The sequence below is a fragment of the Magnolia sinica genome, chromosome 1 (assembly GCF_029962835.1).
Source record: "Magnolia sinica isolate HGM2019 chromosome 1, MsV1, whole genome shotgun sequence".
NCBI classification, from domain to species: domain Eukaryota; kingdom Viridiplantae; phylum Streptophyta; class Magnoliopsida; order Magnoliales; family Magnoliaceae; genus Magnolia; species Magnolia sinica.
The window spans coordinates 118,564,606-118,636,694 of record NC_080573.1 but is presented as its reverse complement, the minus strand read 5'-3'; the positions used below and the strand labels follow the sequence as shown (position 1 = coordinate 118,636,694).

Sequence of the window (72,089 nt, the reverse complement as noted above, 5' to 3'; positions counted from 1 at the left end):
ATCATGGTGGGCTATCGGTCACACCTAGGGTCCAAAGTGAGATCTATACCATCGATCGATAGGCCCCACTTGGCCCATCATCAAAGTATAAATCTAGGCTTATAAAAACACCTACCATTCAACTTTCTTAGTCCGATGGAATGCCAAACTCCTTGGCTCTCTCTTTGATGGAAGTTGATAAAGATTGAAAGGCTAGGATGGAAGATCTTGGGATAAGAAGTGGGCCACACACTAAGCTTTCTTTGCTTAAGATTTTCTCTCCTTAGTTGCTTAGAAATGGTGGAGAATGAGTGAAAGATGAGAGATGTAAGGAGAGAGGAATGGGTGTGTAAGAGGGATGGGATGAGAGGTATGATGGTGTAAGGAGAGATGACATAAGGGATGACTTATGGGGGGTGAGGTGGCATGTGGTAAGGGTTGCTTGTCTTTGTTGGTAAGAAAAGGATGGGAGAGGCATGAGTTGTGTACTTGACTTTTGATTGATTAATTGATGTGATGGGTTGTAGAGATTCTCCTAGAATTCGCAACGCCCGGCGTTTCTTCGAAATATTCACGGGCCCACATTTCCTGGCCTGGGTATCGCATTGGTGCGTAAGATGCGGCATTGGAATCACGGCGACAGAGCGATCACGATGGTACAAGTTTTGAGTCGAGCCAACTCAGAATCACAGGATGCGACTTAGGGTCGTACGCAAACGCCGATCACAGGTCGAGGGTTGCCGAAATTCGACAGGGAGGACCGCGGGAGTCTACGGAACGGTACGGACTAAGATACGAGCCTTACATTGTGAGTCTCACACACTCACTCACATTAAAAGAAGCCTCTCTTGTGTAATTTTAATTTGACTCTCATAGAGAATATTTATATCCTATACTAATTAGTAGATTTCAGTGGACATGTTTCCCTAATACCTATTAGGGCTTTATATATAACTTTTTTGACACTGTTTAGAATATGAGACATCTATTATAGAGACTTGTTAAAATCAAGTTGGGTGAGTTCATCCCATGTTAGGAATGGATCCAGTTAATTTAATAGTAGCATTTACAATATTAACCATATATTAATCATTCTAGCAATGAAGTGAGATTTCTTAAGCCACATAAACCATGCATATGTCTAAGTGATATATGGGTGTGCTATATAATCCACTTATGAAGTGAGCCCAACTATGCAAATGCTCTTATTTTTCTACTTCTACATTGAAACCTAGACCCGAAGATTCAATGGGTAATTGAATCAAATCGAATTTAAGTTCAGGTCTTCAGTGACAGACTTGGACAAGACTAATAACCTAACTAGCCCAAGTAAAGATACTATCAGGCCTAACCTAAACTTGACCGATTAACACTCCTCTCTAAAAGAACATCACAACAAAGTGAATTCAGAAAACAAAACTAGCCACAAACTAGGCTAGTGCAATGGAATCTTATTTTTAGTAGAAACAACGAATTAATCTGGACCCATTTGAGTTTGTGCAACAAATGGAACCCCAACTACTTCTCATTCCATTGATAGCTAATTAAAGGTTCAAATGTAGGGTGAGGATATAAACATAGCAAGTGCCAAAGTGGGCCAAGCAATTATGCTACAAAACATGTCAGTATAAAACTTCTGTCACACAAGTTTGTGTGACCCCTCTTCGACTCATGCAGGCATCAATATCATAAAAGAATTTAGATCCTTTGCTTGCTAAAAATACAGGAAAACCTTCTTGTATTGGTCCACATCATCACTCACGATGTCAGCATTACTGCATTAAATGTAGTCTGTGATGATGTGGCCAATCACATTGCAACAAAATAGGTTTTTCCTGTTTGTGTCAAACAGAGGATTTGGATTCCATAAAAAACGATGGACGTAGATTGTGTCCCACCCCGGACTCTCTTTAGCCCCGAACGGGCAGTTCTATGGGCAAGCCCACTGTGATGTATTTGTTTATCCACGCCGTCCATCCCTTCTCCCAGGTCATTTAAAGGTATGTGCACAAAAATAAGTAGATCCAACGTTCAAGTAGACCACACTAAATAATAAACTTGGGTTGCATTAAATGCACAAAAGTAGTAAATGCCAATTGCATTAAATGCAAGAGTCATCCATGGTGTGCTCCATTTAAGCGTTAGATATACCTTATTTTTGTGCCCATACCTTAAAATGATCTAACGTGAGAAAAGGAATGGATGGCATGGATAAATAGATACAACATGGTGGGCCTACCAACGGAACTACCCGCTCATGGCTAAAGGATGGCGAGGTAGGATGCAATCTGCGTCTCCATGAAATTCAAATTCATGTGCCCATCACATTAGCTACACAACGGGAATCAATGGCCAAACAAAGGTCTCACCCAGCATACACGTGTGGCCTATTTGTGATTTTTGAGGAGGCGTTTTGGCTGGTGACCCCACCAGCTAGCTAGCTAATGTCAAAGCTCTATTGGAGAACTTAACAAAAAAAAAAAAAAAGAAAAAAAAAAGAAAAAAAAAGAGAGAGGCAGATTCAAGGCTCAAGTAACTGCACCAAAGGAAACAGTGAGAATTCAACACTTATTGTTGAATACTTCTTGGGAGCCACTGTAATCTTTATTTGCCATCCAACCGGTTCATAAAGTCACATAACCTTAGATGGAGGGAAAACAAATATCAGCTTGATCTAAAACTTATGTGGCCTCAAGAAGTTTTTAGTGGTAACCGTTTAATCCCCACTATTTCATCCACTTGAGCTTTGGATCTTCCTATTTTTGGACTTGTGTCTTATAATGAGCTGGAAAAAATGGATGGACGATGTGGATAAAACATATATATCATGGTGGCACTCATAGAGTGTTGGGGTCACTAGCCAAACGATGACTATTTTTTATAACAATTCGACAGTGGCATGGGAAGCCGATTGGTATTAACCAACCTGTCCATAGCTAGGAACCAACAGGAGCTCTGAAGGGCCACCATGATGTATGGAATTTATCCACACCGGCCATCCATTTTGCCATAGCCAAAAATGAGACAATTCCAATGCTCAAGTAAACCACACTTCGGAATAAACATCCGAGGTGGTAGTTTTGAATCATGGTTATATCGGCGTTTTCCCATCATATGTGACATTGTTATGAACAGGTTAGGTGGTAATTAACCATCATGCTGTGCCCTAGAAAGTGTTGGCACTTCGGTTTGTTTTCTGTCACGTATAATGTGTGCAGGCGTTCTAGAATCAATAAAGCGGCTCGATCCAAACTGATCAACTTTAACCGAAGCACTAAAATAAGTAAATATATCCAATATGAATGTATATGACCAAATTCTGAGAAGGTCGGTCACTTACTCAGCCAATTACATAATTTTATAACGATCAAGCGATGATTAGAGGGTGGGGTTCTTCCTCCAAAATAGGTTGTTTTATACATTCCACAAGAAAGAAGTTTTAGAATTCCAATGCAATTAAAAAAATAAAATAAATAAATTCATAATTGGTTAATAGAAGCAACCACAATAATGCATTTCTTAAAAGAATGACGTAATATTGGATAGAGAATAAATCTAGCGTATGAGAGTAGATTTGAATTATAACTAAAGATTATAACTAAGAATTATATCGCCACTTTTAGGATGAGCTGAGATAAAAGTAAATTGATAGACTTGATTGGTTGTTTTTTATTGTTGGGATTGTGTTGTGATTTTTTTGCTATGTTGAATTCCTTTGCAATTTATAAAGTTTTGCTGCAGCTTATTCTTTCAGACCATTTTTTCATTATTGCAACGGTTATAACAATCAAAAAGGTCTTTCTTTATATTATTTTTTGTTACATTTATATTTGTGACTATTCCTCTTCTGTTACCCAAGTTTTTCTTCTCTCGGTCGCCTTTTATACATCGAACGTTTGATCGTGTTTCTCTCTTCGCTTGTTAAACTTTTGAGTAACTCGACCAAATCACTCCATCGACCATCCACTAACGTGTAAAATTGAACTCACGCTAGGTATAATTCTGTAAAAGCGCTCCAAGTATCTTGAAGATTTTTTCATCAATCTCATATTTCTCATACAATGCCACATTTTACTTTTCTATTGACTTTTCTTAGAATGGCCAGAAATAAGGTATAACATTACCCCCCACATCGATTCACCTTTAGGAAAATGGTGAAAGCGACGTTATTCTTTTGCTTAATGCAATAAATGCAATCGAGTCGTTGTTCCACATGTTGTCTCCCCATTGATTCTATTCGATCAAGGTCGTACTAAAAGATATCATTTGTTTCACCCTTTTAAGCTGTCTATATGATACATCGCAAAGAATCATATCATATGGAGAGTCATGATTATCATTTCATTAATTCATATATATCTCACAATTTTCTTTGGCTGTTATAAAATGAGTTTGATGCACAAATTTCTTTGTGCCTATCCCACAATATGATTAAGTAAAAGATGTTAGACATAAACTCAAGGGGCCCACTTGTGGGCAATCACTAGTGGGTGAGTCCCACAAAGTTTAGCCTTTTTATTTTTATTTTTTTTAGAAAAATCTGTTTTTCCCTCTATAATTTCGTTTGGAGTTGAATTATAAATTCAACTTTAAACGAAGATTTAGATAATGAGATAAGGATCAGATCAGATAATCCGTGGTCTCATATAAACTTTCCGTCCCTTTTTAATAAGAGTTCCTCTCATGAAAATCATATCAAGAAACAACGAGAGTACATAAAGAAAAATGAGAGATTAATATTGTCCATCTAATTTGTCCTTTAAATGATTTAAGCGTAGATCGTACTCTGAGGCCATCTATACCATAGAATCAGATGGGTGATTAGACCCACATACTCCAATAGTAGTTAGGTGAATAGATATATAGACTTGAACTGTTCATCCTCGGCTTTGTGGAGGTCCCATATCATGTTGACCATCAGATCCTGAGGGCCTAATCTTCTACACAGATTTTCATATTACTCATGAATAAGTGTAATTTTTATATGCAATGAAGTTGTAAAATGTTATTAACAAGCAATCGTGTATCTTTATTTAAAATACTTAATTCATAATCTAATCTAAAGGTCATATAATTGGAGGGTGAGGTTCTTCCTCCGAAGATGGGTTTTATCCCTTTCATAAGGACTTTCAAAATATCAGTGTAATTAAATAAAAGGAAAAACTCACAATCAGTCATTAGGAGCAATTGCAAGAATGCGTCTCTTAAAAGAATTATGTGATATTGGCTAGAGAATAAATCCAATGTATGAGCGTAGATTTGAATTACAACTAAAGATTATAATTAAGAACTATATCGTTATTCTTAGAATAAGCTGAGCTAAAAATAAATTGATAGACATGATTAGTCGTTTTTATTGTTAGAGTTGTGTTGTGATCTATTTGCTCTAATGAATTTCTTTACTGTTTATAGAGTTATGTTGCAGATTATTCTTCAAGATCCTTCTTACATTACTGCAATAATTACAACAGTTAAAAAAGCCTTTCTTTAAATTCCTTTTTTGTTATGTTTCTCTTTTGTTGTAGTTCCTCTTCCATCACCTAAGTTTTATTCATCTTAGTTGCCTTTTGTACCTTTAATTGTTCAACCGTGTTTCTCTCTTCCTTTGTTAAACTTTTGAGTAACTCAACTAAATCACTCTGTCAATCAATTACCAATGTGTAAAATTAAATTTATGCCAATTATGATTCCGCAAAGGCACTTCAAATATCTTTAAAATATTTTCCTCCCTTGTACAATGTCATATGTCACTCTCACATCGACTTTTCCCATGGTGGCAAAAAATAGGATGCAACAGGAAGGTTTAACGTTGGGTGTCAATATCACTAGGGGTGTACACGAATTAAGCCAGCTCGGTCAACTCGCTCGACTCGGCTCAAAAAAGCTCGACTCGACTCGGTTTGAAGCCGAGTCGAGCTGGTTTTTAGAGCTCGACTCGACTCGGATCGATATATGGCTCGAACTCGGCTCGACTCGAATTGACTCGGTCAAATGGTATATAAAGAAAAAAAAACCATAAATCTATCCCCTTTCCCTTTAGTTTTAAAAAAAACACCCGACACCCCTAACTCTCTACCTCCCTCTCTCTCTCTACTCATCTCGGATTCCCGCCCGAGTCTCGACCCTATTCCCGCCTGAGATGCATGATTACCAACACCAGTCACATAGTTATTTCAGTTACGCGATTGGATTCCCTTGTTAGCATAGATATTGAGTACTGTTCAAGACCCAGGTAAGGTAAAAAATGGTGGTAAGTTCACAGCATAGTTTTATCACTCTAATAAATACCGAAGGTGAATAAAGTAGTTCCCTGTTCTAAGGATAGATTATAATCACACCAGTATCCTGAGTAGATACAATATAACAACACATTTAATTACCTATTTCCACAAGGAAATCCATCCAGAAGTACTCTATACCATGTCCTTCACACACACAAAAAGAAAATAAATAAAAAACCCCTTTATTTTTGCATTGAGACTATTTCGCAACTAATTTCCACTTGTTTGTGTTGATTGTTTTCCCTGCAGTTGGCTTGGCGAAAATTTTGTTCCCCACAGAAGCAAAAGTTGCCATGAAGCTAGCACAAGTAGATGCCACTTTGCCGTTAACATTAGCTCCTAATTCCAATCTTATGCCAGGAAACCAGAATATGACAATGGACTTAAATGACGTGCCTTTTAAGATCAAGGAGGAGCATCTGGATAGGCCGAGGGCACTCTCCCAGACCGGTACTTATTGCATTGCTTTTACCTGTGTTTTCTTTGCAGTTTTCAAAAATTGGGGCTCGAACTCGGCTTAAAAAATCAAACTCGAACTCAGCTCGAACTGGTTTGATCTGCTGACTGAGCCGAGTCGAGCTGGAGATGCTGGCTCAATCACTGAGCCGAGCCGAGTTCGAGCTGGGTTTGCCTGGTGACTGAGCCGAGTCGAGTTGAGGCCAGCTCGACTCGGTTCGGCTCGATGTACAGCCGCAGCTCGACTCGGTTTCGCTCGATGTACACCCCTAACTATCACCATTACTTCTTGCCTTGTGATCCACTTGAGCTTTGGAAGTAACTATATTTTAGGCTTGTACCCTAAAATGCTATGGAAAAATGGACGGACGGTGTGGATAAAACCCATACATCATGGTGGCCCCTCCGAGTCCGGTTCGTTCCTAGTCAGCCATGTGTCAAGTAGTATCTAATTGTGTTCAACATAAAAGATGTCACAACACCAGGTTGGGTATGTAGAAATTTAAGATTCGAAAGCATTACTAAACAATCTGTGTTGATCACCCATCGAACGGATGAGATTGTCTCATCATCTCCATCCAAAATGGTGTCTGTTGTTTAGATGATATGATCCACATGTACATGTCACATGCACTGTATATATATCATCATCATCATTTCGGAAAATGTACCAAATGCATGAGAACGGATTGACTACTTCCCCTGCCACCAACCAGGTGGCTGGTGGTCATTGCCTTGTGGGCCAACCATGATGTATGTGTTTCATCCATTCCGTTCATCCAATTTTAAAGATCATTTTAGGGCTTGATACCAAAAATGAGAGGGATATAAATCTCATTGGACCACACCACAGGAAAACAATAGTGATTGGATATCGACCATTAAAATCCTCCTAAGGCCCACTATACTGTTTATTTGACATCCAATCTGTTGATTAGGTCGTACAGACCTAGATGAAGGGAAAAATAACAAACATTAGCTTGATCCAAAACTTTTATGATTCCCAAAAAGTTTTTAATGGTCTACGTTCATTCAACATTGTTTCATGTAATGTGGTCCACTTGAGATAGGTATATACCTCATTTTTGGTCTCATATCATAAAATGATCTAGAAAAATAGGTGAACGGCTTGGATAAAACACATGCATCATGGGGAGCCCACAGAGCACCGAACATCACCCATTGGCCGGTGGCAGGGGAGTAGCCAATCCGTTTCCAAATGCATGAAATTGCCCGACACCTAGAGATCTTGGACACAGATCAGGTGGTGTTGCCTAAACCACTCCCACCTATGGTGTGGTGATGTGTTAGGTGTTGTGGGGCCATTTTCATATATGTGTTTCATATCCATGCTGTACATCCATATTTCCTACTCAGTTTAGAGCACGAACAAAAAGCTGAAGTAAATCCAAAGCTCAAGTGGACCACACCACATGAAACGGCGGTGATCGAATACTCACCATTAAAAACTTGCTGGGAGCCACAAAGTTTTGGATTGAGCGGGTATTTGTGTTTTTCCTTCACTCAATTTAAGTCTATGTGATCCTATATAGGAAGGTTTCAATGGTAGTTGTCATTATCATAAGTTTCTGATGGTGTGGTCCACTTGAGCTTCGGATATGCTTTATTTATGAATTCATGCCTTAAAAAATGAGCCCAATAAAATGGATGGACAGCATAGATATAAAACACGTATATCAAGGTAGCCTATAGTGCCCAAAACATCGCCACACCACCTAATCCAGTCCCAAGATCTTTATATATATATTACACATGCATATACACCACCACACACTCACGCCATGGTGGGATTTCACCACCTACGGGTACTCGAACCCTCAACCACATGTTAAAACTCATGAGGGGGTTATCTGGTGCATGGTATTGGGAAATATTAGGTGGGATGAGATTCAAAAATGTAATTATTACATATGATAAGGATTGTCAGGATAAGCTTAATTCTATGCTATATTTGTAATATGGTACGAATTCCATACTATATATGTAATATGGTGGGATTCACTTCTTGATTTGTTGTATATTGAATAAACATACCTATCATCATTTGTAACTATTAAGAATAACAAGTGTTATATCCAAATCATTTATTTGTTTTGTAACTTCATTTTATGGCATGAACTTAAAAATGAGGTAGATCCAAAACTTATGTGGGCCCAAAGAAGTTTTCAACTGTATGTGTTCAATCCCCACTGCTTTCTGTGATAGGTCCACTGGAGCTTTAGATCTGCCTGATTTTTTTTGGGTCATGCTCTAAAATGATCTCGAAAAATGGATGGACGGCGTGGATATAACCCACCCATCTTGGTAGAACCCACACAACTCGCTAACATTGAGTGGAATTAGCACGGACCAAATGCAATTCAATCTAATTTAATTCCAAGCTTTTCCATTCTCCCCGAACGAGTGAAATTGGCAGGACCAAATGCAATTCCATCCAACGTAATCCCGCCTACCACCGGAGTAAGAGAAAGAGCCGGGGTCCCAACATCTTTATATACGCTTTCCCGTCTATCTTCCCAAAATAGGCCTCTCATCACAGACACGTGTTGGCACACCACGCGTGCGCGCACAGATTTAGATCAAACGGCTGTACGAGGGTCAAAGGGAAAAGGATGGTCGACTTGTTTCTCATCCACGTCGCAAGTTCCAAACCTACCGTCATGTAGGCCTTAATTGACTGGGCCGTAACCCAAGAGTAAATCTGATCTGGCAATGAAAATGAAATGAGTGGGAAAAAGAAGTCAATCTCAGCTCCTTTGAACAGCCATTCTTTTCCAAATAATGTCTAATCGAACGGTTGGAATCACCCGATCAGTGCAATTTCCATCCAAGTTAGGGCCAACCCGATGATTGGTTTGGATCCTGTTTTCTTTCCCACGTGTAGAAAAGCAGTCTCTTTATTTTGCAACTAAGGTTTGAATTTTCTAACTGTTTATCTTCTTAAGGCGCAATTACAGGTTTGTGGTCAGACCATTGACCGTATCACAGGGGATTTATTACATCAGTTTGAAAAACTTTGATACTCGGATAGAGTCTGGTGGTTGATACACATGCATTGAAAATTGTAATATTATTAATTCAAAATAAACAGTTGAAATTGTGCGGGCAAATTTAGATAGATCGGAAACCAAAAATTACACTTAGATTCTCTAAATGGCCGATTTCTTGACATTAATGGATGGTGAAAATGAAAAATCTAATGGTCCTAAATCATCCAACAAATGTCCACATATAAATGGACAGGATTATTCAACAAAGCTGATTTCGGAAGAATTACTTATCTCCAGTGGAACCCAGAATTTATACGGTTTGGATTGAGTAATTGTATACTACGTGTATAGTTTTTAAATACCAACGTACCATGTGTCGCACTCTGCCGGAGTATCAAATAACTAGTCTTTCAGTTTTGAGTTCCTCCTCTCTAGGGACTCAGATTTCGCAGAGTAGCACTTAGCCCCGACGCCGGTACTGTGTGGTGCTAGAAAGACTTGTGGGCTCCTCCATGATGTGTGTGGTTTATCCAAACTGTTGATTTATTTTTCCAGTACATTTTAAGCCTTATAGAAAAAATTGAAGCATATTAAATGCTTAGGTGGATCACACCGTAGGAAATAGTGTTAATTGAATGCCCACCGTTAAAAACTTCTAACGGTAACAAAAGTTTTGTATAAGCCGATATTTGTATTTTTCCCATCAACGGGTTGGATGGAAAATAAATATTAAAGTTTTTAACGGTGGGCGTTCAATCAACCTTGCTTCCTGTGGTGTGATCCAGCTGAGATGTGAACGTGGTTTGCCTGGTGTTTAGGATGTGGGATCTACCTCATGGTGGGGCCTACAAAGCTTTTCCAGAACTACGCGGTCCGAGTCCCTTGGTTAGTTGCCACCACCGTTTAACTGGTCAGCTCTGCCATGGATGTCTCAGCATAGAAAAGGTACACCAGACATGCGATCCTAGCCATCCAAGTTACGGCCTTGGAAATGGATGCTACCTTGATCAATTTGCGTTTAGGCCCACCTGATGGACGGCTTAAATTTGAGGGCACAATCATATCTAAGCTGCAGTGGCAGCAAACCATGACAATGCACCTTCTCAAAGCACACCTTTACACACAACACGTGTGCCACCTAGTAATCTGTGGGAGGTAACGCATAAGGTGGGCCCCAGCGTTAAGATAACCATATTAGAATGGGAGCGGATTAGGAGAGACCCCGGATCTACCCAGGTGGGTGGGACCCTGACTGTGGGGCCACTGTAAATGTATGTGCCTTAAACCACCCTATCCAACCGTTTCCAAAGCTCATTTTAAGATATAATTGGAAAATTCCCTTTGTAAAATTCTTTTTTCCTTTCTGCTGGACCAGGAGATTGGATGGGATGGTTTAAATCGATCCTAACCGTCTCTTAATTCTTTTTCAAAAACAAAAGGGAGAAAAACAATAAAACAAATCCAAATCTCAGGTGGCCCAGGTTATAGGAAATAATTTACATTCTGGTAGTCGGCTCCTTAATCTTGCTGAGTTGGTAGACTCTCAGGAGTTTCAACACCTGGTCATCCTAATTGGTGAAATTCCACAAGGGTGAGTGTGTGGGGTTGTGTGTGTCTGTGTAAAGAAAAAAAAACATTCTGCTGGTCCTCATGAAGTTTTTAACGGTGAGATTCAATTACAACTGTTTCATGTGGTAGTCCACATAAGATTGGGATCCGTTTTATTTTTTATATCATGTCTTAAGACGAGGTGTCAAAATGGATGGATGGTATGAATTTAAGGCACATACATCACAGTCAGGGTCCCAGCCGTCGATGGATCCGGGGTCTCACCTAATCCGCTCCAATTCAGAATTCAGGCTGGTCCACTCATCATGTGGGCCACCCCATATAAAAGGAAATGTACGGTTCAAATGTCCACATTCCACAAAAGCAAAAGTGTCTGCGCTGGAGTAGACATGTCCTGAGAGCCCCGGAAGCTGATTAGGTGCAGCCCCGGCCTTACCTGAGACGGTGCCGCTCGTACTGTGGGTCCCACCTTGATGCATGTATTCTATATCCAAGCTGTTCGTACGTTTTTCCAGATCATTTGAGGGCACGAGCACAAAAAAGAAGAAAATCAAGTCTACGTGAAGCATATTATAGAAAACAGTGGTGATTGAATGCCCTACTGTTGAAAGTTTCTTAAGGTCCACGGTAATGATTTTTTTACATCCAAACTGTTAATAAGGTCACATAAACTTAGATAAAGGGAAAAAAAACAAATATCAGCTGAAAAAAAATCCATTCATGGCCCATTAATGGCCAATCACCACTGTTTCCTGTTATATGGTCCAAATTAGAATCGAGTATGATTTTTTTTTTATATTAATGCCATAAAATAATCTTTAAAATCAGATGAACGGAGTGGATATAGGATAAATACATCAAGGTAGGCCCCACGGTACGTGCCGCAACGTCTTGGGTGGGCCTCGGACCGCATCGAATCGGCTCCCGAGAGCCTCACGCGCGTGTAGAGCCCTGCCCATCCGCACTCATTCCCAGATGCCAATATACCATCCTTGTTCAAGATCCAAGCTATCCATCAGGTGGGTCACAATGATCAGATGACGTGGACGAAAATCAGACCATTGCAATCCTCTCCCCAAAAACAAAGGACAGCCAACGCCGCTGAACAATTTTTGTCTTATTCCGTATGCCGTGGCCCACCTTCGGAGAATATCCACGGGGATCCTCAGGAATAAGTTGTAGACTGGAGACTGAACTCGGGGGCATTCGGATCGCCTGTTCGGACCGTCCATCGCGTCAGTACGCTCTTCCTCGGTTGCCGTCAAAAAGTCGCATAATCAGATGATCCTAGCACATCCATGATTGGGCCATCTTTTACTAACCATCTTGTCCATCCATTTTTGCATGGTACTGATTGGAGAGTTTGGATAATCGGTATGAGTGGATTGGACCTAATGGACGGTCCAAATATGTGATGGCATGCGAAGGAGTCCATATTGCGACACTTACATCTAGACCATCCACGTGGGTTTTCAACGCAATGGGTAATCGAACAGATGAGATCTTGTGAGTTTATCGCTGAGGCATGAGAATGGTCCAACCAATGGTTTTACTTAAAACAAACAAGTATCCAAGAATCAAAGGTTAGGATTGTTCTATCAATATGATTTTGGGACTGTGATTTAAAGATACTGGGTCCCACAATTTAGTCGGTTTGAGTTGAGTTAATTTATTCTCTGTGTGCAAGTTCTGAGTACCTGCGTATCGAGCGTCGTAAGCAGCCCGAGTATCATATTAGTCTTCAACATGACAAGAACGAAAAATCTAAGGGGTAATTTGGTCATTTCAATAAGTGGCATTTTGGGTTCTTTTTGTTGCTTTTTCATGCTTGCTGCAAATTTCATTTTCGCTGCCATCTTTGGTTATTTGGAGAGAGAGAGAGAGAGAGAGATTCAGTTACAATGGCATCAGAATAATCTCTTGCATCTGTCAGGATTTAGGAGATGATTTCAAGGCCATTAAAGTCCACTTAGATCTTTCATGCATGCTTTTGTCATTTTCGCTTAGATACCCAACCATACATACAAACATCCATACGTACATACATACATACATAAATACATATGCTTCTATCCTCTCAGTGTTTTGGGTTTTGAAGGCCTTCGAGTGAGAGAGAGAGAGAGAGAGAGAGAGAGATATGGAAGCTGTTATCCAAACCAAAGGCCTCCTCTCTCTCCCTTCAAATCCCAAAACCAGACCTTTCCGCCCTTCACAACCCCTCAAATCCCGATTTCTCACCACCAAACCCATCAAATCCCACCTCACCTCATCTTCTCTCTCCCCCGACGGCCCCCGACAAAACCCAATTCCCAAAACTCATGGGTTTCTCAAGAATCGCCGGAATCTTCACTTACGCCGGGTCGAGTCCGCTGCCGCGGCGGACCAACCTGCTTATATCGAGGAATCAGAGAAACCCAAGTTCCTGGGCGTTGAGATTATCACGTTAAAGAAGATAATCCCGCTTGGGTTGATGTTCTTCTGCATCCTCTTCAATTACACTATCCTCAGGGACACCAAGGACGTCCTCGTCGTGACAGCCAAAGGCAGCAGTGCTGAGATTATACCGTTCTTGAAGACTTGGGTAAACCTCCCGATGGCCGTTGGATTCATGTTCTTGTATGCGAAGCTGTCGAATGTTCTGTCCAAGGAGGCCCTCTTCTATTCGGTGATATTCCCTTTCATTGGCTTCTTCGGGGCGTTCGGTTTCCTTCTGTACCCGCTCAGTGACATGATACACCCGACGGGGCTTGCAGATAAGCTCGTGGCGGCACTTGGGCCGAGCTTTCTAGGCCCTGTCGCGATTCTGAGGATTTGGAGCTTCTGCTTGTTCTATGTCATGGCGGAGCTATGGGGGAGCGTGGTGATTTCTGTTCTGTTTTGGGGGTTTGCCAATCAGGTGATATACTCATCATGCGGGTTGCGTTTGGATGCGAAATCGTTTTGAATTGCAATTATTACTCTAATCAACTGTAAGAAACCAAATTCTGGTTTTTCTCCTAGCTTTCAAGTTGAAGGCATGCGCTTCAAATGGCAATCATGTTGCTTTCCAGCTTCACTTGAAAGAAAGGGAGCCAGATAAAACTCATTATTTTCATCTGCTCTAGATCAAATTGAATTTTCCCAATTCAACATCCATGTGTATCTAAACACAGCTGTAATCTCTTCTCTCTGTGTGTGTGTGTGTGTGTGTGTGTGTGTGTTTAATTGATGCTTTTAACAGTTTTGGATTCTCTATGTATGTGTGTGTGTTTTTAATTGATGCTTTTAACAGTTTTGGATTCTCTATGTATATATATCTATCGGTTTTCTGTTAATGGTTTCTACTTTTACTGTTGAAGGATTGGAAAGCATCTGGTAGACTATATGGGTTTTGCTGTTTGATAGTGGGTGCAGATGAATCTGATTGCTACAAAAAGTTTTATTTTATTTTAATAAATTGTCATAACACTTGTTATGGGAAGCCGTCACTCTACCTCACTTCTTATATTGGAAAACTCCTGTTAAATAATGGCTGTTGTTTCGAAGATATTGGCTGTTATTTACACATGCTGTTTATTTTATTTTATTGATATAATGGCGTGAATTGTGGCTTATAATGCCATTTTCCAGTGAAAAAAAAAAACCTCCACTCTTTTCTTGCTTCATCTTTATTATTATTATTATTTTTATTATTATTATTTTTTTAATGGCTGTAACCTATATGTAGCACTAATGCCTGTTGGTGGTGCTGTAGCAGAGTCATTTTAGACCTTGACAAAAAAGTTGTGTTGAATATCTTCTCTGTTAGGAGTCTATGCCAATTTTCTTGCTTCATCTTGAATGTTAAGAAACTAATATATATATATATATATATATATATATATATATATATATATATATCTCCTTTTCTTATTGTCCTTTTATGCTGTTTTTGGGTCCCAAAAAGTTTACTTTTGAATTGGAATCATATATGCTGTTCACCTTTTTGTCATCATCATCATCCAAGCCCTATCTCATCTAATTGAGGCCGGCTACATGATTCATGTTCCATCATTCCACTCTATCAATGACTATATCCTTAGTTAAACCATAGTTCATCAAATCTTTTCTTAGTACCGCCACCCACGTCTTTTGGGCTTTCCCCTTGCCCTTTTATCACTTTCTCCTTGAACCAACTCACTCTTAACTGATGTAGTTCTTGCTTCTGTGGTCTCCGATACACATGGCCAAACCATCTAAGTCTACTTTCCCTCACCTTACTACCTATTGGGGTTATTTTTAATTTCTCTTGAATGTGTTCATTTCTATTTCTACCCTTCCTCATCTTGACAGTTGCTACTCATTCATATCAACATCTTCATTGTAGTTACACTCATTAAATGAACGTGTTGTTCCTTGACTGCCCAACATTGTCCCATGAAATAGGCTGGTCTTATAGCTGTCCTATAAATTGTTGGGGGGACGTGCGGAAGCAACCCCAAGTTAGAATTAAACAATAAGAGATCAAACAACCAAGCACACAGAGAACACAAGATTTTATGTGGAAAAACCTTCGCAGGAGAAAACCACGGCACAAATAGACAACAAATCTATTGTGATAGTCAATGTTTACAAGAGATGGAAGAGCTTACCGATCCGAGAATACACCCCGAACACCACAAAAATCCTAGCTTTGAACTCCCGTTGCTCACCAAAAGAACCCAAGCCCATTTCAATTCTCTAAACATTGATTACAATCCCTTAAAAAAGGATTAAAACCGAAATAGGAAACAAAACCCGCAATTCTGCAAAACTGCGTAAGTCGGTCGATGGGATCTTCGATTATATCGAGTGCCATCGACGTCCCATCGATGGGATCGAAGCAACCTTCGATCATATCGTTTTGGACCCAAAAATTGTCCAGTGAGCAAAGACCAAAAAAATGGGATTTTCTCGATGGAATTGAGTGGGTTGTCGATGGGATTGACAACTGCTTGATGTGATTGAGTGGTCTATCGATGCCTCAATAGACTTGGTTACAGACAAATTTAAGACATGATAACAATCTCTACCATGCCTTTAATTTATAATGAATCACAGCTCCAAGCTCCATCTTTAATTGCTTCCATCATAGCTCTACCATCGTGGTGGCTTCTCGTGCACACTCCGCCTTCGTTAAGCCTTCGCCAAGCCTAGAGAGTCGCATAAAACTTGGACTTCTCTATATGAACCATCATCGTAAGCATGTCCGCCGTATTCACGCTTGCGTGGATTTTCTCAAAAGTCACTTCGCCTTCCTCGAGCTCTTGTCGGATAAAATGATGATGAACATTAATATGCTTAGTACAAGAATGTTAAGCCGAGTTATTCGAAAAATTGATCGCGCTTTCGCTGTCACAATTTACTAGCATGGCTTCTTGCTGAAGCCTAAGATGATTTATCATTCTCTCACCGAAACACCTTCTTTGAATGCTTCTGTCACTGCCATATACTCTGCTTCGGTTGTGGAAAGAGCCACCACAGACTGAAGCTTCGACGTTCAATTGATCGCTCCACCCACTAGCACAAATGAGTAGCCGAAAGTCAATCTCCTGTTATCCATATTACTTGCGTAATTAGCATCCACATAGCCTACCAACTTGTCCTTTGACTTTACAAACGTCAAGACGTACTCTATTGTACCTTGAATATACCAAAGTAACCATTTCATTGCCTCTTAGTTTTGCTTGCCTGGGTAAGCCATATATCTGCTTACAACACCTATTGCATGTGAAATATCAAGTCTCGTAAAGACCATAACATAAATCAAACCGCCAACAACACTCGAATAGTGCACACGAGACATCACTTGCTTTTCTTCATCTGTAGTAAGACATTGTTAAGAAGAAAGCCTAGAGTGAGCAGCATGGGGTGTGCTAACTGCTTTCGTCTTGTCCGTACCGAACTTAACCAATACCTTCTCAAGGTATTCTGCCTGTGATAATCATAGCATGCTTATCTGTCTGTCTCTGTGGCGAGAATCTTCTTTGCTGCCTTCAAATCTTTCATTTCAAATGTCCCTGACTACCGAGTCTTCCATGTATCGATCTTAGACATGCTATGTTTGGCAATAAACATATCATTTACATACAATACCAGTATGATGAACTGTCCATTATTCAGTGTCTTGTAATAGACACATTGATCGTACTCACTCCTAGTAAATTGCTGATTCATCATGAAAGTGTCAAACCTTTTGTACCACTGCTTAGGCGACTGTTTCAGGTCGTATAACGACCTCCTTAGCCTGCAAACTTTATTATCCACCCCTTTCACTTTGAATCTTTCTTGTTGCTTTATATAAATCTGCTCGTCGAACTCCCCATGAAGCAGTCTTCACATCCATATGTTCTAATTCCAGGTTGTATTGGGCAACCAACGCTAATACAAATTTGATAGATACCTGCTTAACTACTAGTGTGAAAATCTCGTTAAAGTCAACACCCTCTTTCTGCGTATACTCTTTCGCGACCAATCCTGCCTTATATCTATTTTGTTTCTTCTTGTAAATCCACTTACAGCCGATTGCTTTACACTCCATTGGAAGCTTCACCAGCTCCCATGTCTCATTCTTCTGCAGGGAATCCATCTCGTCATGCATGACTGCTATCTACTTATCAACATTAGAACCATCCAATGCTTATTGGAAGGTAGACGGATCTTCCTCATCCATAATGAGGGCGAATGCAATATTCGAGTCATCCCTGTATCTAATTGGCAATCTGCGATCTCTTGACAATTTTTTTTCTTCTGAGAAGTGGCTGCTCCACCTACTCCTTTACCTCCGCTTGCAGCTCAGGCTCTGTCTGTCTATCTTTTTTTTCAATCTCGACATCAATGAACACTAATTTCTCTGGTTCCTTGCGTTCGTCCTTGCAGAATAAGGAATCTCTATCAAACCTGACATCTCGGCTAATTATGATATTCCATGTGACTTGGTCGTATAGCCGGTACCCTTTCACACAATCACTATAGATCACAAAAATACACTTATTAGCCCATTGGTCTAGCTTATCTCTTTCAACTGACGGTACATGAGAGTAAGAGTTACAATTAAATACCTGCAATTATGAGTAGTCAAACTCATGACCACCCCACATTTCTTTAGGAATTTTGCAGTCTATCGACGTAGACGAGGACCGATTCACTAGGTAACAAGCCATAGTAACGACCTCCGTCCATAACTCCTTGTCCAATATAACATTACTCAACATGTTTCAGGCTCCCTCTAAGAGTCCAATTCATTCATTTTGCTACTCCATTATGCTCAGGAGTGTGCCTCACTATATTGCGCCTCACAATCCCTTCATTCTTGCAAAACTGGTTGAATTCCTTTGAAGTGAATTCACCTCCGTTATTAGTCCTTAATACCTTCAGTTTCTGCCCTGTCTGCTTTTCAACCACCGCCTTCCACACTTTAAGTGTGGCAAAAATATCGGATTTATTTTTGAAAAAATAAACCCACACTTTTCTGGAGTAGTCATCAATGAAAGAGACAAAATACGATGATTCCCAATAGAAACAACAGGCGATTGACACCATACATCTGAATGCATATACTCAAGCACACATTTACAAACATGCTCTCTAGTTTTAAATGTTAGCCTTGACTATTTACCATAGATACAATGCTTGCATATGCTAAGTTCAATACTTTTAAAAACAGGAATAAAGCAACGATTAGAAAGTACCTTCATGCCGCGATCGTTTCTTTGGCCTAGGCGCGCATGCCACAATCATGCCGATGTGGATTCTGCTACAGATGTTGCAGCTCCACTCATTTTAATGTTTCCGATCAACTTTTATAAATTACTGCTCCGCTGTGCTTTCATCACAATAAGTGTCCCTTTTGAAACTTTATGGACCCTGTCATAACCAATTAACTTACAACCAAGTGCCTCAAGAGCCCCTAGAGATATCAAATTCTTCTTTAGGTTCAGAACATGTTGAATATATGGTAGAATATGCTCCACCCCATTGAACATGCCGATGCACATTGAATCAATTCCAATGACTTTACAGGCAATGTCATTGCCCATAAAAATCTGTCCACTGTTGTACTCGTCGTATGTGGTGAACCAATCATTGTGAGAAGTCATGTAGTATGAGGCCCTCGAATCCAAAATCCAGTCGTTACTAAGGTTACCAGGTTTGGATGCTGTCAAGACATCACCACCATCCACCTCCTTACATGATTGCACTATGTTGATCACTTTTGGCGCATTCTCTAACTTTTATCATTTTGGAAGATAAAAGTCTAGCAAGTTCCTGGTTAAATCCTTTTACTCTCTCCTCGACTGTGTCTCTTCTCCAAATGATGCCTCCCTTCCCTTTCATATTTGGAGGTATTCGGTCCCTCCAAAATTCTGTTCCTTTGGTTGGTTGGTTGGAAGCAAGAAAATCCTTACGGTTGATAATCTGAGGAAAAGGGGGATGCCTTTAGTCAACGTGTGTCTCTATTGCATGAAAAATGAAGAATCTGTCGATCACCTTCTTCTCTCGTGTCCCTTCATTTCTTGGATTTGGGCAGAATTTCTCCTCCGTTTCAATATTAAGTGGCGCTTCCCAAATTCGGTGTCTCTCCTCATCAAGGCTTGGTATGGGGTCAGATTGGGCAAGCACAAGACGCGCTTGTGGAGAATGGCTTTAGTCGCCATTTGGTGGGCTGTGTGGGAAGAAAGAAACGGCAGATGCTTTAGGGATACCTCATTTTCTGATTTAGCCATTGGTAGTAAGGCCAAGAGACTTCTGATTGAATGGGCGGTGTATGTTGTGGGCCTAAACGATTGTGATTTTCTGTTTCTTGGAGTCTAGTTGAGATTGTTGTCTTGGTGATCTCTTCTCGCTCTCTTTTTTGTATACTTTTTTATTTTCTTTATATATATATATATATATATCTTGGCCTTTCAAAAAAAAAAAAAAAAGCATTAGGGTTCTTGTACTCCTTTATATGCCTTGTCATCCTACAAGTCCATAACTTCATCTTGTTATTCCGATTTGGATCGCGATCGAGAATTTCCCTTTTTTCCATTTCAGTATTCCTTCCCCTGACAACCAACGCGTCCGTGGAGGTTCTTCTGTTACTATCTATTTTTCTCAACTGCTTCTCATGAAGGGTTGAGATGACAGTCTCCACATTGATGGTATCCTTACCATAGATTAGTGTGCCTATTAGATTCTCGAAAGGTGGTGGAAGCGAATTCAAGAGAATTAAGGCTTAATCTTCCTCTTCGATCTTAACCTTCACATTCATCTATTTATATAGCAACTCACCGAAAGTGCTAATGTGTTTAGTAATGTTAGACCCCTTTATCATCTTAAGATTATAGAATTGCTTCTTAAGATACCGACGACTAACCAGGGATTTCTTCATGTACAAATCATCTAGTTTTTTCTATACCCCTATGATGGTCTTTTGATTGAGGACATTATATAGGACATTGTCCGCTAGATACAATTGTATCAAGGTTATAGCCCTCTCGTTTAGTTCATCCCACTCTTCATCAGTTATAGTTGTAGGACGTTTCGCCTTGCCAAGGAGAGCATGTTGCAATCCTTGTTGAAAGGAGGCCTCGTATCTTCATTTTCCATAGTTCAAAGTTATTTATCCCGGTGAACTTCTCTGTTTCATACTTAATATTAGATCCCTTAGAAGACTTGTTTTCAGATTAAGAAACCTCGAAACCCCAACGTTATCTTTGATACCACTTGTTAGATGGACACGCGGAAGCAACTTTGAGTTAGAATTAAACAATAAGAGATCAAACAACCAAGCAGACAAAGAACACAAGGTTTTACGTGTAAAAACCCTCGTGGGAAAAAACCACGTCACAAGGTGACAACGAATCCACTATGATATTCAATGTTTAAAAGAGATGGAAGAGCTTACTGATTCGAGAATACACCCTGAACACCACAAAAACCCTAGCTTTGAACTCCCTTTGCTCACCAAAAGACCCTAAGCCCATTTCAATACCCTAAACACGGATTACAAAGCCTTAAAAAAGATTAAAACCAAAATAGGAAACAAAATCTGCAATTTCTCAAAACTACACAAGTCGGTTGATGGCATCTTCGATCATATCGAGTGCCATTGATGGGATCGAAGCCACCGTCGATCATATCGTTTGGACCCAAAAACTGTCCGGGGAGCAAAGGCTAAAAAATGGGATTTTCTTGATGGAATCGAGTGGGTTGTCGATGGGATCGACAATTGCTCGATGGGATTGAGTTTTCTGTCTATGCCATCGACAGACCTGGTTACAAACAAATTTAAGACATCTGATAACATAAATCTTTCCTTTAGTTTGATTGGTATGTATCCATTACATAAAACTTGAGAGGCACATCTCCACTTCATCCACTTAGCTTAGCAAATCTCAACATCCTTATTTCAGCTGCACTCGTTCTATTAACGTGTTTTTCCTTGATTGCCCAACATTCCGTCCCATGAAATAGGTTGGTCTTATAGCTATTCTATAAATCTCTCCTTCAGTTTGATTGGTATGTGTCGATCACATAAACCTTGAGAGGCACATCTTCACTTCATCCACCCCAACTTAGAATGCGTGCGTGCGTGCGTGGCTTCTCTTAAAGATACTATAAAGATAAAGATGGTGTGTTGGTCTTCATCTTATTAACACTAGTAGAGGGCTTCATGTCTTCATCTTGTTAACTCTAGGAGAGGGCTTCATGTCCATGCAAATGCATTCATAAAATCACCTTCAACAGTTCAAGGTCCTGTGAAAGACTGTTAGAATTTTGTGAGGGAACCAGTGCCATTTGCTGCTTGTGGACCTATGGAAAGAGAGGAATAGTAGGTTTTTCTAGATCCCTCACTAGCAATGGAATCACTTTCTGCACAACTTTCTAAACAATCTTTCAGAGGACCTTTAATTGTCGGAAGTGATTCTATGAATGTGATAGTGTGAGCGTGAAGCTGAGCATCATTGTGTGGGAGCTGCTGCAGCTGGGTTGCTTTTTTGCTCAACTTGGTTGGATGCTCATTGGGTAACCTGGGGCTTTTGGATAGGGAGGTATCCTGAGAGACAAGATGGCCAATTGTCACTATGCTTTTTGCTCTAAGAGAAGGGCTTCATCCTTCTGTTTCCTCAACCAACAGAGAATTAGTGATAGAGGGGATTCCCAACAGGCCTCGTGGTGGATTGTGGGTGCTAATTCAGGGCCTTGGAGTCTCAAATATTGTATGTCCATGATCAAATCCTATGTTGTACAATTCGGAATCTGATGATTCTTAGTGCCGAGTTTAGCCAAAGTTGTGGCCAATAGGCTTGCTAAAGAGAGAGTGGTGGGAGGGTCGCTTGCTATAGGTCCCCTCCTTGTATCCCTCATAGCTTTTGCTTCATAAAAATTTCATTGCTTTTCAAAAGGAAAAAAAGGCTGTTTAGAGAACCTGTTGTTTTGTTTGTGGATGTTGGATTCTGTGCATGAATTGCTAAGTTTAGGCAGCTTTTTTCCCACTTCTGTGGTTGGCACATGGGTAGGGTTGTAGGAAATCATATATCTAATCTTCATTTGTATCCAGTGTTATCGAAATCGTACGATTCATGATATGAATCATACGATTCATGTACGATTCATATCGTAATGTATGGGAATATGATTTGAATCGTACACCCATGGATTGATCATGGACAAAAAAAAAGTATTGTACAGAAACAGAAAAATGACTACTTGTTTTGCCAAGCCGGTTATACGAAGAAAAGCCTATTTTACAATGAAACTTACCAACTTCGTTTCTCAAACTCTGGCTTTTCTACAAATACAAGAACAAGAATATGTACTAGATCCATGTGACTTACTATTCGATTTGATTTGGTTGGGTCAGGTTGGATCTTTTAGCCGGGGCTCATGTTATGATTTTGACTTCATAAATTGACTTGGTTATACCAAAGCAAAGGTGTATCACTAAATCTTTGATCATGGACAAGAAAAATCGTACACCTAAATCGCAAATCCCAAGTAATCGTACGATGATTGTAGATTACATGAATGGGCTAAAAAATTACTTTAAAAAACAATTTTTAAAAACCTTTATTCATTTTTTTTTTCCTTTCTTTGTACCCTTTTGCTCATAAAACATGAAAAAGCCTCCCTTGTTAAATATATCCTCTCTTTTTTTTTTTGAGAGAGGAGGAGATTTGGGGATTTTGATATTCAAATACCCAAAACAAAGAAATCAAGATACTATTCACAATGGAATCGAATGCCATTTTTTCTAACATGATTCTACACTTAAGAAAGGCACAAAAGAATAAAGTTATTAAAGGACTGTTGTACATTTTTTAAGGTAATTTTTTTTTTCCAAAAGACAACAAAAGAAAACAAAGGAAAAAGACATGAATCCTTTAATATAATAATATGTATAACATATACATTTTCCCAATTGATAATATCATGATATGTATTACTTTTTTGGTACGTGTTGATGGGAAATGGATGATTAATGAGTTTTTAATCTTTTCTGATTTACTTATATTTTTTCATTTGTTTTTTATATTTATATTTTTAAAATCAGAAAAATCTTACAATTTACAATACAATTTACAATTCAACCCCTTTTACGATTTGCAATACGGTAACGATTTTGACAACATTGCTTGTATCCATGTAAGAATGTAATCTACTCCTTCATGTGCATTTGGTTGCATTTGTAAGGTTTGGTTTCAACGCATTATTTAATAATCACGTCTTATATCCTACAGTAATCATAACGTAGCTGGCCTTCTCTTCTTGCTTTGTGTTTTCTTTAATCTGATTACGTTGGGAACATCCTTAGGTGCCTTTTTTTCCCAGTTAACTGTCTTCAGGATTTAATCCATCCATGGGCGACAATTAGTTGTTCCATATGTATGTGCTTCAGTGCTTCCTTGCTGAGCAGGATCCATTAGAACATGATTCATTAAACTCATCAAATGCTTTTTGAGGAATCACATGATCTTTTGAAGATTGGTGCATTTTATCCTTGGGTTTCAGTTGGTACAAGTGGGGCTTGTGGCAAGGTATTCTATAATGGTAATGGTGGCCTTAACGGCTACCACTGTTACCTTTATGATTCTCTCTCTCTCTCTCTCTCTCTAAAAAAAAAAAACCAGAAAAATCAGTATCGACTCCGTAATGGACCATTGCGGCCGTTATGGGGGACTGTAACAGCTGTTATGGGTCATTTTTTCTGTAATGGCCGTTATGACCCTGTAACGTATAACGGTTGCCACCATTACCTTTACATAATGGCTTTTATGGCCCCATAACAGCCATTATGTCACACCATGGCTTGTGGTTCAGTCGTCTAGACTGTTTGTGTGATGGTTCCACTGGTAGCCCTCCAATCGTTTGCTTTTCTTCAGTTCAGTGGGGACCGTTGCTGTATTCTTTCCTAATTGTCTATTTGCAGGCCACAAGTGGGGAGGCTAGGGTTGCCCCAACAAAGGAGGTACTTATGCAATGATCTATCCACTGTGGGGCCCTTAGATCAATGCTCTGGATCACCAAACATAGGGGATCCACTTGTGCAAACTGAGGACCCATGGATACAATAGATATAGTTGAGGGTCATGTAATTCCTCAATGCCCTTATGCTAATATGAATTCTTCTACTGTTACATTTCTCATCGACTACCATGTTGAGTTGAAATAACTCCCTATATGTCTGATCAGCTGAAACTGATTGGGAAAAAAAAAAAAAAACTCTCCTTATGGACCGGTTTATACAAAACAATCTTTCCCTTTATGGATGTATGATCTCGGACAGGTAAAAATGAAGCTTTTTCTGCAATAGCATCTAAACTTTTGAGGCTGGAGTAAAACTGAAGAGCTTGGAATAAGCTTTAGGCCTGCAAAAATCGGCTTAGATGATTTTTTTTTTTTTTTTTTTTTTAAAATCTTTCTGGGTTTGATCCAATTGGAAGCATATGAAGACTCTTGCAGCTTCCTGATTGGATTTTCTTGAGAATAGTATGATACACACATAAATTGAATTCATTTGAGAGGTTTATGATGGGGACTTCATCAAAAGGAGTTTGCAATCTGGCATATCCTTTCCTTGCATTTTCTCGCCTAAGAATTTACAGTCTGTTATCAGGGAGTTACCTTGCGCATGCTTGCTTGAACTGAAGTGTTTTGGTTGCGTTCATTTTCTAACTGTGCTGCACATTTTCGTCATTTTGACCCCCTATAACCATGTTAGACTGGCCGTAATAAATAATACGGGTGTAAATTTTCTAGGTACTATGGAAATGTTTTGGGAGCATGGTATTAAAAAATAGTTATGTAATGTCTGTAGGACCTGTTACACAATATGGGGCTGTAATGCCCATTCTGAAAAAAAAAGGGCCTGTAACGGGCATGTAACAGGCCAATATGGGGCTGCAATAATCCGATATGCAGCCAATACATTCTCTTCCTTCAAAAATAGTTTTGACCATTACAGGCCGTTATGCTCATATCATAACTCCATATGGCTGGCTGTTACGGCCACTGTTACTGTTTTTGAAGACCTTGTTTGTGAGACATCCCCCATAACAGTGGAGCCTTTCTGATAAATTCTCTGGGTTGCCACGGAGTCACATGTACAGAATCCTGTGCCTCAGAAAAGTATACATTTCCTGAGGTTTAGTATCCTGCAAGTCCTCTTGTTAGGAGTTTCATTTACTTTTTTTTTTTTTCCCCAAGAGATTTCTAGCTATCATGCACACGTCTCTAGTACCAAACCATGCAGAATATTTACCAATGTGCAAAGTCCTTGTGAGAGGTACTGTTGCATGGCAGATTGACAAGACACACCTTTTTTCTGTTTGCAGTTTATCACCCATAACCTGTATATTGTGAAAATAATTTTTTGGATGGTTAGAAAAGAATTTGTGGAAACTAGGAGCCAATAATGTATTTCTCTTTTGCTGCAACTGTTGTTGAGTTTGGTTAGGGATGGATGTGTGCTTCCTATTAGACTTGTTTTAATACAAGAAATACAAATATGCAAATAGATAGAAGAAATCAGCTGCTCAGAACGGCATTCTCTATATATTAGTCATTTTCAGTATACCATGTTTTACACTTTGATCAGCTGAATAGTGAGTACCTCACCCAACTAATACGCTTTTTAGTTATTTTCTAACAGTACGATAGGGTCTGAAAATCAAGTACTGAAAGTCTCTGATAAGTGATAACCATGTTCTTTAATTCAGTCAAGGACATTTAAACTGTTCCTTTGCAACAAACAGGCAGATAGTATCAGTGTGAAAGTTTTGAAGTGTTAAGTTTATGGTGTCATGATTGATTTTCTGTGAAGAGATTTGCACAGAAAGCTCAAACCTTATTAATTCATTTCCTATTCTAAGCTCTCTCAGTTGGAATTCGATAATCAATGTATTCCTGTGAATTTAGCCATTTCTCCCTAGTCCTCTAATATCTTGATTTCTCTACGAGTATTGTGAGTGGCTGGAAAATGGTATTTTTTCCCCTTGCTGCAGATTACTACTGTTGATGAAGCAAAACAATTCTACCCGCTATTTGGTCTCGGAGCAAATGTTGCCCTTATCTTCTCAGGCCGCACAGTGAAGTACTTCTCTAATCTGCGCAAGAATTTGCCTCCGGGGGTCGATGGGTGGGCCATTTCCCTCAAAGGAATGATGAGCATTGTGGTGCTTCTCGGGCTCGTAATATGTGGGATTTACTGGGGAGTGAATACCTTTGTTTTGAATGACCCCTCTTTGCCGAAAGCAAACCGTAAGAAGAAGGTAGGCCTCAGGATTGTCCTTTCCACTTGTTTTTTATTTTATTTTTTTATTTATTGCATTTCTTTCCATACTTACAGAACAAGAACCCTTTTACAGGAGAAACCCAAACTAGATACCAAGGAAGGCATGAAGTTTCTACTGTCTTCGAGATATATCAGGGATCTTGCCACTTTAGTGGTTGCCTACGGCATCAGCATCAACCTCGTTGAAGTCACGTGGAAATCGAAGCTCAAGGCCCAGGTAAACAAATTACTTTGGAGGAATGCGGAGGCTACTTGTGAGAGTAGGATTAATGATGCTATTCTTGCTGCATGATACAATGTGGTGTGGTACATGTTCCAAGCCATTCATCAGGTTGGGCTACTGTGCACAGTGGTGGCCCAAAAATCAGGCTGGTCCAGTTGTAGTGGGCCACTTTGTGGAGGAGAGCACAAAAAATGATCAACAATCCAGATGTGATGTTCATGTGTGCAGCCCAACTGATGATTGGATCGGACTGATTTTCAGGTCATGAGACCTGCATGGTGGGGTCCCACCTGACGAATGGTCCATATTGACTTGTGTGGGTAGAGTAGGATTTGAAATCATAATCTCATGAGCAGCCTTAGCCCAGCTAATTTTTTTTTTTTTTTTAATGCAATCCTCTCCTCACCATGTTGCAAACAACAGTCCTTTACCGCCTCTTTCTTTTGTGCAATTTGCAGTTTCCTAGCCCGAATGAATACTCATCCTTCATGGGTGATTTCTCCACTGCCACCGGGATTGCAACATTCACCATGATGCTGCTAAGCAGAGTGATACTCCGCAGATATGGGTGGGGAGTTGCTGCCATGATCACTCCCACAGTGTTACTCATCACAGGAGTTGCATTCTTCTCTCTGATTTTGTTTGGCGAGCCACTGGCTCCTATTATAGGGAGTTTCGGGATTACTCCTCTACTTGCAGCCGTTTATGTGGGAGCTTTGCAGAATATTTTCAGTAAGAGTGCAAAATACAGCTTATTCGATCCTTGCAAAGAAATGGCTTACATACCCTTGGACGAAGACACTAAGGTCTGGATACTCTGAATTCCTAGATCTTGATTGCTGCAATGCCAGTATTTTTATTAGCTTGAGGAAATATATAATGTCTTGATAGAGCATTTGGTCAGGCCAGCGAACTTTACATGTGGTCCCCACCTTTTGGTGGTAGAAATTGTTCACTGGCAAGAACCATGATGCATGTGGGATTTCCCAAATCTCCCTCATCAGGCAACCCTAACCATGCAATTGGGCCCCTTTTAATGTGGACCCCTGGTTATATACTTCCATTTAACTGGAGGGATAGATGCTGGGCATGGTGCATCCCCAAGATGTGCTCACCAGACCAACCTTATATAACCAGAAGCTAATCCATGCTTTAGCATTGCTGGGTTAAAAGAAAAAAAAAAAACAAAAGAGAGAAAAAACACGTTGATTGGGAATCATATAACACCTCAAGTAGCTTAGCGGTGCAAGTGCAACTCATTTGCTTGCACTGTTTCATACTTTCTTGTACAGGTTAAAGGCAAGGCAGCCATCGATGTTGTCTGCAACCCCTTGGGCAAGTCAGGAGGGGCTCTGATCCAGCAGTTCATGATTTTGACATTTGGGTCTCTTGCAAATTCGACTCCTTACCTTGGAGGAATACTGTTGGTGATTGTCCTTGCATGGTTAGCTGCAGCAAGGTCTCTGGACAAGCAGTTCACTTCCTTGGCCAAGGAAGATCTTCTACAGGAGCAAGAGGCAACACCAATTATTAAGAAAGCAGCTATAGATGTGTCTCCAGAGGCTACCAATGGATCAGTTGGGAAGGAAGAGATGAAGGCTGGAAATGGTTCTCTTCGCGAACCATCAAATGGCTCAGCGCTGAAAGATACTGCAGCTGAGGGGCCTGAAATTTCACCAAAGACCAATACTCCCGGCACCCAATAGACATTTTGTGTTGTTTTAGGAGATGAAACCAGCCTATGATGAGAGGCTTATAAATGATTTCAATGGTGCGACATTGTTACTCTATTGATAGAAATAATGAGGCAGAGGCAGGTATGCAACTAATTATTCACCTTTTTGTTTGGTAGTTAATAAACTGGTCTGTTCTAGCTTACAGTCTAGGTGCCCCTACTGAGAGATTTTATGAACTTTGCTATTTTGAGGAAATATACGTAGGGCTATTGGTTCTTTTTTTATTATATAAAAGTATCTTTGGTTTCACAGATGATGAACATGCTTCTGCGGTGTTTGAAACTGCACTTGAAGGCGAAAAACATCAAGCTACACTTTTTCTAGGTTGAAACTGTTCCTGTATTGTAATGGGAGTGCTTGGTTAGGTGTCATGACTTCTCTAAAATATTTTTCATTTGCATTGTATATTGGGTAAACGTCTCTTAAATTTCGAAAGAAACTACAAAATGTGAGGAAAGAAAATCTATTTTTTTTAAAAAAAATTATATTTCTAAGAAAAAAAAGAAAGAAAGACCATGATAACAGATTGTGTACCTTGTATCTATATAAAAGCTCCTTGCAATAGATAATCTTAAAAAAAGATCGATGGTGATTCCCAACGGTTGCATAATGTGCTTGCAGAATGTGGAGTGGGTAAATCATTTATTCATCCATTGTTTCTTTGCTCAAGGGTTGTGGGAGAGATTCCTCAAAATGTTTAAACTGTCATGGGTGATACTGGGGGTCCATCAATGGCCTTCTACTTGCTTGTCATGGGGGTGGGGTTGGGAAAAAAGAAGGGTGGTTTGGCAGCTGGTCTTGTTGGTAGTAATTTAGGTCCTTTAGGGGGGAGAGGAATAATCGTTGTTTTTGGAACAGAAGCAAGATGGTGTTAAGGGCAAAGCTAGATGTATTAGGATGTCTCTCTTGTATAAAGGCCCTCTTGTCTTCTCTGTCTGTGCTTTGGCAGTTGTATTCTGCCTTAGATCTTTTCTTTGGCTCTCTTTAATAAATTTTCATTACTTATCCAAAAAAAAAAAAAAGCTCCTTAACCCCAAGTCCTTAGAGAATTAGGAAAATAGATCTTTCATGATCAGGATGTATTTTTGTATAGAAAGGTAGTAAAGGAAGAGAAATAGGGGAGAAGCGAGAGAATCAAAGAGGAATAATGGTGATAGGGTTTGGACACCCCCACCTGCTTAGATGCTTTTAAGTGATAAAAAAGAAGAAGATCAGATTGCCCTTCACTTTTACAATGTTATATATACATATATATACACTTGTATTCCCACTAAATAACGTCAAGTGAGGGGTTACATGATAAAACACATAGACAAGGTGGGCCCTACAGTCATACAACCCTTATTACCAGCACGTAGGTGGGCTCTACGACTGTACTGCCCACACCCATCATCACTAACACAGAAAACCAAGTACAAATTAATCAGAAAATTACTGAACTACCTAGTTGCGTGACTGAATTTAAAAGCCTAAAAATGAATGATTAAGTGATAGAACTAGTCTGATGGAAATGCAGCTAACATACAACTAGATATCAACAGGCCAATGAACGGTGAAAAGGAACTTAGACGTAGAATGTTGTCTTCCCATTCCGCTTGCAGAACCACCACGTTCTTCATTTGGAAGAAATACACCTTTGACAAGTTCCATTTTCGCATGCTACAGAAACAAGGCTCCTTTGTTGGGTTTATATATTTGGACTCCAAAATCTAAGTGGATGCTTCCGGCCCAGCCAATCTTTTTAATGTCTTCTTATTGAGTTCTCCCAGGTCATCAGTCAACTTTGTGTGTTGAAGACCGAAAATCTGTTTTTGATTTCGCGTTGCCATTGATTCAGCTGTGGTATAATTTTCGTCTTTCACCCAATTCTGCTTCAACTGGAGAGTCATTCATCTCCAACCTATTTCCATAATGACTCTCTTCGACCTATTAACCTATAAACTACTATTGCTGCAATGGGATCATCATATTCCACATATTCAGTTCCATTGTCCGTATCTCACCAAAATTTCCGAACTCATGGTTCATGTTTTTACTATTGGATATCGATAGCTCCTAATCCCATTGTATTTTTCCTAGTCATTTATGACCTTGGTCCAATCTAATCTTCATGTTAGATCATCTTTCAGTTCTCCCCATTTCCTTTTGCTTAGTCACAGTCTGTCTCGTTGTCTAGAACTGAGGGGTTTGGATTGGTTTCATCTTACTGTGAATGAGACTACAACAGTTGTCAGCATTGTTGTTGCAAAACTCTGGTTTGCTTGTGTCATTGAAACCTGCCATGGATCTAGTAGATCTTGTGGCAACGTAATCTGCCGTCAATTGTCTGAGAGATATCTCTGCAAGTCTGATTTCGATTGCTCTTGATGCTTCATCCTTTTGTCGATCTTGGGTGAGTTGATCAAATGATTCAGAAGGGCTACTTTCAGATTTAGCAGCATGATTGACTCCTATAACTTGTATTTATAAAGTCTAGTTTCCTTGAATCCTGCTTGTATTAGAAATAAGAAACTAAAGTGTCATAAGAAAATGAAATCTAGGAAACTTCCTTAAGGGTGTGTTTGGTTGCACCTATTTCATGAAATATCATGAATTTTTGCCCCAAATTAGACTGATTAATCATGAAATTTTCTGATATGTGGTGCAATCAAATGCATCCTAAACGGAGATACCAGACTACCCAAGATCCTGCCATTGAATTTAAAACTGAAAAAGGAATGTGAAATGATGATAATTTGTAAAAACTGCCTAATTGAAATGCAGTTCTACTATCAAATAATAATAATAATAAAAAAAAACATTTCGGCTGATCTTGATTGCATGTAGATTTAGCCACCTTTTGTATTCATGGCTATCTTATGTTGTTTTCTAGTCCATGGTTTGAAGGATCATTTTAGATCTAATGATTTTTTTTATATTTTTATATTTTTTCTTTTTTTTCATTCAATAATTTAATATTTAAAAGATTGGGTAATTCTTTCACTCTTAAGAAAATTTCAATGGTGGGCCTTCAATTTCACTGTTTCTTGTGTTATGGCCTACTTTTGAGTTTTGAATCTGCCTGATTTTTTAGCTCACATTCTAACATGATCTTATGCGAAGGATGGATGGAGTGGATATAACCCACATCCCAGTGCGTCCTACATTTCTCAAAATTAAGAGACAGAGGATGACTTGGCCCGTGTCATCTAGGTCGACTCGACTTAGGACTGGCTGAGTTGTCCGAGTCACCAGTCTTTTAACCATTTAGACTTAGTAGAGTAAAGAAAGTTATTAGATCACGTACGCAGTATGTTTCCATGAGGTTGTGCGTACGAGCATTCGATCAGGAAGGGGCTTTCGTGGCCCACTACCTGATTCATGGCAGGTGAGGTAGCTAATCAAGATCAGGACCGCCCCTTTAGTGGGTCCTATCTGAAAATCTTACTTTATGGAGTACACTGGCCGGAAGGAGGTGGATGTGAAAGTGGAAATCGGTAGTGGTCAACATTCTACAGGAAAAAACGTGTAGCTAGGACTATTTGGGTTGATTTTCAACTGTGGCCGTCCCACAAGCAAGATCTAACAGATGGGTGGTTTGGATCTGCCAACCAACCTGCAACATCTGTTATTGGGCTCAATAAAGGCCCTTCCCCGATCGGTTTGGGGCCGGATCAGAGTCAAAACCTATATTTTCTGTTTAATGGATGGGGGAGGACATTGACCCTGGGGGACAGCAATGCCCTTAGACCAGGCTGGCACTTGGGACAATGATGGTCTGGCCCACAATTCAACAGGCCTAAATAAACAAAGGCATGCCACATGAATGGGGTTCAACACCGTTGGTTAGGGAATGATCTGGACACATCTGTTGTAGATCCGTACCGTTCATCAACTGTCCATGGTGTAGATGCCCTGGCCAAGTGCTCAATAGGGGGCCAGACGTAGCTGTTGCTCAATGATCTGACCATCCACCTTTTCTCAACGTAATGAGCGAGGGACCGTGATCCTTTTTTCTTGCATGTGCTTGGCGGGCCTGCCTCAGGAACGGTGGATTTTCTGTTTAATGAACGGCTTTGAACATTCCTGGGGGAAGGCTAAACTAACATCTATGGGGCTCTTGTGGGCCTCACTTGGTTTGTGTATGAAATTCAACCCCTTCAAAATGCATGGCCCACCATGATAACTAGATGCCCCCAAATGGAAAAAAAAAATTTACTAAAACTCTCCAAATTCTAAGTGATGGGGCTCGTCTGGTAATGCAATTGGTCTGGTTTTGGGTGCGTGCCATCATCATCGGGTGGGGCACCTTTTGGAAGATTGGATACCACATGCATACTATGCCAGCTTCACCACTTGAATTTGGATTTTTTTTTTTTTTTAAAATAAAATAAAATTTGGACGGTTGTACTTTTTTACAATGTTGTGGTCCACCTGATTATTGGATTGCCTTGACTTTTGTGTTGGCGCAAACCATGCTTTGACACACATTTTGATACCAGATATGGTCCAAGAACTCCAGAGTGTCCACAACAGCCTGTACCATTGCTAAATTGTGGGTAATGCAAAACAATAAATAATCTAGTGGGCTAAGTGCACTGGAGCCTACCCATGCACCTAGTTGCATTTGGACACATTGGTACATCTGGAGCGTCCATCATGTCCAGACCACTCTTCCTTAGCAGCCTTGATAAAATGATACTAATTGGATGATCCTGGCCATCCATTCTATTGCATGAATAAAATGATAGACATGAACATTGGAAGATGATAGGTCAGTGATGGTGCTTAAGAAGCATCCAATAGCTGAGATTTTTGCAAAGCATCGACTGGTCATAATGGCTGGTCCAGATCGGTGGTGTGATTCCAAATCCAACTTCATCATTACTCATACATAATTACTAACGATTAGAATGAGATGAAGTATCTTTAAGCAGCAGCCAAATGTGGCTTTCTTCTCTTCTTATAAGGTAACATAAAATGCTTTTGAGAGAGGGAGAGAGATTCTTGAGTCACTGTCATCATTTGTAGCGCTGCATTGAATTTCGCAATACATGGCAGAGAATGAGTGGCGATGTGTCGTTAACGAATTTATGGCATTTAAAGGCGTGTTTGTCTCTTCTCTCACCCTCATCACTCTCAAACAAACACCTCGTCTGCAATCTGCGCTCTCCATCCCATGCTTTCCAACGGTAACAACTCAATTCCCGACTCTACTTTCCCAAACTACCCCTGGTCAAACTACACGCTTGCTCTGTTTTTCAACCCCTTTTTTGTGCGGCATTTGATCGGAAGTTTAGTGTTTTTCATTCTTTTTGAGGGAGACATCTTCATCTGTGTATCTTGTTAGATTGGAAGTTTGGATCACCAAACATGGTCCAGAATTCAATAGCTATTGACTCGTACAATATATGTGAATGTATTCTATTAAAGTTCAATTTCACTTATGTTGCCAAAACAATAATTGCCCTCTATTAATGCAAGCAAAGCAAAACCACCGAAGAAAAGAGTAAATGAATAACAAAAGACAAAGGAAGAGATTTACAGTTCCAAAATTTTCCCATGTTTGTAGGGCAACCACATAGCGAAATCAATACCATAAGGCTTGCCTCTCCTACTCTTATTGTATATAAATAACTATCATAAAAGAAGTACATCTTTCTTTACATGTTTTTTCTTTTATTAGCAATACACTACTATCATTAAAAGACTAGTGACTCAAATTAAATTGCTCAGTTTTAAGCATGATGTGTTGTACTTATCTTATGAGGCTGTAAAGTCTGTTATGTAAAGGTAACAGTGACAACCATTATACATTATAAGATTATAAAGGATGTAACAGTCGTTATGGAAAAAAAAGAACTCATAAACATCAGTATAACCCTCAAAACAGCCCATTATACTCCTATAAAGGTTGTAATGGCCTTATAACGGTCTATTACAAGACTGATATATGCCTTTTTTTTATTATTTTAATTAATAAAAAAGAATAGACCATAAAAGTCTTTAGGGGAGCCGTAACTACTATTATGGAATACCTGGGTCCTGAATCAAGTTGACCAGATGAGTTGGGTCGACTTGAACTGCTTTACCTTCATCTCCTAATTTAAGCAACTTTTGGTAGTGCCAAATCTACTCTGTCATGCATTGAGTTAGCTCATGTTAGGGTGTGAGATCAAAAATTAGGTATTCAAAGTTCAAGTGGGTTACTCTACAAGAAATGGTTGGATTGAATGTTTCTTGGAGCCAAAAGAAGTCTTGTACAGAATGATAACCTCTTGAATGGGTTAGATGGCATATAAACGTCCTGATGGCTCTGGGAATGTTTCAATGGTGGGCATTTATATCCCCACTATTTCTTACGGTATGGCCCACTTGAGTTTTTGATCAACCTCATTTTTATGTGCATGTTCCAACATGATCTTTCAAAATTGGACAGAGCGGATGAGTCACATGGATATCAAGGTGGGTCCCACAAAACTTTTGGTTACTTGGGCTCATGTAAATGTAAGATTGGTTGAGCAACACCCTGACCCATAACTCAAGTGGTAGACGGAGTGAAAGATACTTGTTTCAACACTGAGGTCTGGGCATTCATCCCTACTAGGGATGGTTAACAGTGATGTGTGAACTGACAGTGGGGTGTACTAACAAGCTAACAAAAAAAAAAATGGGTCGAGCAACTTCACATAGATATCAATCCGGGTCCGTGTCTCGTTGCTGCGTTCTTTTCCCAATCGTCTATTGGAGGGCAGGGAAGTCCAATTTAGGTGAATTTTCATGTGTGCTCTATCTTCATCAAACCAACGGCCTGGATCACTGTCCCACGACCCTTTCTACAAGCTCAAGTAGAAATTGGATTGTGTACTGAGTTACTCAGTATGCTTTTATCGTGCTGAGTAAATTTAGTTGGCCCCATCGTGAATGTATGTGGTTTATCCAATCCGTCCATCCATTGTTTCAGATAATTTTAGTCGTTGAGCCAAAAATTGAAACATATCAAAATCTTGAGTGGGCTATACCACAGGAAACAGTGGGAATAATGATTTCGACCGTTGAAACCTTTCTAAGTGCACACAGTGATCTTTATTTGTCACCCAACATGTTAATAAGTTCAAAAAGACCTGGACGAAGGGAAAACAAAAATATCAGCTTGATCCAAAACTTCTGTGGTCCCTCAGAAATTTTCAACCGTAGATACTTAATTCACACTATTTACTATAGTATAGTCCACTTGATTTTTAGATATATTTTATTTTTGGGATCAGACTTGAAATTAACTGTTAAAATGGATGGATGGGGTGGGTTAAATACATAAATCACATTGGATCGCGATGAGTTTACTCAGTACGCAATCCGCTCCCGCTCAAGTACGCAGATAGTATATGTATCCTTGGGCCGATGATCATCCTCATCGCAGTCATCCATTAGGTTGGCCCACATCAGTTGCACTACGCACGCAGCATGTACCATGGGTTTTTTCAAATCTGGCAAGTGGGGTATATGGTTCGGTAATCCAGACCCTAGATCGTTGAGTCTTACCTTAGAAAATGAAATGTAATTTTAAGACATGGGCATTACTTAAAATTAAAATTGAGCCCACCCTTGAATTGATTCATTTATTTTAATTAGATAACTGTGAACTAATAGAAGAATAGATTTTTATTTTATTTTATTATTATTATTATTATTTTTAGTTTTCTATGATTATAACTATACTAATGTTGTGCATTAATTCTAAACTGTTTCATTTACTGTGGTCACCTGTGATGCGTTTTGCCCTCTCAAATGTAGACTGATGACATGAAATTAAAACCCCTTACATATGGATGGATTGAATTTGCTTTACAACAACCCAACGAGCTCCACATAAGATGTGGATGGGTTCAAATCATGAGCCCCTTTTTTGTACGAGGGCTATTTTGCCATTCACTTCTTCATTCTTGATTTTTTTTCATGGGAAGTGAGGAGGGTGTGAAAGGGATGATGATTTTTTTTTTTTTTTGTTCCCTTCATTCATTTTTTATTTCTTAGTTTCCTTTATAATTATTTTTTGAGTTTTTTTTTTTTTATTGGGTATGAATGGTGAGACTTTGTGAAAGGAAGAAGGGTGTTGAAGAATACTCCAATGGATATATATATATATATATATATATATATATATATATATATATATATATATATATATATATATATATATATATGGAAGTATATTGTAATGGATGAATGTTGTATGGTGGATTATCGATATTCACTGTGTATTGTCCATATTTGTATAATGGATAGTTGATATTCATTATAAATCGTCGATATTCACTATGGACCGTTAATATTAAGAGTGGACCGTTGATATTCACTATGGATTACATATATTAAGATCGGACTGCTGATATTTACTATGGATTGTTGATATTTCCACTATGGTCATAGATATTCATTGTGGGGTACCAATCTGACGAAAACTGTCATAACTCCCTCGTTACATGTTCGATTTAAGTGATCTGGTATTCGTTGGAAACATAATTTGATGAATATTCAAATGGATTTTAAATCATCTCATTTAGATACTATTTGATTATCCAAAAGTGAGTCTAAAGTTCATCAAGATCACCGTGAATTGTTGATATTCACTATAGGGTACCGATCCAACGAAAATGGTCATAATTTCCTCAATATATATTTGATTTGAGTGATATTATACTCATTAAAAATTTAATTTGATGAACTTTCAAATATATTTGGAATCATCTCATTTGGAAACTATTCAATTACCTAAAAGTGTCTTAAAGTTCATCAAGATCATTGTGGATCATTGATATTGACTGTGGGGTACCGACCTGACGAAAACGACCATAACTCCATCGTCACATGTCCAATTTGAGTGATCTTATGCACTTTGAAAAGTTAATTTTATGAAATTTCAAATGAATTTAAAATAATCTATTTTTTTTTTAACACACCCCCATACACTCATGCTAGTGGAATTTCACCACCTATGGGTACTTAAACCCTTGACCGGGAGTTGAAACTCCTAAGAGTCTACCACCCGAGCAAGAGCAAGGAGCCCCAAAAAAAATCTAATTTGAACACCATTTTATCTCTTAAAAGTGGGCCCAAAGTTTATCAAGATCACTGTGGGCCATCAATCTAACGAAAATGATAATTATTCCCTCATTATGTGTCTAATTTGGATGATTTTATACTTGTTGGAAAGATAATTTAATAAAATTTTAAATAACTTTGGAATAATCTCATTTAGATATCATTTAATTGCACAAAAGTGGGCCCAAAGTTCATAATTCATTGTGTATCTTTGCTATTCATTGATGCCCACTTTTGGTTGGTCAAATGGTGTCTAAATGATTTATTCTAAAGCATTTTAAATTTCATCAAATTATATTTTTAACGAGTATAAGATTACCAAAATCAAACATGTAATGAAGGAGTTATAGCCGTTCGTCGAACCAGTACCCCATAATGACTATCAATGATCCGTGGTGACCTTGATGAACTTTGGATCATCTTTTGGATAATCAAATAGTTGTTAAATGAGATGATTCTAAAGACATTTGAAAGTTTATCAAATTACCTTTTCAACGAGTATAAAATCATCCAAATCGGGCATGTAATAAGGGGGTTACAGCCATTTTTGTCGGATCGGTATCTTATAATGAATATATGTGATTACAGTAAAAATTTAGCGGTCTACGCTAAGTATCAGCGGTCTACTCTTAATATTAGCGGTCTACAGTGAATATCAATGGTCCACAGTGAATATTGACGATTTACATTGAATGTCGATGATACATTGTGAAAATATTGGTGATCCACAGTGAATATGGACGATTCACAATGAATATCAATGATCCATCATACAACATTCATCCATTACAAAATACTTCCATCTCAGCATTCTTCCATTACAAAAATTCATCAATTATAATAGTTATTTATTCCAACATTCATCATATTCATCCATTACAACTAGGGGTGCACATCGAACCGTTAGATCCGTGTAACCGGACCAAAACCGTTAGATCGGTCCGGTTTGGTCCGGTTTTAAGATGCTAACGGTCCGGTTCCGGTTCCGAAATTCACAAAATCGTTGATTACGGATTGGTTCTGGTTTAGGGCTCTGTAGAACCGATCCGAACCATTGAACCGAACCGTAGATCCGAACCGTTGAATTGAACCGTAGAAACTCTACCATGGTTTCTAACAACACCAAAATACCTGCCTTTTTTCTTCAGTATTTCGAGCAATAGTAATAAAAACTTAACAAGGTAGGTAAAAATGAAAAATAAAAACTCCATTGAAAACTCTTGAGAAGCTTTGCCATCATTTGCGGTTGCTTCAAATGTCTCTCCAGGTACAAGCTCTGGCACATCATCATCGTCATCTGCCTCTGTGGGGACGACACCTGGTGCCTGCTTCTGGAATTGCTCTGCAAGCTTCCTTAGATTATCCAAGTTGTCAGGCCCTAATTGATTGATGATCCTAGGTAGTAGATCCTGAAGCTTTTTCGTCTGAGGAGAACCGCTAACCACCCATGTATTGGCAGCGATTGAGGCTTGCACTTTTGGGTTCTGAAATTGAATGACAACATCATCCTTGAAGATATTGACTTCCTCAATGGCTGGGATTGCATTCACCCCTATTCTCTTCAGGGTGCTCTGAAGCCTTTTGTCATCTGTTGTTGTGGTCTTGTGAACAGCCTTCTTCTTTCTTCGCATGCTCCCCTTTCCACTAGTGCGAACGGCACTGGCCATTTTCATGAGCTTCTCCCAATTCATCTTCGTAGGGGGGGTTTTTTGTGGATAGAAGACGCCGCAACAACGTAAGAGCTCGATCAGGCTCTGAGATTTTATCTTATTAAATTTCCAGAAAATAAATGAGAAATCAGCTAATCTCGTTCTTTTCGATCTTTGATTCTTCTGAATGCCCCCTTTTCAAAACCCTAGATAAAAGGTAGCCCAGAACTGTGGAACCGATCCGGAACCGAACCGTTTTTCACCGTCCGGTTCCAGTTCGGTTCTAAGGTGCAAATGGTCCGGTTCTGATTCCAAAAACTATAGAACCGTCAGGAATGGTTCGGTTCCGGTTTCACCCCAGAACCGGACGAAACCGACCCGTGTGCACCCGTAATTACAACATTCTTCCATTATAAAATTTATGCATTATAACATTCTTCTATTACAAAATTTATCGATTACAACATCCTTCCGTTATAAAATGTCGTCCATTATACTATTTTTCTACATCATTTTTCCTTCCACAAACTTTCACCATTTATAACGAAGTGAAAAAAAGACTTAAAAACAACTATAAAAGAAAACAAGAAAGGAAGAAAAAAGAAGGGAGGAAGAAGGAAGAAGGAAGAAGCAAGGAATAATGACGAATGAACGGAGGCAAAAACACACCATCCTCCCCTTCCCTTAAAAAAACCAAGGAAAGAGGAAATAAATTGCTAAATGACCCTTATATAAAAGGACTACATGTTTTGAACCTATTACCATCTTTTGTGGTGCCCATTGGGTTGTCTAGAAGAAAATTCATACCGTCCACATGTATGGGGTTTTAATTTCATGTATTGCCCTAAGTTTGAGGGTAAAAATCATCATAAATGGACCACACAGAAGAAAATAATTTAAAATCAATGCACAATATTAATGTAGTTGTGGGCCACATATAACTTTAAATATAGAATTAAAAGGACCATTCCATTGATTTACAACTATCTAATTAAAATAAAAGGATTAGATTGGCTAAGGGGTGGGCCGATTTTTTATTTTTGATGGGGCACACGTTCCGTTTTAAAAGCACCTTTCACTCTTTGGGACAAAAGCCGACCATACATGGCATAGCTGTGTAGATGAGCATTTTCGTCCTACAAAAAAAAAAAAAGTGAATCCGGCACTATAATTCCTTAAATCTAATATGTATGAGCTCACAAAAAACCCCAGCATGACACAAAAATTGCATCATCTAAATCATGTGCCCCACTTTTCACCAAGCATATGTGGGCAGTATATTTCTTCCTACACCGAGAATTCCCCATTTTGAGACCAAGTGCATCACAGCAGGACACAACAACGGTCCGGATCATCCACTTTCCACCAAGCATATGTGGGCAGCATCTTTCTTCCCACACTCCCACCACCTTCATCCACACGAATTCCTTTAAACAGAGCTTCCAAAACTAACACCTTTCCCTCTCCAACACACACCTATTCCAATGAGACCCCTAATCCCCAAACCAACCGAAAAGAAAATCTCATTCCCGAAATCTGACACCACCGCCAGAAACCCCACACTACCAATGACCCAATTCGCAGTCGAATGCTGGTTCGACGATGCCTGCCTTCTCGACATGGACTACTTCATCAAGACCTTATCAGGCGTCAAAGCCAAAGGCGTCCGCCCCGACCTCATCGGCTCCATAATCGTACATTACGCCTCCAAATGGCTCCCAGACCTCTCCAGCGAAAATCCAACCGTCCATAATCCAATCGATCCAAATGGGTCACCAGAAACCATCACATCCACCTGGATGAAGAAGCGTTTCTTTGTCGAGACTCTCATCGGAATCCTCCCCCCAGAGAAAGACTCTGTATCTTGCAACTTCCTACTCCGCCTGCTTCGCATGGCTAACATGGTCGGGGTCGAGCCAGCTTACCGAGCTGAGCTAGAGAAACGGGTCTCGTGGCAGCTCGACCAGGCCTCACTCAAGGAGCTCATGATCCCGGCCTTTAGCCACACTTGTGGGACCCTCCTCGACGTAGAGCTGGTGCTGCAGCTGGTGAAGAGGTTTGTTGAAATGGATGAAGCTGCTAAGAGCGGGGCCGCCATTGTAAAGGTGGCGAGATTGATCGATTGCTATCTCGCAGAGGCCGCCATCGACGCCAATTTGACATTGCCGGATTTTATCGCACTCGGCGGAGCTCTTCCTAGCCATGCGCGTGCGACGGACGATGGGTTGTATCGGGCGATTGATACTTATCTCAAAGTAAGTTCATTGAATTATTTACTCCACGCCTCCAGTCTGCAAGATCTAAGCCGTCCATTAGTTGGGTCCAGTGTCTAGATGCAGTGGCTCAAGAATCATGCCTGTTTGGGCTCACAGGCCGGACCCAATCCAAAGCTTTGTATGGTACTGCAATGAACTAAACATCTTTAGACGCACATTGTAGGCTCGCAAAGGGCTGTTTCTTGAATTTGGACCCTGTTAGCTTCTTTTTAAGGCACGTTTGTTTTGTATGGATTTCTGCATCCAATGAGTGGGTGGCTGTGACTCTCGAGCCAGAGCATCTACATGTTATTTATCACCTAATGTACGGCTTGGATCTTTCGTACATGTGCTGCATTGGTATATGTGGAGGTGTGTAAGGTGGCTGGCTATGCACGCATATGGGATTAGCAAACCTCCGCTGGTGATTGATATTTATATTTTGAAGTTCTGAACTAATATGAAGGTGGGCCACACTCCTACGAGAGCGTGGGCACCACCCACTGAGTGGTGTACACCTAATTGCATGTGAATACGACGGCTCGAATTTGTACTGCCCACACCAGGGCCTAACTACAGACGGACAGTCCTGACGGAAACGGATTGGCTACTCCCCCTGCCACCAGCCCCTGTGGCTGGTGGTCGGTGTTCTGTGGGCTCCACCATGATGTATATGTTTCATCCATTCCGTTCATCCATTTTTACATATCAATTTAGGGTTGATCTGAAAAGCAAGGGGTATATACATCTCAGGCTGTCCACACCATAGGAAAATAATATTGATTGGATATCCACCATTAAAATCCTCCTAAGGCCCAATGTACTGTTTATTTGACATCTGCCCAATGTACTGTTTATTTGACATCTAATCTGTTGATTAGGTCACACAGGCCTAGATGATGGGGAAAAAAAATCAGCTTGATCCAAAACTTTTATAGCCCCAAAAGGTTTTTAATGGTTGATGCTAATTCAAAACTTTTTCCTGTAATGTGGTCCACTTGAGATTGGGATATATCTTATTTTTGTCCTGATATGATAAAATGATCTAGAAAAATTGATGGACAGCATGGATGAAACATTTACATCATGGTAGGACCCACAGATCACCGACCACCAGCCATTCGCTGGTGGCAGGGGGAGCAGCGAATCCGTTTCCAGTCCTGACAGGGACATATCGTGATGTATGCGCTTTATCCGCGTGGTCCATTCATTTTGACAGATTATTTTAGGGCATGGGATTAGAAAGGATGTAGATAGAAGGCTCAAGTTGAACACACAAGAGGAAGCTGTGGGGATTAAATGCCCACCGTTGAAAACTTCTTAGGGGGCTGAAGAAGTTTTTTTATCAAGCTAATATTTATGTTTTCCCCTCATCCAGGTATATGTTACATTATGAACAATTTGGATGGTAAATAAACATGACAGTGGGCCCTGGAAAGATTTCAACGGTGGTATCATTGTCACCACTGATTTTTTGGTGTGGTCCACTTGAGTCTGCCTCTCTACTGGGGGCCGGCCATGATAAAAAAAAACGATCTGTAAAAATGGATGGACGGAGTAGATAAAACACGTAAATCACGGTGGGCACACAAGCCCTACCAGACCGTCCGTGTCTAGGTGAGTCCTGGCTGAAAGGCATTGGCTGGTGTACCGCACACCACCGAACTGGCTGGTGTGGGTTCGTGCCGTGCGAAGACGAGCACCGACGCTCCTCGAGTTCGAACGGTTCAAAGGAGATCAAAGTGGCATGGCCCCACAATTATGTATTTATTATATCCACACTGTTCATCTATTTGGCGAGATAATTTTACATCATGAGCCCAAAAATTAGTTATATCCAATGCTTAGATAGGCCACACCAAAAATAGCCGTGGACAATAATTCTCACTGTTATAACATTTATGGCATGTGTAATGTCTATTTTCCATCTAATCTGTTAATGAAGAGGAAAAACAAATTTCATACTGATCCGTAGCTTCCAATCTGTTAATGAAGAGGAAAAACATATTTCATATTAATCCAAAACTTCAGTGACCTCGAAAGGGCTTCAATGTTAGACGTTTAATCTTCCACTGCTTTTTTGCAATGTGGTCCACTTGATCTTTGAATTTATCTTATTTTTCTGCTCAAGCCTTCCGGCCAAATGTATGAACGGTGTGGATATGACATATACCTTGTGACGAACCTACGGAACTTGGTGACGTCAACATACCAGTCAGTGATGTGTGGTACACTAGCCAATCCGCTTGTGGCGATTGCTTCTCTGGCCAGAAGCTTTGAGTGGCCACTGTGATGTATGGGTTTTATCCCCACCGTCCATCCATTTTTCCTTGTCATTTGCATTATATCAAAACTGAGGCAGATGCAAAGCTTAAGTCGGCCACACCACAGGAAGCAGCAGTGATAATGATTCTTACTGTTGAAACCTTTTAGGGCCCACCGTGATGTTTATTTACCGTCCGACCCATTTATAAAGTTACATGGACTTGGATGAAAAAAAAAAACAAATATCAGCTGGATCCAAAACTTCTTTGAGCCCCAATAAGTTTTCAACGGTAAGAGTTTGTACTAAGAGTTTGTACCCATTGTGTGGTTCACCGTGATGTATGGGTTTTATCCACACCGTCCATTCATTTTTTCTTATTATCCGACGACATTATCCCATGCCGCAGGGGCAGGACGCAATCCGCGTTCTCCTAGCTGGGGGTTTGTACCCAATCCGCGTCCGACATGACAGAGATGGGTGATGAATGCTATCTACCTCAGAAAATAAATGGTCCCGCGAGGAAAATAAGACGCATTCTATCGTCCAAAGAGAGAGAGAGAGAGAGACTATTATATCTATACCGTTCATTCATTTTTAAAGATCATGTTAGTAAATGGACCCTAAAAATAGTCAAATTCAAAGGTCAAGTGGACCACACTATAGAAAGTATGGGACGATGGCACCCACCATTGAAACCTTCTTGAGCCCACCCACCATGATGTTTATTTTCCATCCAACCTGTTCATCAGGTTACACAAACCTGGATGAAAGGAAAACACAAATATCAGCTTTTTCATTGGTAGACATTCAATTCCCAATTGTTTTTATTGTGTAGTCTACTTAAGCTTTGGATCTGCCTCATTTGTGGGCCATGCCATAAAATCATCTAGGAAAATGAATGGACGGTGTGGATATAACACATACATCAGGGTAGGACCTACGGAAGTTGGTGACATCAACACACCACTGGGGTGGGTGGGGTGTGGCACACCACGCAATCTGCTTCCATGTTGGCGTAGGTTAACGAGGACATCTGTGCATGTGTATTTCTGTCCCACGGCTCGACATAGACCCTTGATTGTCCGTCTTCTTGCATTTTATGTGGATGGGTCGTTATCCACAACTCAGGCCGACTGGATCGTTCTGACCATTGATACTTGCTGATGAATGTGGACCATTGAAGAAAAATTTCAATTGTTCATTTCATATTCTCAAATCAATAGCTAGGATCATCCTTTCAGCATGATTATCGAGCCAAGAAGATGGACGGTTCTGATCAATCAATAATCTCTGGGTGTGGCCCCTACAGGGATGTGCATGTAAAATGGAACTATTAAGGTGGAATCACAACTTACACGGTGGTGTGCATGAGAAAATCGTTTCTCTGGTGCATGTGAAATCCACTCCGTCCATCAGTTTGGCTTGCTCGATTTTTGGATGAGAAACTAAAAATGAGGCAGATCCAATACCCAAGTGGGCCACACCATAAGAAACGGATAGAAACGCCCACCATTGAAACTTGCTTGGGCCACGCTGTAATGTTTATATGCCATCAAACCTGTTCATAAGGAGATCTCCACACCAGGATGAAGGAAAACACAAATATCAGCCTGATTGGGAACTTCTGTCAGCCCTAATAAGGTTTTAATGGTGGATGATCAGTCCCCACTGTTTCTTGTGTTGTGGCTTATTTGTTAATTAGATCTGGTTCATTTTTGAGATTCTACCGTAAAATGAGATATAAAAAGGATGGACGGACTGGATTTACTACGGACATCTGAGTGGAACCCACAGGGCATTGTGTTGCAAGAACTCCCTGTAGCATGTGTTGCAAGAAACTCCTCCGGCCCAATGATCTGTTGGGCCTTAGATTGAAAGCGACGGTTGGTATCTAAATCCCAGACTCCCCACATGTACCAAAGGGGCACGTACGTGCAAGATACATGTCTTTCAGCTGGTGGGTCCTGACATCCAAGGCACGTTCATCAGTTGCTCCACGTGCGAATGAAGCTAAAATAATCATTAAAAGTAATTGACTGATGGTGGACCACTGCACAAATGATGCCCATCTGATGACTGGACCGGCCCGATTTTTCAACCACGCCTCCTACAAAGTGGGACCCATGTAATGAACAACCTGGATCCATTACCATTGATTTTCCACATGCTTTAGTGCAAACCTTGATGGCATTTTGAATGGCTGTGATGAAACCATGTCCCACCGCTTGGGCAGGCCCACCCAAACACATCCAAGCAAGAAAGGAAGGCCCTCTGCCGGTTAATCGACAGCCGGAAACTCTCACCGGAGGCATCCCTCCATGCCGCTCAGAACGAGCGTCTTCCAGTCCGTGCAGTGATCCAAGTTCTCTTCTCTGAGAACACCAAGCTCCACCGTCAAATTGACTGGAGTGGGTCCATTAGTGGGACCCACAGCCCGAGTACTGCATTCGAGACGCCACCACTGCCGTCAGCCCGGTGCATCTCGAAGCGTGAGGTGGCAGCGCAGCAGATGGAGATACGGAGGCTGCGGGATGAGGTGATGAGGCTCCAGAGCCACTGCAACTCCATGCAAGCTCAGTTAGAGAAGCTACTGGAGAAGAAGAAGAAGAAAGGCATCTTTAGGTGGGCCATGATCGGCGGTCCATTATTCCGCAGCGCAGGCGTTGAGGACAGTGTCGGAGAAGGCGATATGGGGTCGGAGCGTCAGACTCCGGCAGTGGTTGTGAAAGGAAGGAAAGCGCAAAGCAAAACACTACCCAAGTGGAGGAAGTCCATGTCTTGAAGAGAGGCTCTGATATTCCTTTTTAGTTACAATGATTTGTTTCCTGCCAAGGTGTCACTTATTTATACCATCCGAGACGTCCAAAGGGTGGGCCGCATCATAATATGGGGTTAAAACGAAGATGGTCCATTCATCAGGCGTACTGTACTTTTGAAATCAATGGATGACTGGATGTCTATGTGTGGTCCACCTGATGAATGGATCGTTCTAATTGTCGTTCCAAATGGTCTTCAAGGGATGGCTCGGATGTTCGACTGAAGTGATACATTGGTGTCTAATAAAAGTATTGTATGTGAAAGTTAACATACAATGCTGTATGTGAACATTTCTCCTGTTGTATTTTGTTAATCTTGTTGTTAATTAGCTTATTATTGTCCACAATAGGACTTGAGCATTCAAATCAAAGTAGAAAGGTTGACGAGGACGCGTTTGGATGCAAAAGCAAATCAAACTATGAAATGGCCGTTTACTCAAGAGGGGGGAAATGACTATAAGTTAACGACGTTTCTTAGTATTTGTAACGATGAAATGTGTTTGGAGTTTAGTGTAATTACAATTTGGAGCCTATTGTTTAAAAGGAAATCACAATTCTACATTTAAGTAAATTGCAATTCGATTGGATAATGCACCCAAATGTATACTAGTGGACTAGATTAAGGTGTGTGAACTTTGCTCATCAACCACACACATTCACAACATATCTTAATTTAAATAGTGAAATTATACTTAATCTATCATGTGCGTGGATAAAGAGTAGAGATTATTGTCTTCTTTTAAAAAGTAGTTCTTGAATTGAAATTTTAACCTATGGAATAAAATTATGTTCCAACATTGAGGTCATGAGTTCAAGCGCCGATGTAAAGGGTATTTATGCTGGTGCGTGCTTTAAAAGAAAAGAAAAGCAAGAGTCTTCTTTTTCCGCCTTACCTCCTTGTCCAGAGGTCACTAGGACAAGCTTTTATCTCTAATTCTTTTTCTTTTTTTTTTTTAATTTATTTTCAAAAGTTTTTAAAAAATAAGAGTAGAAATTAATATTATTGATGAAAAGTATGTTGATAATTTTTTTACATATGATTATATAATTAGTCTTAAACTCTAATTCATAACTTTTTCAAATAATAAATTTTCAGAAAGTAATAAATTAAAAAAAAAATAGTAAGTGATTTCTAAACACTCATGCTCTTTTTTAAAACTCAAATAAAAACTATTTTCAATAAGTGACAGACTTTTTCTATTTTAAAGATATTTTAACAAATAGCTTAAAATTTAATTTGAAATTCAAAATTCAAAATTCAATCCTAAAATAACTTATTTAAAAAAACCATTCAATGGTCAATGACTCTTATATTTAGAGTTGGGCAATCCTGACCCAATCCGGTGGATCCGACCAGATCCGACCCGTTTCGAGAGTTTGGATCGGTGCGGATCGAGTAGGGCAGGCTAGATCCGATAGCTTTTCGGGTTGAGTTCGGATCCATGTCTACCTAGACCGATTCGATCCGGAGTGAATAAATCACATGCATTTGTTGGCACCGTTTGTGGGACATAGCTTCTATACGTATTGCATGGAAAAAGGAGAGAAGGATTCGCTGAACATGATGATTATTGCATTACCGTTGGTGCGGAGGTGGCTTCACAACCAGATATGGATCAGCTTGGCTCGCTTTCAAATGCTCGGGAGCAAGCACAGGATACTGCAATGGAGTTTTGAATTTGATCAGTTGCACAGGGAAAGCAACCGGACAACTACTCCCCCTGCCACAGACTCTGTAGCTGGTGGTCGGTGCTCTGTGGGACCCACCATGATGTATGTGTTTCGTCCATTCCATTCATCCATTTTTAAAGATCATGTTATTGCTTGATACCAAAAATGAGAGGAATATAAATCTCAGGTGGACCACACCACATGAAAACGATCGCGGTTAGGTATCCACCATTAAAATCCTCCTAGGGCCAACTATACTGTTTATTTGACATCCAAACTGTTAATTAGGTCATATAGTCCTAGATGAAGAGGAAAAACAAAGATCAGCTTGATCCAAAACTTTTATGACCCTCAAAATGTTTTTAATGGTTGACTCTCATTCAACATTGTTTCCTGTAATGTGGTCCACTTGAGATTTGAATATATCTCATTTTTGGACTCATACTGTAAAATGATATGTTAAAATAGATGGACGGCATGGATGAAACACATACGTCATGGTGGGGCCCACATAGCACCGACCATGTCAGGGGCAGTAGCCAATTCGTTTCCCTCTCTGTGCGCCACCATGATATCTGCCTAACATCCAGCCAGCTATTGTAGGTACGTGTCGTGAGAAGACGAGCACTGACGCTCCTCGAGCTCCGAGTTGTACGAACGGTTCAAAGGATATCAAAGTTACATGGGCCCCATAGTTATGTATTTATTATATCTACACCGTTCATATATTTTTAGAGATTATTATAAAGCATTATCCAAAAAATGAATAATATCCAAAGATCATCTGGATCACACCACAAATAGCAGCAAAGTATGATTTTCACTGTTAAATAATTCGTGTGGTCTACACAATAGTTAGATTTATCTTATTTTTCATCTCAAGCTTTAAGACGAGCTCGCCAAATGGATGGATGGTTTGGATATAACACACACCCCCATGATAAGACCCACAAAACTTACTAATGTCAATATAGCAAGTCACGGACTTGCGTGAAAAGGACGTCATTGCGCTTACGTGCAATGCACGTCAATATGGTAACACGTCCTGTGAATGGGTGTATACAGTTCTTTCAGAGCCGTGTGGGGCCCACCTTGATGTATGTTTTATCTAAGCCGTTCATCCATTTTGACATATCATTTTAGGCCTTGAGCATAAAAATGTAGTATATTGAAGGTTGAAGTGGACCATACTATATGAAACAATTAGATTAGATTCAAACGATCCGAATCGTATCCAACCTGATTCGACTCGGTTCGGGTTAGGCCAACCATCCATCGCGTCGGTCCGAGTCAGATGACCCAGACTCGATTCCGGATTGGATCGAATTCGGGTCAGGATATTGAGAATTTAGATCGGTTCGAGTTATACCAAATCCGGTCCGATGCCCAGCTCTACTTATATTGATAGCATATAGGGTTGGCCAATAACTTTCTAAAGACATTATACTCTGAAAGGTCTAGTACGCATGATAGACCCTTGATCCAATTTTCTACCTAGATTTTTTTCGAGCCTAGTCATCCATGAGATTTTCCCTAACTGATCTAACGGCAGTGCTGATTGTCACTATATCATTTTTTGAGGCTTCTAATCCCATGTGTGGAACCACCATTCAGCAATCTAGATTGTCAATCTGATCAAGCCCACTGTTGATCAGGATACCTAAAAAATGTAGCAAAAGGGTCCAATTCGTTGGACCATAATGTTGGAGTCTTCTTGGAGCCCAACCTAGTCACTCACGTTTGTGCAATCATGGTGGGGTTCACAGATAACCGTCCAGTAGCGTCATCCCTACCAGCAGTGTCAGCATGCAATCCGCGTCCGTTCTTTGGTGTCTGGATTCTTCCTATCCAGCCGATAACTGACCCAAAGGACCGATAGGCTCTACTTGTCCTTTTCATATCCTCAAGCTGAATCATATCATTAATCTTCCCTAAAATTCCCTGATGAAACAATCTTATCCCTTGAATTGGTGGCCGATAAATGGACGGGTAAGAAGAGAAATACAAACAATGGTCAACATTCAATAGATAAAGGGCTACACACTGAATATTGATAAACCAATCTACAATCCTTTAACCTTTAAACAGGAATACCAAGACTTGAAAAAAGTTTAGAAATTAACTATGACTAAAACTCATAAATAGAAATTTACTATTTATAGTAAGTGTCCTATGTGGCTTAATCACGATATTCTCCTAACTTTTCTAAACACTTTTCAAGTTTGACACAACTCTAAAGCCTAAGCGATAAAAACAGTAAAAACAGAAATAAACATAGAATTTGACCATCGAACTGATGCAATCTCACAAATTCGGCGTGAATAGCTGGGTTGGTTGGCTAAAGTAACTCATACTACCCCAAAATCATATAAGGTACGTATAACTCATTTCGGTTTGCGAGATATGTCTGTTTTAATATTCTGACAGTCTTGATAACTTCTAATGTCGACTGGACCTTTTCAGATCGATCTTGGCTATAAAACAGTTCGCATCTCCTCTACATCAACTTGAAACTCATCGAGTCAATGGTCTAGATCATCAAACATTAGGCCCCCATCTGTACAAATATAATAAAAACTTAATGGTGGAGATGGTCGATTTCAGCCCCGCTCCTTAATAGATCAGAGACCCAATACCATGTAACCCGACCCAATAAAAATCATTGAGCCCAAGGCCGACATGACTTGAGGCTTGAGTGGCGGACCCAACTCAACTTGACATAACCACACTTAGGTTTGAAAAAGGAATATTTGTATGCAAGCATCCGGCTTTGGATAGGGTGAGTTGGGTCATCTGACCTAGCCATACGTGGGCGGGTCAGGTTGCATAGGGCTCAACTCAAGCACGGCAGATTTATTTAAATTGGCTACAATTTGCAACCTCAAATGCTCCACATTTTCCAACTCTGCCCGATGCTCTGCCGATTGGCTACTACAGCCGTATGTCCAGCTCGAAACAGGTTAGGGATCTGAGGGGCCCACTGTGATGTATGGTTTATCCACATCATTCATTCTTTTTTTTTTTTTTCGTATTATTTTAAGGTGTAGGCTAAAAATAGAGGCAGATCCAAGGCTCAAGTGGACCATACCATAAGTAGTGGTCATGATGATATCTGCCGTTGAAACTTTTCTAGGGCTCACCTTGATGTTTATTTGCCATCCAACCTATTTATAAAGTTATATATATCCCAGTGAAGGCAAAACACAAAGATCAGATTAATAAAAAAATCTCTAGTCCACTAGTCTAGAATTTGGATATGTCTGATTTTTGGACTAGTACCTAAAATGATATGTATAAATGGATGGAGGTGTGGATAAACCTATACTCAGCCTCTTTCGAGTTGGGAGGCGGGTAGTACCCAATCCCAATCCGGTCCCCTTTCCCAAGCAGGTGTGGATAAACCTAAAATGTTTTTTTTTTTTTTTTTAATGAATAATAGGAGTTTGTGAAAGGAAGGAGAGTGTAATAATCTCATTTTCATTTTTATTTTTGTTGTTGTATGAATGATGAGATAACATGGATCACGGAATTCACTGTGGATCATAGATATTAACAGTGGACCATCGATATTCAGTGAGGACCATGAATATTAACAGAAGACGTTGAAATTACGTGCATTATCCCCTACGGTATGCAGAAGCTTAGCGAAGCTTAGAAATACGATTAAGTCCTTTTTTTGGGCACATGAATATATTTGGTTTTGAGTTTAGGAGAAAGATAATGAGTGAGGAATCACCTAAGCTCTAACTGCACAAAAAAACCTATCAATTTGCCAAAGGATAGAATGACCATTTTATAAAAAAGTTTGCAACAAATATAAAATAGCTAGTTCAACGGTTCTATCAATAGGATCGAGAAAATCCAGAGATATGCAGTTTGTTTGTTGGACTGTTTCTTTGATTCTATCAAGGAGATCTTCAATTATATCAAGTCCTATCGGTGACGTGTTGATAGGATTAAGATCCACTAAAAAACTATTGATTTGGGCTGTTTGTTTATCAGTACCTTTGCACCTCTAAAGCCTAACTAGTCATAATCAAATGAAGGCTCTAAAGACTGAGATGATTAAACAAAGGTTTACCTATTAGAGAATAGATCATCTATATGCTAAGCTAATTTTGTACCTAAAAGGGTTTGAGGTTAGGGTCACCAATGCACCTTAATTTATCCATTTCTTCACTCCTTGATGTTCCAAGTTTTCATGTATCTTTTATCTTCAGCTTCCAAAGGCTTAACCAACTTATTGACACATTAACACACGTAATTGACAAACAAGTGTATTTATAATATTAACAGTGGAATTCACTGTGGACCACAAATATTAGTAGTGGACCGTTGATATTCAATTAGGACTGCAGATATTATTAAAGTGGACCACTGATATTCAGTTGAGAACCGTTGATATTACAAGACCAACTGAATATCAACAGTCCTCAACTGAATATCAATGGTCCTCAATTGAATATTAGTGGTCCATAGTGAATATCAACGGTTGACTGTTAATCTCAGTGGTTAATAGTGAATATCAGCGGTCCATAGTGAATCTCAGCGGTCCACTGTTAATCTCAGCGGTCTATAATGAATATTAGTTGTCCACAGTGAATATTTGCGATCCATGTTATCTCATTATTCATACAAAATAAAAAAAAATGGGACCCCAAACTCTCTTATCTTTCGCAAACTCCCACCATTTATACAAAAAAATTATAACAACTATATAGGAAATAATAACACTCTCCTCTCTCTCACAAACTCTTACCAATCATAACCAACCAGACAAAAAAATAAAAACAAGCATAAAGGAAACTACCACACTTCCTATCTTTTGCAAACTCCTACCATTCATAGAAAAATAATCGAAAAATAATTATAAAGGAAACCAATAAATAAAAGAAGAAGTAAGAAGGAAGGAAGAAGGAACGAGGGAAAACCATCCTCCTTTTCACATCCTCCTCCCCTCCTATGAAAAACCTAGGGAAGTAAGAAGGAAACGATCAAATGACCCTTGTGTGGCAAGGGTCCAATATTTTAAATCCATCTATATCTTATGTGGGCCCACTGAGTTGTTGTAAAGCAAATTTATTCTGTCCATATATAAGAGATTTTAATTTCATGTTATCGGTCTAAGTTTGATAGCAAAACTCATCACATATAGACTGCATAGGAGAAACAGTTCAAAATTAATACATAATGTTAATATAGCTTTGAGCTATAAAAAACTTCAAATAAAAAAGAGAGAAAACCCTACTATAAGTTCACGACTATCTAATTAAAATGAACGGCTGATATTGGTCAAGGGGTAGGTTGAATTTCAATTTTTGGTGGGGCTTATGTCTATTAAAAAAAAACTTTTTCCTTTCGAGAAGAGAGGCCATCATACTTTTTCCTTTCGAGAAGAGAGGCCATCATGTTATATTACAGGGCTATTTGGACCAAAAACCGCAACCAGCGCCCTCTTAGAAGCGGGTCGGGCCAATCAACCGCGGGCCGACCCGGCCTATTGCAGGTCCTCTTTTACCACCCTTGAAGCGAAAAGCCCTCCAAAAATCAAAACCCAAGCCAAAGCCAAAACAAAAGAGCAAGAGCATGCTCCTCTCACTCTCCTCCAGAAATGGCGGTTTCTGCTAAAACCCCAGCTATCCCTCTCTTAACAGAACTTCTCCTTCCTCTCCCTTCAAAACCTAAAACACCCAAATCCCGCTCCTTCTCTCCCACCCATCAAACCCTCCAAATCTCCATAAAAAAGCCCGCCCATGAAATCTCTGCTTCTGTCAACACAAACCCAATTCCCAACACCACCAATCTCAATCCAGAAATCTCTCTCCTATGCAGCCGAGGAAACCTACAACAAGCCCTCCAATTGTTGGAGGATTCTTCCAACCAAGAGTGCTCGATTCCCATCGAAGAAGAAACCTACATTTCCTTATTAAGACTTTGCGAATGTAAGCGGGCTTCCCCAGAAGGCGCCCGCGTCTATGCCCATCTATGTTCTTCAAGTTCTTCTTTGACGCATTTCAGCGTACGGCTGGGGAACGCTCTTTTGAGCATGTTCGTAAGGTTCGGTAACTTGCTGGACGCGTGGTTTGTGTTTGGTAAAATGGCTGAGAGGGATGTTTTCTCTTGGAATGTGATGGTGGGCGGTTATGCGAAAGCAGGGTTTCTCGATGAGGCCTTGAATTTGTACCATCGGATGCTATGGGTGGGAATTCGGCCTGATTTGTATACGTTCCCTTGTGTTTTGAGGTCTTGTGGGGGCATTCCGGATTTAGTTAGGGGTAGGGAGATTCATGCTCATGTGATTAGGTTTGGGTATGAGTCAGAAATTGATGTGGTTAATGCTATGGTTACCATGTATGCCAAGTGTGGCGATTTTTTTAGTGCACGCCGCTTGTTTGATGGAATGCCGAAGAGAGATAGGATTTCGTGGAACGCGATGATTTCAGGTTATTTTGAGAATGGGGAGTGCTTGGAAGGGTTGTGGTTGTTTCTGAGGATGCGGGTTCTTTCCATCGAGCCAGATTTGATGACAATGACAAGTGTGGTCTCTGCTTGTGAGTTGTTGGGTGATTTGATTTTGGCGAGGGAGATTCACGGTTATGTGATCAGAACTGGGGTTGGTGCTGATGTTTCAGTGTGTAATGCGTTGATTCAAATGTATGTTAGTGTCAGGAAATTGGAGGAAGCAGAGAAGGTTTTTATTGGAATGGGGTATAAGGATGTGGTCTCATGGACAGCGATGATATCGGGCTACGATAAGAATGGGTTGCCTTCTAAAGCTGTGCAAACTTATGAACAGATGAAGTTAGAGGGTGTGATGCCGGATGAGATTACAATTGCAAGTGTTTTGTCTGCCTGCTCTTGTTTGGGACTTCTAGATAGAGGCATTGAGCTACATGAATTTGCAAACCGGAGAGGGCTCATTGCATACACTATAGTTGGAAACATGCTCATTGACATGTATTCCAAGTGTAGGTTCATTGATAAGGCTTTGGAAGTCTTCAAACGGATGCCTGAGAAGAATGTGATATCTTGGAGTTCTATGATTTTAGGCTTTAGAATCAATAACAAGAGCTTTGAGGCATTGAATTTCTTTCGGAAAATGCAAATTGATGTAAAACCCAATACAGTTACCTTCATCGCTGCCCTTGCAGCATGTGCGGGCATAGGAGCTTTGATGTGTGGAAAAGAGATCCATGCACATGTATTAAGGAATGGATTGGGATTTGAGGGTTTCCTACCCAATGCACTTCTAGACATGTATGTCAAATGTGGAAGGATGGAACATGCACGGATACAGTTTAATGTCCATGAAAGTAAGGATGTAGCATCATGGAATATCATGCTAACTGGCTATGCGAAGCGAGGACATGGAGCCCTTGCCATTGAGCTGTTTGATAGAATGATAGAAGTGGGGGTTAGTCCAGATGAGATTACATTCATTTCCCTTTTGTGTGCTTGTAGTAGGTCTGGAATGGTGAGTGAAGGTAGGAAGTATTTTATCAGCATGAGCCAACACTACTCTGTGATGCCAAATTTGAAACACTACACTTGCATGGTGGATTTGCTGGGCCGTGCCGGGCATTTAGAGGAAGCGCACGAGTTCATTGAAAAGATGCCCATGGTGCCAGATGCTGGTGTTTGGGGAGCCTTGTTAAATGCATGCAGAATCCACCAGCGGGTCGACCTCGGCGAACTTGCGGCCCGCTTTATCTTTGAACTGGATTCGGAGAGTGTTGGGTATTATGCTCTTTTGTGTAATTTGTATGCTAATGATGGACGATGGGACGCAGTTGCGAGGGTGAGAAGGTTGATGATAGAAAGAGGACTGAGTGTTGATCCTGGATGCAGTTGGGTGGAAGCTAAGGGAGCAGTCCATGCTTTTCTCAGTGGAGATGAATCCCATCCACAAATGAACGATATTCGTGCAGTTTTGAATGGCTTATACGAGAGGATGAAAACAGCAGGTTTTGACATGCCCGAGAATAACTGCATGGATGAGGTCGAAGCATCAAAGGAGGAAATCTTTTGTGGTCACAGTGAAAGACTAGCTGTTGCTTTTGGACTCATTAATACTACACCCGGGATGCCTATCTGGGTGACGAAAAACTTGTATATGTGCAGCAGCTGCCACAATACCATTAAATTAATATCGAAGGTGGTTCGGCGAGAAATAGCAGTCAGGGACTCTGAACAATTCCACCATTTCAAAGATGGAACTTGCTCTTGTGGTGACGAGGGCTATTGGGGTAGACGTAATAAGTGAAACCACCAGAATGCTACTCAAGATATGCTTTATGGGGGTCACCATACCGATACCGCAGATGAAGGAATGCACGGCTTCAAGAAAGATGGTTTCTACAAATAGGCCGATTTTCAATGATGAAGACGTGTGTCTGAATCTTGTGGGGCCCAACATCACAACTTTTTGTCTCATTACCCCCTTTCCCACTAATTCAATACAGAAGTTAAATACATAGAAAGATGCCTTCTATGATATTTTCTGACACTGTATCAACGGGATTACATGAGTAGGTCCCATCTGAAACAGAACTTGAGGCAAGATGTACATGACTGCATGTGAAAGCTTCAGCAAATAGCATAACTTGTGATTATCTGTATGGTGAAATTTGAAGCGAATGTTGTATATGTATGTTTTAAGGGTTGGATAACCAAAGACTTGTAGAGGATGAGGCTATTTCCTCCCATCTTGAATTTTGTATGATTACTTATTTCTATTGTATTTTCTGTGCTTCACAAAAATAATTTGTACAAGACGAGATCAACGTTGAACGAGGTTGTTTATTCTTCCACTCTGATATGTATGCTTTTCTTATACACTTTTGATGCATCTTAGGGAACTCATGAATGTTGGAGATTTCTTTACTTCCCATTGAAGGGAAGGAGGGCTCAATACTTTCTCCACAAAAAAAGAAAAAATAAAAAAGAAAACAAAAAAGAACATATCTAACCATTTGTTGATTGGATGTCTGAAAAGGATGATTGCCCATGTAGCACCAAACACAAGTTGATGGTACACAACCTGGCAAGATTACTATAATTAGTGTTCTATTGGTATGTTCCCATTTGGATGCACTAGAATAAGGTATGTTCAATCATCCCTATGTAGGATTAAAAAAAACAAACAGATTGATTCTGCTTTTGGCTATGCATGCATTTATAGATTTACAAAAAAATGTGGGTGTTTTGGAGGATACTCTTGAAGTTTATGTGGGCCCATTTGAGATGGATGTGTTTATGTGGATCACACTGATATTGGAGACTGTGATGCATGGATATGGTAAGAGGTTTTCTGTGCCTTCAGGCAAAATGCACTGTGATGCATGGATTTGGTAAGAGGTTGTCTGTGCCTTTAGGCAAAATGCGAAGTGTAGGTGGATAATCTACTACACCCAATTCCGTCAACTTCTTTAGCATTCATCCACCGGTGCTCAAGCCAGATTTATCAAAGCCAGAAGGATGGCAAGTCTACAAAGTATGGAAGTAGATTTTGGTCTTGAACTGGTGATGGGGCACAGAGGGTGGACTGTTGATGTTCTCGGAGATCAAAACCAGCTTGGATTTGGAAGCTGGAGGTGCTATATGACCCTCAACCAAATGCGCATTGAATATGTGCAAGTAGGGCCCATGGTCCGTTGTTTTTTTGAAGACCATTGGGCTCTGCCATGGATGAGGAACACCCACAAGTTTCTCCATTGGGACAGTCGGTCTCAGGGTAGATGGTTAAGGGAAAACTGGAAGTGGTCCACATTAAATAGAAAAGGGGTGAAGATTCAAGGATAGGATCTTTCAATCTGGGATCTTTAGTTATGGTAAATCCTTGGTGGGGCCTATCACAGCAGTGGATGGATGTCGTCTGGTTCTCACGAAACGGCTATTTGCAGTTGACAAATTGAAAGGGTAGGATTATCCTATCGAGGAAATTCTTTTATCTTGGTCCATCCTTGGTTTGGCTCCATGGATCAAATGTCTGGAGTGGACCACTGAACCATGGGACTGCAATCCCAGAATAGTCTGCTTATTCTGGGCTTGAGGATGGTGTTATTTCACTGAATCCTCCATCTTCCCCAGAACTGAGGAACCTTTGAGTGTTTTTGGGAAGTTATTCTGCACTCGGGTAGCATGTTGTGTGATAGTTATGCATAGATTTTATGCATGGCATACTTGTAATCCAAACTAAACTGTCCACATAATGAGGCTGCAGTAGATAGGCCAAACTCATAAAATCAGAATGGGTGGAGGAATTGGCCGATTGATTTCACAGATAAAGATTCTTGGAAAGGGAACATTCATCTAAGTGTGTGGGGTCCACAGGGGACATTATTGTCCAATCAGAGATTCAGGATCTAGTGCATTTATGGGTATTTGCATGTCCAACTGCAATTACAACTGACGGGTCCCATCGACATAAGCATGCGGTCATAGAAGTTTGCTAGAATATGTCAGGACATATTGCAAATAGGATACAATGGGACTTCAGCCGTTGGGCGTTGGGTCAGGGTCCTATTCGATGACCCAAACTGTTTAAAAGTGCACTTCTCATGGAAGATACCCAAAGAAAACTCCCAGATTGAAATATTTCAACCCTATGATTTTTAGAAGTTTCAAGTGCTCATACTCTTAAGGGAAAGAGTCAAATGATCAAAAGGTTGAAATGTTTCCATCAAGAGTTTTTCATTTGTAACTATTCCCCATTCGAGATGAGGGCTATCATATAAGCAATCTGGATCAATGAAAGATGGCCCTGATCCAAAGTATGAAGTCTCGAAGTTTCCTGCAGTAATACATAGGGATGTGTTCTAGCAAACCTTGGTGGTCACATGAGGATCTATATGACTACATCTGTAGCTGGTGCAAGTATGTTTTTAGGTACTGAGAAGTACCATACCTGCGAGGCTCGCATAGCAAGCTGATCTGATGCTGAACCGGCTCATCACTTGGTTCAACAGATAGCCAATTTAGATTATTTTCTTCTCTCCTCTGTGTATTTCTGTCAGGTAATGCTCCCACTACTTCAAGTTTACCCTACTGCATGTTTTTCCCCATTGTGATGCATCTGTAGAACATCCGAGCTGTGAAAAGGGTTGACCTCATCATGACTATTAGCTGCGTAAAGAACCAAACGGTTCTAGCATCAGTTGGGCGACACCATGAACATGAATGACTGGATGGATACCTGATCCAAAATACAGGTTTGGCCTAACTCATGAGTGGATTACTGTCATTTCACATTAATGGTGTTCATGATGGTATCTATCTTTTGTAGGGATTGGATGTACTGAACATCTGATTATGTTGGCCTGAAAACGTGATTGATGGTGGGATCCATCTTATGCATTGTGGCCAGTTCACCCCCATATAAATGGTTCTATCCATGGCTAATGCCCACTTATAGTCAAGACATACAAAGATTTACAAATTGGGACTGTCCCCTAAAATCATTTGAACGTCCTATCAATGCAAATGGATCCCATGTGTATGATGGTGGGCCTGTGTGCCAAAAATCATAATCCACTTGTGGACTGCACATCATAACTTGTCAAGGACATATTAATAACATCTCTGTTTGGAAATGGTGGCTTCTTAACGGTCACCTTTCGGACAATCCAAAATTTTCATTAGAAAGATTTTCGAACAAACTACAGAGATTATTGTCATTTATAGTCTAACAAATAATTGTATCCAAAATGTAGTGGATTACACAGTCTATTGGTCCAAAATATTTTGGGTTAGAAGTATGAATTCAAGGGACTCTTGGACCATCACCATCTTCCAAGCTAACCTTCAAGTAACATGAACCAAAATATTTTGGATTTGCTTACATTTGTATCTTGATAATTCTTAGTATTCTCTTGCATCGTTTGCTGCTGGGCTGATTTTTCAGCTAAAATCTCCTCTCTGGGGCAGCTGTTCGGTTTCAAGGCAACTTTCCCATTTCTCTTTAAAGCTCTTCCCTGTTGCACTAGCCACTTTTATGCCCAAACAAGTTGCATTGCACCACCCAATTTGGTTTCCAATAGACGGAATGGATTACATCATCTGTTGTCCTTTTTCGAATTATGTTGTTGATTGGCAGTCATCTCTTTTTTATTTCAATGCATATTCTTGCAAAAGGAATCCATGCACATTATGCTTTCTGTATATGTATTCGATCTGGTTGAGACAATCATTGGATTGAAACTGAACTGTGATTGTGGGAACTTGATCCAACTCAATGAATTATAAAGCCCTTTCTGATTTTCAAGATTTTTGTTCATTGAGATCTCTCCTGACTTGAGAACAAATGCCACTATATACAATGGAAAGAAATTTGAATCAATGAAATGGAGTTACAGGATCATGTTTCCCAAACTCATCAAATATGTGTTAGATGTAATTCTTTCTATATTACAAACCATCAAGGCAGTTTCTTGTATTTATGTGGTTCTTCTTTTAATAATTCTTTGGTGTGTTTGCATAGTTTACTCAAGTTCAACCATGTAAGCTAACACTCTTATTAGCCAATATTAATCACATGCCCCAACAGTTGATATTGCTGTTAAACAAGGATACAAAGCCCGTATCATCAAAATGCTACCTGGGAACATCTCTTGCAACTATGTCAAGGAATCTACAATCGGCTTATTATTAAGAGTGTAGTTCAGCACACTGCCCTTCTCTTTGCTAACTATGGATTTATCGGTAGTAGATTTCAATGTCTTTTGCCATGGATGGGTACAAGGAACAACAAACACGACATTGACTTGCCTGAAAGCTCTCTTTGAGGTGACAATTTGCTCCGATGGGCGATAGCCTCTCTTATGGAGAGGCTTTTGAGAACGTAGACGATGCTTTTGATGGTGTGGTTGCTGGAAGTAGGCATACTAATCTTGTCAAGAGATGGCCATCGAAGAAAGAATGATGTTGTTTGAACAAATGACAGAAATCGAATTTGAGATTAGGAAATGCCTAAAAACACTCATCATTGCTTGAACAAATTCATAGAGGCAAAAAAAAAAAAAAAACCTCAATGGAAAAGCAATTGAATACAACAAGTAGTTATATCACTACATGTATCATACACAACCTGCAAATTTGAGAAACATTTAAACAGTAGAGGGCACAATCTCCAAATGCCAACTCGGCTATAACTTCTACTAAGACCCATTAAGAACAGAACAAAGAAAACCCAAGTTTCTACTGCTTTCTTGATTGCTTGGCTGCTGGTCTTGATGGATTTGTTGATGAACTTTTGAGGGCCATCATATTGATCTCGTCACCATCATGACGTTCATGGTCACCAAGTACTACTGGTTTCTTGCCTGTGCAATCTGCTGCTCTCCTCACCCCCAAAATCACTGAAGGAGATGAGATGGTGGTGGGGTTGGCTTGAATGCTCTAGCATTCTCACATCTTACAAGCCACTCCTTACCTTCAAAACTCTTACTACTTCCAACACCTTTATGAGTGCTACCCACCTCATTGGTAATTCTCTTTTCAGCCATCTTTTGACCTTTTTCATGCTCTCTCTCCTCATCTCTATGATTAACACACTGAAAATCAGAAGTTCCTCGTTGTGGGTTTCTCAGTTCAGCTTCTTGACAATTTCATTAGTCCCAGTTGCTGGAGCACTGATGTTCTGAGACGAGTCTGGAAGCGGGCCATCCTGGTTGTCCTCCAAAAGCATCTGAAGCCATTTGTCCAAATTCACCTTCCCAATCCTCTTTCTATATTCTTCGTCATCATTTTGTGGGCTTTGAGGAACCGAACGCACCTTCATCTTTTGGATAGCCTTTCTGCATTGCCCATCATCATCGTCTTCCTTTCGTGGGCTTTGAGGAACTGATCGTATCTTCTTCTCTCCTCGAGGCTTTCTCCAATCCTCCTCTCTGATAGATAATTTCAGAAGTTTATCATCTGGTGCTGTTACGTTATCTGTGATAATCAGATGCCTATCTCTTTGTTTCTCTTCTTCTTGTTTCTCCTCTTCAGCAAGAGATACCCTGGCTTCAAATGCCTTCTGCTCTTCCAATAACTGTCTCAGTTCCTTCCTCAAAGGCATTCGCGTCCCTCTTCCTGGCAACAATTGCATGGTTTTATCACATCTTTCTTCAGAGAGGGTATCATCAATTCGAGATCTTTTCCTCACTTGCTCCCAGTAAGGCCTTATCTGGTTCTCAAGCTCGTCTCTTTGCTTGAATCTCCTGTGGAGTTCTTTCTCCGATGAGTAGCAGATTGCCCTTTGGGCTTCTAATCTTGCCATGAGAGCGCTGTTGGCAGTCTGATTCAATTTTATCTGCTCCTTGTAAACAACGGTCCTGTAAGAGACATTTTAAGAACTATCAAATTTTGCTTTCCATCCCTTTATGAAAAGGATAAGATGTGCTGGCAGCTAGATAAGTGTGGACGATTCTCGGACCAATCCTTCTATAGCATGCTTTTAGGTCGCGGTCTAAGGGAGTGCACAAATGGTGTGGTCGCTACCAAGTTTATTTGGCACTATGTAACTCCTCCGAAAGTAGTGGCATTTGCGTGGTTGGTTGGTTGGGGCAATGTTTTGACAGTTGATAACCTTCAGAAGCGGGGAATGACTATCTCAAATGTTTGTTTGATGTGCATGGTGAATGTGGAATCAATTGATCACCTTTTTTTGCACTTCATGATAGCATCCTTTTTGTGGAATAGTATCCCATCCTCGTTCCAGGTGTCTTGGGCCTATCTGGCTTCTATTGATCTATTCTTTTTTGTCTTGGCATGGGGTGAATCTCAAAAAGGAGTTCCAAATCCTATGGTGTTTATGCTTGTTGGTAGGGCTTTGGGCTATTTGGGAAGAAAGAAATGGGGGGTGTTTTAAAAATTTGAGCCACCCATCAGGTTGGGTCATGTTGAAAGTCAGAAGCCTAGTTACTGAATGGGCCTTGGGTTTTGGGGAGGGATGGGGGACTTAATTATTCTTTCTTCATGTAAATAGTTGGGGTGGTTCTTGCCTTCTCTTTGTATAGTCATTTGCCTTTTAGTGAGTGTTTATAATATACTTTTGTTACCTTTCAAAAAAAAAAAAGAAGAAGCAGCGGGACATCAAAAACGGTACGATGAGTTTCAAAGATGAGGAATTGTATCATCCACAACCCGAGAATGTGCACTCCATGTCCTTGGGTTAGCTTGTACAAGCGCATTCAGTGATCTAGACTGTTTATCTTATGGGCCCACCAATGGATGGACCATGCCCCAAAAACCTCCTCATTGCAGACCCATTAAGAAAACAAGGCAATGACATCCCAATTCAAGTTCAACTAAATAAAGATCAAACTAGGATCTTCTGCTCTAGGAGATTTTTTGGTGGTGGTGCATCCACCATGGGGTCCGTTTGATTGACTATGGATCATCAAACCATGGACCCCACTTGTACAAAACCAATTACCCAAGGATACTATGCATGCCCTTGGATCTTGGATATAAGGCTTTAACTAATCTTACTGGTGCATGGAGTCCCGAATCATCTTCTCCAGTAAATCCCTGTAAGAGGACTGTGCCTCTGCTAGCCGCCTGCATTTCTCAACTCTTCTCTTGCGTTTTAACAGCACAGACTCCAAGTCTTGAAGCCTTTCTGCTTCATTTTTGTGCTTCATTTCATTCAATTCATCCTCCAATTCTTGCATCTCTGCGCACTTAGTTGCTTCTCTGTGCTTCAGCGAATCTCTAGCCATTGCAATGGTAGCATATGGGTTATTACCCATGTCAGAATTATCATTTTCTTTCAATGTATTTGGTCTAAGTCGCTGAATCGTCTTGCAGAGAGCATCATCTTCAATTGAAAATTTCCTTGCAGCTGAGAGACCATGAAGAGATTAAAAAGAAAACATTAGTCTATTTAGAGGAGAAAAGGAAATCAGCAAAGATGTATTATGATAATTGAAAGAAACTGTGTACTATTGTTGAACACAATACATCACTGGCGGATGTGGGGCCTACTCTTCGGTAACGTAAAACCATTAATCTGTTGAGCCTCTCAGATGATCCTAGCCATCTGATGAAATGGACAATAACGACCAGTGGTCCACCTTAAACAAGGGCTAATTGGATGATTAGGACTTGGGATCATCATCTGATAGTGGAATATTCCATCCAGGGGAATACCAAATGAATGATTTGGACCCTAAAGCTCGGCCACAGTTACAGTTTATTTGGCTGGGCAAACACTCCATCTAACATTGCACGTATTCTACTCACAAATTGCAGGAGAGTTTGGCGCAGGAAGTCTATTTAGATCGACGGGTTTCAGAGCTGATGCATCCAGTTCTCCACGTGTTGAAACAATGGCTGCTGGAGCAAGGCCTACTTTCCGGCTCATCTCAACGAAATGATGTGGAAAAATATGAAACTCCCCCACTGGAGTAGCATTCAATTCTGCATTTTCGGAGTCTGAGAACAACCATGAAAATGCTCTATTCCTGTGACAGTTTCAACATCCATACAGGTTTTTAAGCTTTTGGGTTTTCAAGGCCAACACCAATTGGGAGAAAAATTCAAACCCACCTGAAATCCGAGTTTTTCGAAGCGAATATAGAAAGGAACTGATTGACAGAGATACCCAATTGCAGGTCCCACCACGGAATGAGAAATTCCAGCTTGTTTTGCTTCTTTCTACATACTTGTCGCTGTAATAGCCTCAGGTTGCTAGGGACAGTCCTTCCCCCTCCTGCAACCAAGGCAGCAGAGGGTCTATGTGCATGAGAGAGAGAATGTAAGTTGTGATAATTTTCAGTTAGTAGATTTCAGTAAGGCGTGTTTAGATGCACTACATGATTGAAATGCTATAATTAGTCTAGTAAAGTGGAAGTAACCAAATTGCCATCACCTTCGCTTTGCATTCGTGTTGAGGTGATGGGGCTCCAAATTGTAACTACATAAATTTCAAGTTGGAATTTAAAGGAATTTAACTGCAATTTCAGAGCCCATCTCTCTTTATGAATACTGACATCATTAACTTTTTTTCCCCACTCTCTTGATTAAACTTTGCAATTCAATTCACTTGTGCATCCAAACACAGCCTAAGCCATTTACTTGAGCAAGGAAACCAGTGGTCGATTTCCCAAGCAAGGGGAGAACCCAAATCAGCATGGAAGTAAAGAACGTTGCCATATGGGTCGACTCGAAAATGAGTAGGATCAAAACCAGCGTCCCTGAAAATTCGAAAAGAAAAAAAAAATCCCATCAATTTCTTTGCTGAAATCCTTTACCCTCCTGGGACATCAATAACTGTATTCGAGTGTGTGCTCACCCGAGATGGATGAGCTGCTTCCATAAGAGACTGGTGTAATTCCTAGGATTTGGTGATGGTTTTCTGTCTGCATCAATAATGGGGAACATGTGGTTCAGATCCCTTGCTATCAGTGCCTATTAGACCAAAACACCCACCATCAGCAAAAAAGAGCTCCAAAAGAAGAAGAAGAAGAAGAAGAAGAAGAAAAGAAAAGAAAAGAAAAAAAAGGCTGATTTGAAAAATCAGCAAGGAAACAGAATCAAGATAATGCGAATCAAAAGGAAACACCCAATATGCTCTTTGAGATATTCTACACAAAATTTCCAGAATTCAAGCGACACGACAAAAGAAGAAAGGAAAAGACCCAAATGAGAAATTGCCTTTGTATTTTACATTCAAAAACAAAAAATCAAGAAAACCCATGATCAGAAACATCTAACCAAGACCACCCAAACCACCATTTTCTCCATAGAAATCAAAAAAAATCCATAAAAAAAAAAAAGAAAAAAAAAAGAAGAAAGGAGAAGAAAGAGAAAGAGAAAATCTTTGAGGAGAGAGAGAGAGAGAGAGAGAGAGAGAGAGAGAGAGAGAGAGAGAGAGAGAGAGAGAGAGAGAGAATCTTACTTCTGGAGTCTGCAATTTGTAAGGAATGAAAATAGAAGGTGGGCCTCGATTGCACAGATCGAAGAAATGCGGATTCTGGCAGAGCTTGGCATAAGCTTTAGGGAATCCGAGGTCTTCATCGATTGCCATCTCGTCCTCTGTAAACGAGAAGCTGGTGGACGCGGCCATTGAAATTCAGTGCAATGAAGGAGAGGAAAATCTATTGAGAAAGAAGATAGTCGGGAGAGGAAGAGGAGCTTGGGGATCAGAACAGAGAATGCAACGGTCGACTCGTTTGAATTTCGAACAGGCGTACAGTACGGTGATAGACTGATAGTTGGTCATCTATTTTGAATGGTGGTGACTAATCCACCACATACGACGGTACATGTATGGAGATCTTGACCGTCCAATAGAGAGGACAGTTGTGGATGGATTGTAGAAGTGAATTCACACAGATCGGACCGTTCTTAACCATCTGACGTTGCCGGTTGACCCTGTAGCTTCGGTGGATCCCCAACTGTGGGGCCCACTTTGATGTAAATGTATTAAATCCATGCCGTCCATCCGTTTCCCCAGATCAGTTTAGATAATAACCCCAAAAATGCAGCTGATCCAATTCTCAAGTGGACCACACGACAGTAAACAGTGGTGATCGAGCAGCTACCATTAAAAACTTATTGGGGGCCACAGGAATATTTATTTTCCATCCAGCCTATTGATATGGTAGCAAAGACCTGGATGAAAGGACCACACAAATATCATCTTATTAATTACCAATGTTTCCTGTAGTAGTGTGGTCCACCTGAGGGATCTGTTGCATTTTTGGGCTCATGTCCTAAATTGATCTGGCGAAACGGATGGATGGTGTGGATATAAGACGCATACATCACTGTGGGCCCCACAGTTAGGGATCCACAAAAGCCACGTCCGTTGGGTTGGTTCCATTCACAACGGTACCCACGATCTGGACAGTCTGGATTAACGTACATCCATGCCAGTTTTAAACTATATGAAAATGAAATAGTCTGTTTGAGATGTTCCAAGGAATTCAAACATCACGAGTGGGCCGTGAGTTTGCACTAGTGGGCCATGAAATCACTGATCCAGACCATTAATCGGATGGGTCCCACCCTCGATTATCCATTTCGTAGCAATATCTTCGATGAGATAAATCCAGCCGATCAATTGGTGGTCTGCAAATATACGGTGGAGAAAGGAATACAGCAACTGCCACACTCGTACGGCTTCGGATTTTCAAAACGGGAGTTTTTTCCTGTCTTGATCCATCCATGGAGGGGTTTGTATCACGGTTACTAAAACATGCCCCTCATCGCACTAATTTTGAGAAATGGGATCTACACGCCTGATGAGCGGCGCTGATCCCACACACGTGCTACTTGTTTGCAGGCGCGAGTGAGTACACTTTCGAAGTGCACTCCTGCGAGTAGAAACACTTCATACTTATGATCTGTTTATGTGGCCGGTTTGAACCATGATATCAACGGTGCCGTACCTCTCTCCAGGGTGGCTAGAAGCATCGAAAGCACAGTCTACACACGCCAAACACAAACGCCCAACACGTGGCAACGGGGCATTCTTGTTCAAGGTCTGTGTTGTTTTAATGCACGGAAATTATTAATCCGAATATAATTAAAGACATATGAATGACAAAAACAAATTACTCGGAATATAATTTAAAAAAAGCACACATGGATCAATGAAGAGTGGACGCGTTATAAAGTTGATATTAACAAATTCAATGGAGGCCCGACGCCCGAATTCATGTGGCTTTCAGCAAGATTATTTGCGCCCATTTCTCAACCTGGATGATTGATCTAGCTCTCCTGCAATGAAAGTTATTTGGGATACAACTACCAATCGGCAAGGAACAACTGGCTAAAAACATCAAGCGATTAATGCTCATGGTATCTCAGCTTAGAAAAAACATGAAAAATTTTCCAGAGAAAAGCAACAATGATTTATTTTTATTTTTATTTTTATTTTTGAGAGAGTGCGTGTAAAGTGACAATTTATTAAGTTTTTCTGAAACTTACTATTTATAATAAAACATAGGGCTTATATGGCGGACATATGATGCTAAGGTGTCAGCTAATGTAAACATTAGTTTTTGTAAATGGTCATAACATTGTTGCACAGAAACAAAAGGTAACATGTAGACGAAGCCAAGCTCGACTCGAGCCTGGCATGATGGGCATGGTGGGCGGGCAGGTGGGCGAGCGTGCACGCACGTGTGTGGTTCATGGCATAGCATACTCAAGAGCTTAACACAAGCTTTCGACATGCTCTTATATATAAAGGAGACGGTTTTCATTTCTCCCCAATATGAGACTATTCCCACAAGCAAAATTAAAAAAAAAGTTGAAGGCACTTTTCCTCAAAAACTTTCTTTCTTTTATCTTTTTAAAAACCATGTAAAACTAAACCAACAATCCCCCATTATTTTTAAAAAATAAAAGATATGTGAGCATATGATATTACATGCAAAGGTGTTATGTAGACTTGAACCTCATTTTAGTGGGAAGTAATCCTTTACATAGATTTAATAGACAAACCTTTTCAAAATTAAGCTAGTAATTGGGGTAAAATCAGAACTTCACACATACATTTAATCACCACTTCTATAGTGCATATAAACACAATGTACTTTTGAGGCCATGTGCAAATTCTAATTTCATAAGCGCTATAAAGAATTAGCCAAATTCTCATAGAAGGTGACAACACATTCATACTAATATATGTGAGTCTATCAAGAATGCACTTGTGGCCATGTGTTCCATCCATAAGGACTATAATACTCATTAAGAGGTCTAACCTCATCCTCCAGCTTGTCACATATTGTACTAATTCTTTATTAGAGTAGGACAAGAAATCCAGTTTTCTGAATCAAGTATCACATAAAACCACTTTATAACTTGTTTTTCCCATTGGACTTATTTTTCCAAATCTCCAATCATACAAGTTGAGTTACCATTAGAGGCAATCCGCTCAATTAGCTTAAGTCTCATTCCTCTCACAGTTTTATGGATTCTTTTTCCCTTGCAAGGCCATTATTTAAAGGATTTGCTAGATTTTCTGATGATTTAATTTTATTTATAGAGACTACTCCTTTGAGTAACTCTTTGATCCTGTTGTGTTTTCCGCTTATTGATATTCTCTTACCACTGTATTGTGCATTGTTAACATGCCTAATAACTGCATTACTATCACAATTTAGCCTAACTGACAATATTGGTTTACTCCAGAACGGAATATCATACATAATATTTCTCAACCAGTTGTTTTCTTTCATGGCGGAGGTTAAAGCTATAAGTTCTTACTCTATGGTTGAGTCTGAAATAATATATTGCTTCTTAGATTTTCAAGTTACAACTCCTTTGACGATGAGAAAGATATAGCCACTGGTTACTTTATCACAATCAGAAATAGAATTCCAATCAACATCAGAATATCCTTCTAATACCACTGGATGTCTACCATAGTATAAGGCATAGTGTTAAGTCTTTTTCAAATACCTCAACACTTTGCGTACAGCTTCGCAATGCTCATTATTAGGATTACTAGTAAACCAACTTACTTTCTCCATAGCATAAGGTATATCTAGTCTAGTGCAATTCATCACATAGATCAAACTGCCAATGATACTAGCATATCCATTATGAGCCGCACTTATCCCTTTGTTGGGATATAGGTGCACACTAGGGTCAAAAGGAGTGCAAACAAGTTTGCAATCCAATATATTATACTTCTTTAGAATTGATTTAATATAATAAGATTGAGAAAGTATTATTTCATCATCCTTCCAATAATCTTGATCTCAAGAATCACATTAATAGCCACTCCTTAGTATTTCATATCAAACTTAGTGGATAAAAAGGATTTTGGTTTGTTTTATGATAGCATCATTAGACCTAAATATTATAAGGTCATCAACATATAGACAAATAATGATACTCATTACACAATCGTTCTTATAATATATATATTTATCTACTTCATTTATATTAAAATCGCTCTCTCTTAAAACGGAGTTAAACTTAGCATGCCACTGTTTAAGAGCCTATTTAAAGCCGTATAGGAATGTAACCAGTCTGCACACCTTTAAAGGTTGAGTAGGGTCTATAAACTCCATATAGATTTCCTTATTGAAGTATCTATACAAAAGACAATTTTAATATTCATTTGATGTATGATTAAGTTATGTAAGAATGCAATAACAATCAATACTTTAATTGATGTAATTCTAGAGCTATGTGAATATGTATCAAAGAAATCTATTCATTCCTTCTACCTAAATCCCTTGGCTATTAATCTGACCTTATACTTGTCTATAGAACCATCATGTCTAAGCCTTTTTCTAAAATTTCACTTACAATCGAGTGGCTTCAAACCATTGGGTAAGTCAACTATATTCTAAGTATGATTAGATAAAATGGAGTATCTCCACGTCTACAACTTCCTTCCAAAAAGAAGCATTGTGAGATGACATATCGTCCTAGAATAAAATAGGGTCACTCACTACATTATAATAATAAAAGTTAGGTCCAAAATCCTTGGCAACCCTTCTCCTTTTACTGGCCTTAAGTAATACATCAGGTTCATTAGAATCCTTTGGAATGGGAATGGATCATTCCACAAATCTAGTATCACGATCTAAAGGCTACCCCCACTAATTTACAACTTATAAAGAAAAGAGTCATTGAAGAAGTCAGCGTATCAGGATTCTATAACCGCAGAGCCATTTAAGGTTAAGAACCGGTAAGCTTTACTGTTAATTGCATATCCAAGAAATACATAACTCACAATTCTATCTCCTAACTTAGGCCGCTTGGGATCTACTAATCTAACATTAGCTAGACAACCTCATGTCTTAAAATAATTTAAGTTAGGAATCCTACAGTTCCACAGTTCATAAGGAGATTTGTCACTTTTGTTACAAGGAACCCTATTTAGGATATAGCAACTCCTGATATAGCTTCGCCTCATAAGTTATAAGGTAGTCAGGAAGAATTAAGTATAACATCCACTAAGTCTATCCACGTCCTATTCTTCCTCTCAGCAACTCCATTTTGCTGAGAAGTGTAGGGAACAGTGAATTGATGAATAATCTCATGGGATTCACAGAACTCACTGAAGGACAAATATGTATATTCACATCCTCTATCACTTCTAAGGCATTTGATTTTGCGACTAATCTGATTTTCTATCTCATCCTTTAGGTTTTAAACATGTTCAAGGCATTATCCTTTGACCTAATGAGGTACACATAATAAAACTTAAAGTTGTCATGTATAAAGGTAATAAAATACTTTTTACCTCGCTTTGAGTTTCTTTCAAGTTACAAATATCATAATGAATTAGGCATATGAGTTCAGAATCCCTATCAACAATTAAAAAGGTTTACTGATTGACTTTGTTATACTATAATGCACATACT

General features: G+C 39.9%; 5 protein-coding genes across 6 annotated transcripts; 3 read left to right on the top strand and 2 right to left on the bottom strand.

Annotated features, from left to right (window-relative positions):
* Positions 1 to 13,138: 13,138 nt before the first annotated feature.
* Positions 13,139 to 29,497, top strand: LOC131255586 (ADP,ATP carrier protein 1, chloroplastic-like). 2 transcript variants are annotated; one of them, XR_009176187.1, is made up of 6 exons: positions 13,139 to 14,192; positions 26,782 to 27,048; positions 27,145 to 27,288; positions 27,753 to 28,100; positions 28,587 to 29,111; positions 29,283 to 29,497. XR_009176187.1 is itself a non-coding variant. In XM_058256337.1 (5 exons), the coding sequence occupies exons 1-5, from the start codon at positions 13,434 to 13,436 to the stop codon at positions 28,998 to 29,000; spliced, it is 1,932 nt and encodes a 643-aa protein (XP_058112320.1). In that variant the 5' UTR covers positions 13,139 to 13,433; the 3' UTR covers positions 29,001 to 29,252. The 2 variants fall into 2 exon arrangements, 1 of the variants encoding a protein (XP_058112320.1); XM_058256337.1 differs by lacking the exon at positions 29,283 to 29,497 and having other exon boundaries at positions 28,587 to 29,252.
* Positions 29,498 to 39,136: 9,639 nt separating this feature from the next.
* Positions 39,137 to 39,855, bottom strand: LOC131248733 (nascent polypeptide-associated complex subunit beta-like). The gene has a single exon (XM_058249156.1). The coding sequence runs from the start codon at positions 39,800 to 39,802 to the stop codon at positions 39,137 to 39,139; it is 666 nt and encodes a 221-aa protein (XP_058105139.1). The 5' UTR covers positions 39,803 to 39,855.
* Positions 39,856 to 41,180: 1,325 nt separating this feature from the next.
* LOC131255575 (root phototropism protein 3-like) lies at positions 41,181 to 47,632 on the top strand. The gene is made up of 2 exons (XM_058256328.1): positions 41,181 to 42,015; positions 46,515 to 47,632. Exons 1-2 carry the CDS (start codon positions 41,245 to 41,247, stop codon positions 47,061 to 47,063), a joined length of 1,320 nt encoding a protein of 439 aa, XP_058112311.1. The 5' UTR covers positions 41,181 to 41,244; the 3' UTR covers positions 47,064 to 47,632.
* Positions 47,633 to 54,235: 6,603 nt separating this feature from the next.
* LOC131255567 (pentatricopeptide repeat-containing protein At1g15510, chloroplastic-like) lies at positions 54,236 to 57,584 on the top strand. Its single transcript, XM_058256319.1, has one exon. It carries the CDS (start codon positions 54,380 to 54,382, stop codon positions 57,029 to 57,031), a length of 2,652 nt encoding a protein of 883 aa, XP_058112302.1. The 5' UTR covers positions 54,236 to 54,379; the 3' UTR covers positions 57,032 to 57,584.
* A 4,223-nt stretch (positions 57,585 to 61,807) lies between these two features.
* On the bottom strand, positions 61,808 to 66,941 carry LOC131255560 (uncharacterized). Its single transcript, XM_058256307.1, has 7 exons — positions 66,653 to 66,941; positions 66,047 to 66,162; positions 65,830 to 65,948; positions 65,302 to 65,464; positions 64,996 to 65,216; positions 64,243 to 64,594; positions 61,808 to 63,083 (listed from the first exon to the last, which is right to left on the bottom strand). The coding sequence occupies exons 1-7, from the start codon at positions 66,818 to 66,820 to the stop codon at positions 62,351 to 62,353; spliced, it is 1,872 nt and encodes a 623-aa protein (XP_058112290.1). The 5' UTR covers positions 66,821 to 66,941; the 3' UTR covers positions 61,808 to 62,350.
* Between the last annotated feature and the right edge of the window lie 5,148 nt (positions 66,942 to 72,089).

Excerpts from the sequence above, each read along its gene's own strand:
- LOC131255586 (XM_058256337.1), top strand. The coding sequence starts at position 13,434 with ATGGAAGCTGTTATCCAAACCAAAGGCCTCCTCTCTCTCCCTTCAAAT. Across the intron at positions 14,193-26,781 it reads TTTGGGGGTTTGCCAATCAG|ATTACTACTGTTGATGAAGC; the intron begins GTGATATACTCA and ends CCCTTGCTGCAG. Across the intron at positions 27,289-27,752 it reads AATCGAAGCTCAAGGCCCAG|TTTCCTAGCCCGAATGAATA; the intron begins GTAAACAAATTA and ends TGCAATTTGCAG.
- LOC131248733 (XM_058249156.1), bottom strand. The coding sequence starts at position 39,802 with ATGAATTGGGAGAAGCTCATGAAAATGGCCAGTGCCGTTCGCACTAGT.
- LOC131255560 (XM_058256307.1), bottom strand. The coding sequence starts at position 66,820 with ATGGCCGCGTCCACCAGCTTCTCGTTTACAGAGGACGAGATGGCAATC. Across the intron at positions 66,163-66,652 it reads ACAAATTGCAGACTCCAGAA|GCACTGATAGCAAGGGATCT; the intron begins GTAAGATTCTCT and ends TTGGTCTAATAG. Across the intron at positions 65,465-65,829 it reads CCACTGGTTTCCTTGCTCAA|GAGGGGGAAGGACTGTCCCT; the intron begins GTAAATGGCTTA and ends CCTTGGTTGCAG.
- LOC131255575 (XM_058256328.1), top strand. The coding sequence starts at position 41,245 with ATGAGACCCCTAATCCCCAAACCAACCGAAAAGAAAATCTCATTCCCG. Across the intron at positions 42,016-46,514 it reads CGATTGATACTTATCTCAAA|GCCCACCCAAACACATCCAA; the intron begins GTAAGTTCATTG and ends CCGCTTGGGCAG.
- LOC131255567 (XM_058256319.1), top strand. The coding sequence starts at position 54,380 with ATGGCGGTTTCTGCTAAAACCCCAGCTATCCCTCTCTTAACAGAACTT.